Genomic DNA, 69748 nt, shown 5'->3' on the forward strand with positions numbered 1-69748 from the left:
CTCGGCATATGGAATAACTGCTGCAAGGACATATTCTGCGTTTGTAATCGGTTATCTGAAATATACCCATATAAAGAAAACATTTACAAAACCACATGAATCCTATTCTTGCCTTCCATCTTACCTATTACCATGGTGGTTCTTGTATCTCTCTGTTCCCCAGTACATTAGTGGGTTATTTTACTTAAATTCCCAGATATATGTGGCCATGCATGGATAGCACAGTGGGACAGAGCCTCATCTCAGTCATGCCAAGGTTGCATGTTCCATCCCGGGTCAAGGCAATAACAAGATTCAACCAAAGAATGTATAAAATTAGTAGAACAGAAAATTGATCTTTCTCTCACTCTCCCCATTTTTCTCGGTCTCTAAAATTGATATGTTTGATTTATTCACCCAATCAGTCCACACAGATGTGAACACCAGCACAGCCCAGGGGCCCCGTGGTGACCAGAAGCCAGGGTTCTCATGAGGGCAGAGCACGACATGACTGAGGTGACACAGGGGAGGTGCTGCTGTCAGTGTAGCTGGTGCGGAACCGGGGTGAGCTACACAATCACCCACAAGGAATGATGACGTCAGTGTGCTACCTGAAGCTAAAACCAGGAGAAGCTCTGGGCCTGGACAAGCCCCTGTGGACTCTGCACCCTCCAGCCAGGTGTTGGGGTGGGGCTATTTTAGATTCAGGTGGTTGAGGAGCCCAGATTGCTCTCAGGTGTCAAGGCTGGGAGCCATGGTGTCAACTCTGCAGGTGGGTGTGGGCAGGCAAAAGCCCAGAGCAGTTGCCAGCGAGAGTTGGTGCTGGGTCCTCATGTGTGTCTCTGAGGCCCTTTTTAGTCCAAATCCAGGCTGGTGGCCACTCTGTCCCATGGTTAGTGCAAAATGGACTAAGCTCTGCTGCATGGGTGACTATGGGATCTGACTAGGAGACGGCATTTGCTCCAAGAAAATTTATGATCAAGGAAGGTGCACACTATTACCTGTAATAAGTGCTTCTGCCATTGAGCTGCCCGGGGGGCGAGGGGCGGGGAATGGGCTACCTCTGCACAGGCTGATTATCTGCCCAGCAGGAGGGTTGCTGGCTGCTGAGCCAAGTGAGCCTCTGGTGGGTTGGGATGTCTTCAAGTTTAGAGACTAAAGGAGGTGGTAGATATTTATAAAACTGCTAAGAGAAAATGACCCTGATCTGTCCTTAATAGGTAAACATCCACCCAGACGTGGCCAGCGTGCACAATGGTAAGAGGGTCATCCCACACACCTGAAGGGGGTGCGTTAGATTCCCAGTTGGGCATGTACCTGGGTTGCAGGTTGGATCCCTGACCCCCATTGGGGTATGTGGTGGAGGCATGCAGTTTACATGTCTCTCTCACATCAATGTTTCTCTCTCTCTCTCTTTCCCTACCCATCCCCTACCTTCTCTGTGAAGATCATAGAAAAATATCCAAATGTGAGGATCTATGTCATAAAAGGCCTGTGGTTGTGACACTGTAATGGCGTCACAACCAAATGAGCAACAGCTCTCTCCTGGCAGGTGGGGCAGGGCAGGGCGAGAGCTACTAGCTGCAGAAAGCTACAAGCGGCAATAGGCGGGGTGGCCAGCTGAGGCAAGCAGAAGCCAGCTACCTGTGCATGATTTCGTGTGCGCTGGGCCTCTAGTTAACAGTAAAAGGGAACCACCCCGCCCCCACTGCCCTAAGATTGGTCATCTGCCTGCACAGCCCACCCTTACTCACTCTTCTCTGCCTTTGCCTAGGATATTCCCACTGCCAGTGGGGCATGGTCTGTCCTTCCCAGGGGTTGGCAAAGCAGAATCCAAGAAAAGGCCCTGGTAGGAATTTGGGTTCTGTGTCTGCCTGAGAGGAGCTGGCCAGGGCTCTTCTGTCTCCACCCAGAGGTCTCTCCAGGCTGCTCTTCCCCACCCCCAAGTCACCTGACCCACTGTAGCTTCTGTATCTGGGGGCACCGCCTGATTCTTTGGTTCCCAGGATCAGTTCATCTTTGGGAAGTCCTGCCTACAGCCACACACCCCTGAGCCCCACCAGCACTGTTTGAGTCTCTTTTTTTTTTTTGCATTTTTGGGGTAATTTCCCACTTTGATTTAATTAAAAATAAAGCCCCACTCCTTAGCCTCAGTTAGAACAGTATGAAAAGGTATGAATAAGGCTGTGGCAGTTACAAGCACAGGGACACCTGGGTCTCAGTCATTGAGAAACACTGTTGAGACTGAGACCTCAGGTGAGAGGAAGAACTGAAACCTTCCACGTGGTGCACGTGCAGTTAAGTTGGCACTTCCCTACGTGGAGGTGCGCGGTCTCTGACCGAAGGTGCACTCAGGGAGAACAGGTGACTGAATTGCTTTAAAAGACCTGAGGCTGCTCCATAGGGCCTCTGTCATGTCACTTGAAAACCTCAGGCGTAGAGAAGATGGGAAAGGGGGGTGGGGTTCACCTGGCAGGACAAGAACACGGCCCCATTCTGGGGACTAGGAGCCATGGAGAGACTCCGCTAGGGCAGGCCCACCACCCAGGAGACCCTGAGTCACGTGTTGTGGGTTTGAGCCTGGCTTCTCTCGCTGAGCATGTTGTCAGGTTGGCCATGTTATAGTGTGAATGACGCGCGTGTGGACACAGCAGCTGGCTATTCGCTGCTCAGTGGGTGGGCTTCTGTGTGGTTCCACCTGCAGCTGCGTGAGCACGGGTGCATATGTGGCGTGTGGAAGGACTTTTTCTGTCTTTTGGGCGTAAGTATCTGCTGCCATGTGACTATGTCTCACTCCCTGAGGTTCTCTGGCTTTCCCACAGGGTCTTCCCATCTCATCCCCAGGGCAGAGCAGGTCCCGCTTCTCCACGTCCTGGACAACACCCAGAGGCTCTGTCTGACCGCTTGGTTCTCGCCATCCCGGTGGGTGGGCAGCACCATCTGTGCTTTCACTTGCGTTCCTGGTGCCGGTGACAGTGAGCACCTTTCAGGCCCCTGGTGGCCTTTCATGCTCCTGTGGAGAAGCCTCGGCTCAAATCCTTCTCCCTGCTGATTTGTCTGTTTGTTACTAGGTTTCTCATGTCTTCTAGAGAAGAATCCCTGATCAGATGCAGGAGGTGCAAACATTTCTCATCTGTGGGTTGTCTTTCACCTTGTTGATGGTGCCTTTGTAAGCACAGACATTAGCATTAAAGTCCACTTACATTTTTTCTTTTGTTGTTTGTGATTTTGGTGTCCAGTCTAAGAAATCACTGCCAAAGCCAATCAAGAAAATTTACCCGTGTTTTCTTCTGGAAATATTATAATTTTAGCTCTTATATTTGTCTTTGCCCTATTTTCAGTTAATTTTGCATATGGCATGAGGCACCCTTAGGTTTCTTTGTAAAGTTTATGTCATTAGGAACTACAGAACTTTTCAGGGGCAGGTTTAAACAGTGGTTCTCAACCAGGACGACTTAGTTCCAAGGGGACACTTTTGGTTGTCACCCCTGGGGTTGCTCCTCACAACCCCCACAGTGCACAGCAGGGCCCAGCAAAAATGATCTGGTCCCAGGTCCAGAAATAGTGGTGGACAGGATGGTCACAGCTCAGTGTTAGCACAGTCTGAGTGTGGGGGACTCTGGGGACACCCTCTACAAGGTGACTAAGGTGCCGAGGTGACATAGCTCCTGGCTGGCCTCTGTCTCACTGAGGAGCCCCAGAGAGCCGGGATGGGGCAGGGAGGACCTTAAATGCGGATTACCAAATGAACGGAGCCACTCGGAAAAGTTAACACTCCTCATGATTCAACCTAGACAGGCCTCTTCTGAAAACAGAAAACTATGGAGAGTGAAAAGATCAGTGCACTGAGAAAGGAGTGCGCGTGCGTGTCTCTGTGTGTGTGTGTCTCTGTGTGTGTGTGTGTGTGCGTGTGCGTGTGCGTGTGTGTGTGTGTGTAATGAATAGCCAGAGCAGAGAAGATATTTTGTGGCCGTGGAGCTAAGAATTCTGTAGGATGTTATGCTGGTGAGTGAGATATATTTGTCAAAATCTCAAAGACTGTGCAACACCGAGTGTGAACCCAGATGTAAACTCTGGACTCTCTAGGGATTGTGACATATTGATGTAGGTTCCTGAATTGTGACCAACACGTGGCTTTGGTACAAGATGTTGATAGGGTAGTGGGGCAGCGGAAGGCTCCGAGCGTGGGGGGCACTGTGCCAGGCACAGGAGCATGCCAGTGAGACCCCCTGTCTGCCCTGCTGTAGCTGGTCGTGACCATGACCCAGGAGTGGAACACCAGCAGCCGCCCCAGCGAGGACACGCAGCACCTGGCCGTGGAGCTGGAGGACACCAAGGCCACGCTGCGAGGTGTCAGGCAGGAGCTGTAAGTCCCCCAGTGACCCCGGTCTTTCTGCTCTTGTGCCGTGTGTCACCACCCATTGCTCGCACATGTGGTTCACTGCCATGCGGTGCAGCAAACGGGGCAGCTCTCACAGTGCCCTGGAGTGACAGGGCTCTGCTTTGAGCTGGGTCCCTGTTGGGCCCTGGGCTAGCCCACTCTCTCCCCTCCCCGGGCCTGCACAGCAGGGTACTGCTGGGCCTTTAGGGCTCCTGCCAGTCCAGACATGGCAGACTCAGAGCAGCAGCCTGCCGCTCAGCCTCGGGCCCAGTGTGGGTGCTCTTGGCTGGAGGGAGGATGTGTCTCTCCCGTCCCGTCCGGTGGGCCTGCTCCCCCTTTCCTGCAGCTGGTGATGGCACCATGCCCGGTATCTGGGAAGCTGCCTGCCTTCACCTCCCTGCCAGGGGGCCTCCCTGCCTGCCTGGCTGTGGAGGGAGCAGTGGCTCTGGGGGCTCCTTCCCTGTCTGCACCCTCAGAGGAAAGCTCAGGTCTGTGGTGAAGTCTGAGAGCAGCAGTGACAACTTAAAGCTCACCTTGGACTCCAGAGCGTTTTTGCAGCCCCACGTGTAGACGCCCTCCTCACGCCTAGAAGCCAGGACCCCCTCCATCCCCGCTGTGGTCTCCCAGGTGGTGGGCTTTCCGGGTGCTTCTGAGGAGCCCTCACCACATGTTCTCATCGCCCCCAGGGAGGAGAAGACGAAGCAGCTGGAGGACGCCAGGCATCAGTTGTACCAGCTGGTGCTGGAGCTGCAGGAGGCCCGGCACAATGTGAGCAGGAGGCCTATCGTGTGGGCCTGGGGTGGGGGGCTACGACGCCCCAGTCACCGGGGCCCCAGGTCCAGGAATGTGACCTGGGACACCTCTCCTTCCCGCTCAAAGCAGCGCTGCCTGAGAGCCAGCTGTCCTGGGAGCTGCTGTGGGGTGACATGCTGCATTGACAGCATGTGGGATCCCCACACAGGGGCCTGCACGTGGACCAGCTTGGCCGCCCCTGGCTTCTCCTGGGGCTGCAGGGACTTGGGCCTTCCCCAGCCCCGAGGGTGCCCTGAGCCAGGTCCCCTGCCTTTGCCCACCTGCCAGAACATGGAGCTGGCGGCCAGCGCCCAGGCTGCCCGTGCCCCCCTCCCTGAGCTGGACTCCCTGAGCGAGAAGGCAAGGCGCGTGGAGAGACTGGAGGTGGAGGCAATGGGCCTCAGGCCGAAGCAGAAAGATATAGTAGAGTTCTATGCATCCCGCATGAAGGTGAGGCTGACCAGGGTAGGTGGCCGGTGGGCACTTGGGTCCTGGAAGAGCGGAGAGGGGCTGCGATGCCTCCCCAGCTGGCCCTCTCCCTGCATCGCAGACTGACTCCACGACCCCTGGGCTCCCTCTGGCAGTGGAAGGCAGGGTTGGGAATGTGGTTGAAAGGCCCTGATTCTTCTAGGACTTTTCCTCCTCCTCCTTCATGCCACAATGATGACCTTCTATTCACTAATCTTTTTCTTTAAGACTCCTTGTAATTTCTATGGCTAAATCTTACCAGGACTGTTTCCTCATCTATAAAACAGAGATAACTGTACTAGTCCGTGAGGTTTATACAATGAAAGAGGTAAAATACCTGGTATTTGGGCAAGTCCCATATGAAGCTCTCCGTGGTGTAGCCTACTCGGATCCCGAGGTTATGGGTCTGTTCAGAGGAGGGTGTCCGGGCTGAGGGGGGATGGAGACCAAGGCCCAGGCAGGGTTACTGATGCTCTGACCATGCACCCAACTGCCTCATGTGAGCAGTGAGTTCAGGACCCTCTCTTCCAGGCTTGTTTGCTCCTCCCACCTACTCAGGGAGTGGCTGTTCCCGCAGGAATGTTGGTGGCTCACTGCTCTGTCCCCTGGGGACAAGGCACCCTGGGTGCTGTGCCCTGGCAGCCTGGCCCAGGAGGGGTGGGGGTGGAGGTCAGCTCTCGGCTTTGTCCTGGAAATGGTCCCCTGGCCCTGCTGGTGATGAAGGGCATCAATCTGTAGCACAGACAGGTGTGGGGCACAGGCACCCTCACTCACAGGTAGGAGGGTTGCAGAAGGTCATGTGCAAGCTTCCCCAGGCTGAGGCCTCCACTGCCTCCTGCACACTGGGGACCTAAGGCAGCCCCACATGTCAGCCAACACTCTGCCCCGTGGATGGGGTGGGTTTCAGGGCTCAGTCTCTGTCTCTGTCTTTTCCGGGCCTGTCCAAGCAGCCTCGTTCAGTCATGCAGACGCAGTGACTGAAGGCCTGTGTGGCACCAAGCCCTGTGCCAGGAGCAGGGGATCTAACACAAAGCAAGACTCGCTCCTGGCACTGGAGAGCTTCTGGGCTTTTGCAGGGCTTCCCATGGGAACCCCTTTTTCATGTTCTTAAGGTGTGTGCCTCTGTATAACAGCAGCAACATTTCTCATATTGATTAATAATTTTTCTCTGAAACTGGTAATGCCTTACACTTTGCATTAGTAAATGAATTACAAGAGAAACAGAGTGGTCCGTGGAGGCCAGGCCACATAGAGAATGAGTCACACTGTCTCCGAGGCCTGTGTGCCGGGGCCCAGGGATCAGCGAGGACAGTGCTCACGCCAATTCCGGCTGGGTTTTGAAGGCTGGGTAGGAGTTGGTTGTAAGGGTGAATGGGGCAGGCTGTGCTATGGAACTCAGGGCCTGGGATTATGGTGATACTGGTGAGTACTGGTGGGTAGACCGGCTGGAACACTAGATCCGAATGCTGGGGGCAGTGGCCAAAGAGGGAGAGTTGGACCTTCTTCCTGCATGAAGCCCCTCCATGTACTCTGGCTCACATCGCTGATACTAGTCCGGGCTCCTTAAGGATGAGGTGCAGGCTGCTGAAGGCAGTAAAGCGACAGGCCTGGAGCTCTCCAGCCTGAGTTCAAACCCAACTTCACCACTGGCTGGCTTTGTGACTTGGGGCTCATTCCTTAATTGACCCAAGTCAGCCTCTTCGTGTGTAGGAAGGGACTGTCCCTGCCTCCCTCTGGGGGCTGTTGTGCAGAGTGAATGTGGCAGAGACAGAGAGCACCTAGTGCAGGGCCGGGGACCGGCAGGGAGGGGGCCGCCAGGTGAAGCCAGAGTCAGTGACCAAACCCTTCCCGCTGCCAGGCTTTGACAAGAATCGTGTCCACTGGCGGTAGGTGTATGGTTTCCCCTCCACCGAGAATCTGGGGTTCTGGCCCGTGTGGGGAAATGAACAGGTGATGGATAAGCAGGAGCTACTGGCCTGCTCTCATGAGTGGGGCAAGCCTTGGAAAACTGCTCCCTGAGAGAAACAGACACATCTGCGAGTATCAGTGCTCACAAACTGTGAGGGCATTCAGGGGAGACTCAGCCCCCTAAGACATGAGTGGTGCTGGGAGGACTCTGGAGGGCAGGACCAGGGCTGAGCGGAATGAACTGAACGGTTCCCCTGTGTGCTGGGCACTGGGATAGGAGTAAGTACCGTGGACTCTTCCCATTAGGTGGCCTTCGAGGGCCCAGCCATTGCGTTCCACTCCCAGCATGTGCCTGACACACAGAGGCCCATAGTACTTGTTTGTTGTGTCTTACAGACCCCTCATTTCCAGGAAACTGCTGAGAGTAGGTGTGTGAAATGTTCAAATAGGAAGTGCATATTGACCAAAAGCTTATCTGAATTTTGTTCCAGAACCAAGATCAGTGGAGTGACTGAGAGGCCTAGCCTCAGCCCTCAAACCCAGGACTAACTCTCAGCCCCACCACTTCTTTGTGAAGGAAAGGGGCTCAGCCAAGCCCCATATCTGTCAGCAGGTGCACTCGTCCAACCACCCGAGGTTTACGTGTCAGACACTCTCACAGTGTTCCCTTTCCAAAGTTAAACAGTGCCTTGCTTCGGGGATTTTTCCATCTGGCCTGGCCTAATGGAGAAGGGCAGGGGCTCAAAAGTGAGACAGAACTTCCCGCGGCAGCAGAGTCACCCCTAGGTTGTTGGTTTGGGTCCAGGTGCCTGGAAGAGCTGTCGTCATGACCAGGGGCCTTAACCTCATTGCTCTCATGTATGTTCTTGCTAACCAGGAGCTGATTGAAGATAATTTTACCTTAATGGACACCAAGGGCCTTCTCCAGGAGCAGCTGACTGTCGCTTGGTCCCGGGTCGATAAGCTGTACGAGCTTGAGGAGGAGAACGTGCAGCTGAAATCGAAGCTGCGCCGCCTACATTTGGTAGGACAGGCTGTCATCGCCACGTGTAGCACAGATGGGGGCAGTTTTAGCTTCATGTTGTGCCCTTCTCTGATGTTCAGCTACTGGGTTGATGCTGCCGCCGGCACAATGACCCGCTGATGGCGGAGAGTCGCTTGCTAAGCTCAGTGGCTTGAGTGGGCACCACTGAAGGCTCCCAACACAGAGAGGGCCTGATGGTGTGTTGCTTTCCTGTGAGGTTGGATGGATGTGGGCCTCTTTGCAAAAAGGGTCTCCTCCGGCGTTTATGATGTGGGTTGAGCTGTGATGTGTGAGTCCCTACGGCCTTTCCAAGGCGTTAGGCCTGCTAAGGGGCCACAGAGCTGCCGTCATTATAGCATTTGCTCTAAAGCCCTGTGCTGTACGTCACTTTGTTCAGACACCACTCAGAGAACTTCATCCCCTAGGACCTAGGGCAGGGGTGGGCAACCCGTCATGCGTGTGAAACATGGCACGCCAGTAACTTTTGCTGGCACGCGAAACCCTCTCTTATGATCTTCCATTTACAATTGTGAATCTTTGTTCTCAGTGATGAATTTTGTTAAGTCTCATAATAGGAGTAGCCTGACAGATGAAAGTAGTAGCTCGTGCATATCTCTGAAGGTCACGAAATATAAACCTGATGTAAAATCTCTGTCATCAGTGATGCAGCAGCAAAAGTCCCACTGATAATATCAAACGGAGTCATAAAGTTTTCTGTGAGACAATCAGTGTACATGTATACATTAAAAATAAATGTATTTTTCATCATCATATACTGTGTTTTTGTTGCTCGAATGAATTTTGTTATTTCTGCAAGGTTCTTCACATATGTGCACCTTAAGAGATATCAAGTAGGCATAACATGTTCTCAAAAAATTAGGGCTGGCACGCAGAAGAATTTTGAGTCAGAGATTTTGCTGATTTTGGCACGCACTCACAAAAAGGTTGCCCACCCCTGACTTAGGGCCTCGGTCACTCGGTCAGCATACCTTTCAGTGGTTGTAACTCTCACAGCTGGGCCATGTGTTGGAGTCATTTCTGTGCAGCTGTGTTTTTGGAAGTGAGCAGGGGCATGGAGGCCCTTCATCCTGGGGGAATGAGGGCAGATGCACAGGGGCCAGGACCTGTCCAGAGCGTGCTCCAGTCCGCATCCTCACCCCACCCCCTTTTCTGCACATTCAGGCCCGGGACACAGACCAGAAACACCTTGAGGAGCTGCAGGAAGAGAACTTGGCCCTCAAGGCTGCACAGGGGCAGAGTGTGGAGGAGTCCACCAACCTGCGCTGGGATCTGGACCAGCTGTCAGAGGGTAGGCAGCAGCCGCTGGTGCCGTGGAGCCAACCTGATTGAAGACTATTACACTTTAATAGATACCAAGGGCCTTCTCCAGGAGCAGCTGACTGTTCGGCTTCTCCCTACGCCAGGGAGCTGAGCCCTTGGCTCTGAAACTCGTGTGTCAGCCCAAATAAATAGGGTTGTATTCAAGGGCCATTTGGAACTGTTTCATGGCAATTCTCTCCAAGAACATGAAGGGCCTGGCAGCCTTGAAGCCAGGACATGAAATGCAAAGGAAATGCTGCCAGATTTCTCAGTTCCCATTCAGCTAGCCACAGAAGCTTCCAAATGACAGCACGCTGACACCCAGAGGGTGTCTTAGATCTCTCCGTGGAGCACTGGGATCTCTGGATGCAGGAGACGTCCCCAGTGGTCACTCACCTCCATTATAGTTGTACCCGGGGCATGGTTTCCTCCGTTGATTTCATAATCTGGCAGATGGGTGTAGTCTGCTCTCCATCTTCCTGGGCAGGGGCTGCTCAGTGGCTGCTGTTCAGGCGACCCAGGCCTCTTCCTCTCCCTCTGGTGTGTGTCCCCTCCCAGCCCCCAGAGGAAGTGTGGGGTTGGCCAGGGAAGGTGGGTGGGGCGGTTGTGCAGCAGAAGCTTCAGCACCCAGCAAACAACAAGCCAGTTCCTGTGTCCAACAATAGCACGCGTGCACCTGTGAGTGTAGGTCAGGCTTTGCTTAGAGCTCTGCAGAGCCAAGAAGGTCTTTGGCTGGTTTTTCAATTCTGAGCAACATTCCTAAGCATCATGGAAAGGCTGTTGAAAACAGCTGGGTATTCCTTCTCTTCAAGGCGTCCCGTGTACTGCAAACCTAAAATCAGTTCATTGAATTATGAGTCTGTGTGAGAAGATAGTTTTTTCTGTGGTTTGGTGTCTCCTCACTCCTGGGAACCCAGGCTCTGGGAGTTCAGGTTCCTGGAGAGCACACTGCCCCCGTGCTGGGACACAGAATGGTGCCACTGGCAGGGACTGACTCAGACCAAATGTGCTTCTGTTAGCATCCAGGGTGGCTGATGGGGCTGGAAAGCCTCCCTGATTCAGATGCTCAGTGTAGCTTGTGAGCCCTTCCAGGTCGGTGACTGACTTCTTCTTGATGTTCCCAACTCCTACTGCTTAGCTGGCGGCTCACGAACAAAGTGTGAACGTAGTTTTTGTGGTTGGGGTGGTGGCTTCTTGAGTCAGAAAGGTCTGGTTTAAAGTCCTGGCTCCTCTACTTGTTAGCCAAGTGACCTCTTCTGCACCCCAGTTTACTTACCTGAAAAATGGGGGTGATGAAGCTGCCTCACAGGATTGCTATGGGTATCGTGTGAGAGGAGACAGTGAAGCGTTAGGGGCGCCAACAAAGGATGGCTGTTCTTCTCGCCCTTGTCTTATCCAAAGATACCCATTGCTCTGCTTCTTGGGGTGCTCGTGAGCAGCACTACTAGCAGTGCGATAAGGCTCCCAGGGTTGAGTGTGTGGCCCTGGAGGGGCAGGTGAGGGAACAACCCTGACCCCTTATACATTCATGGTTTCCTCCTGAACAAGCCCTGGGACTTAGCCAAAGTCACGTACCTCCTGGTGGCAGGGAGGGGCCGCGAACTCCCATACTTCTCAGGTCTGTGCTCCCTTTTCTGTTCTGCATTCAAGCTGTTTAAAAGCAACGGAGGAAATCTGCCTTTTTCTGGCTTTACCTTATGTTTTCATCTCGCCTAGAATTTTAAAAGCAATTTGGCTATACTGTCTCATTCTTTTTCTTTTTCTTTCTTAATTTTTGCTTATGAGAATGAACGGGAGAACTCGTCAAGGGAGGACTGGATCTCGCTTGACTGAGAGGGTGGTGCGAGCTGACCCGTGGAGGGCTCTGGAGCAGATGCAATCGGCTGTGGATCTAAGCAGGGTGTTAAGTCAACGTGGCCTTGTGGTGCACATGTGGAGACGTACGATGACAGGCTGAGTCGACTTATGTGCCTCTCAATGTCAGCTATTTCTTCCCAAATGTCCTTTAGGTCTCTCAAAACATGGTCTATCATTTCTATAATGACCTGAAGTTGGGGAGCAGATGTTTCAGGAGGTTTCTTTAACACGTCGATCAGCTGGAGAAGCGCGGTTCTAATGCTGCAGCCTGATTCTGCAGATTGAGTCTGGGCAACTGACAGCATGCCCTGTTCTTGGCTAACTGTCTGCTCCATTATCTCAGGATTGAGTGGCACAGATTCTTGAGTAGTTGCTATCTCCATTATTTCTATTGTTTCAGATTCTGATATAATCTCTTTGTGTGGCTGGATCGCTTGAGAACCTTTCCTTGTCTCCACTACCGCAGCATGTGCTATTTCTTGGGATAATTTGGTCTTCTTCTGTCTCCTGGCAGCTCTTGCTCTCGTCACTGGATTGGACATCGTAGTGGCTGGTCTCTAGTAGCCTATCGGCAATTATCTCAAGGGCCCTAATGAGAACTCTTAATGACATTGTGCCCCTGTCTCATTATTTTTCAATGCAATTGTGAAAGTACAAAATGAACTCTCTGACTGAAGGAATTTACCCAGAGGTGGCAAGTACTGGGCATATGTGCCCCATAGCCTCTTCCACCCACAGACATGCGGGTCAATGATCCTGTCCCCTCTAAACCCTCGGCTGAGCCTCCCGGACTCCCACCACTCTGAGGCTGGCACAGAGAACACACTCTCTTTGCCATCTGTTAGTCTCTGCAATCCTTGACTTGATGGTCAGGTTACAACTTTGTAAAAAAGTGGTTCCAGCAGTTCCATCATCTTGAACTTTTGCATTGGCTTCTCTCTACCATCGCCTGCTTTCTTCTTAAGCTCTGCTTGCTTCCCGAACAATCCCAGCGGAGCCAGCAGAGGGGCCATAACCGCCCGAGGAACCCTCAGGTGCAGACAGCAACAGCACCCTGGGAAAGAGGGAGGGCACCCAGATGACCATCCCGGCCCCCCAAACCTAGGGCTCAGGGTGATGGCCGACTCAGGACTGGGGACTGAGAGCAGAAGCTGAGGCCCCTGGAATATGGGCTCTGACTCCACTTTACTCTTCAGCCTCCAGCTGCTTCCTGAAGCTGGACCAGGAGAAGCAGAGTCTCCAGGGCACCATCCAGGGGCTGCAGGACGCCTCCCTGGCCCTGCAGGAGAGCAGCCTCCAGCGCCGGGAGCTGGAGAAGGAGAACCAGCAGCTCAGCCTGGAGAAGGAGAACCAGCAGCTCAGCAAGCAGGTACCTGTGGGTAGTGTCTGGAACATACAGGCATGTAAGTGGCCAGGGGGAGCACCCAGGTGTCGGTGAGCATGCGCAGCTGGGGGACAGGCAGAGACCAGTGCAGCCACCGTTTTGGTAGGGGGACAGGGAGCCTCCTGGAGAGGCGCCAGGAGGCAGCAGGAGGAGTCCCTGCAGCAGTGAGACCGCACACGATGGGCCTCTGTGTGCCTCGCTGCCTTCATCTGTGAAATGGGGTTGCAATGCACCCATCTAGTAGGTGTGGTGAGGATGGTGTGAGTTAGTGCAAAGGGTCCAGCCCGTGGTAAGTGCCTCATGAAAGGAGAGCAGCGCCCTGTTAGAAAGCACCGGGCGGAACCCAAGTTCGGGCTGAGGTCACACAGTGGCAGGTCACACAAGCATTGTCCTAACCCCGAGCTCCGCAGCGTTTCCGGTTCCGCAGGGGGCGGGGCAGGTACAGGGAGAATCTCACCTGGTGGCCTTGGCACCGTCCATCTGGGTCCCTTCCCTTCACTGAGCATCATGACTACAGCTGCTGCCAGTCGCTCAAGGACTCTGGTCCAGATGCCTGGCCGTGTCCTCTGGGAAGGAGGAGGTCCCCGCTGGGTCGCCTTGGGTCTGGCACGAGGGCGCTGTCTGTAGAGACTGTCGTGGGCGCTGAGGCCAGCGGGCTGAGGCCATTGAGGGGAGCAGGAAGGGCCACCGTGTTCCTGGTCGCCAGGCACAGGGCCCCGTCGTTCAGGGCCACCTTCCAAGGCGGCCGCTGTGTCCGACCCAAGTCCCTCAGTCCAGGGAGGCCTCCGCGCTCCGCAGGCCAGTGTGATGGGCACAGGGACGCCTGCTCCACGAGCCTCCCTGGGAGCCATGGCTTTCATGGAGCGCACGCCTCCAAGCTTGCGCACTGGGTTGACGCAGGTCAGAGGAGCGTGATGATGTTTACCTCATGACACCTGGTTGCTAGGACTTGGGCTTCGGAGAGTGCGCAGTGGGAGCGTCAGGAAGATCCCTTGGCCTCACGCCTGAGGGCTGCGCCAAGTGGTGGCGGTGGTGGGAGCAGATCCCTTCCCGCCAGGCGGGGCCAGTGATAACAGTGAAAATCCCAGAAGGTAGGATGGCAAAGCAAAGCGGTTTGCATTTCTGAATCTCCAACATAGACTATCTGTTACTTATGCAACGAATCTACTTAATGCAAAAAAACTCTTTGGAAGGCCCAGCAAAACCCAGTTTCCTCAGGAAGTAGCCATGCCTCCCAGGATGTGAGTCGTCATAGTCCAGCGTCATGTGGGCATTCAAGCCCAGCCTCTACATCTCCTCACAGACACGGAAGGGCCTGGATAACATGGCCCCATCACCACAGGCAATTGGGAGATCTCTCTCTCCTCCAGAAAACGTTCAGAAACTAGCAGTGATGAGACAGATGCCATAGGGCAGGGAATGTGATTCTCCACGGCTGGATCAGTCAGGATTTCCCCGTCAGTTCAGTCACATAACCATCGTTATCAAGAGTCTCCAAGCTCCCAATGGCGCCAAGACACACCGTCATCACTGCGTCAACCAGGCAGAGCTCTCCTCCCTGCCCAGGAGCAGACACGATAGCCGTGAACAGCACCCAGAGGACACGGAGATGGTCACTTCTGTGAGGACAGGAACCACCCGGCTGGAGCCACGACCAGGACAACAGAAGAGGCAGCAGGAGAGCTGGGAAGGGGCTTCATCTCCAAACGAGCAAGTGTCCAAAGGACAGTGTTTTTATAGGGTCATCCTAGGCTGAATTGGTCTGGGAACATTTCGTTAAAACTGTACAGAGCAGTTTTATAAGTTGCCACATTTCTTTATAAAATTTTTTAAACATATAGCTATCGTCTAATACAGAACTGAGACTTGTGATGACAGCTTTTACATGGATAGCCTTTCACCTCAGGGCTTCATGCAGAGGAAAGGGTTTTATGCAAAAGGAAGTTCCACAATTCCTAATCGTTTTAGAAATTGAGGAAGGCACGTGTTCTATGTATTGGTTGTATCATAAAGAAAATATTTTAATGCTCTATTATCTATTATATTGCAAGAACCTGCTTATTAGTGAATCACATTTTGTGTATATAATAGAAAACATTCAAGTTGGTAGTCTAAAATACAGTAGTACTTTGTTAACAAATGAGAAAATGTCACATCAATGATTCATTTTACTAACATTTGAGAAAGATTATTGGTGAAGTTTGGGATAAATCATATTGTTTAACTTCATAAAGAATGTAAGTGTAAGTTCTGTGACATGCTCTTTGAGTTTTGCCCTAAGCGGTTATCAAGTGTGAATGTTCACTTCCTATTTCATTCTAAAATATTAGAATTTTCTCATTAAATCATGTTTGAATAACTGAAGTCACTCAGGAAGTTAAATATCTCTAAATGCATTTTTTAAAATTAAAAATTCAGTGCTAGTGTAAATTCTCCTTTTCAGGAAGAACAAAAATGCAAATGCGGAGTCAGATAAAATGATTTTCTGAAAGTATGCTTGTTTGGGAAAAGGTTCACAAAGCCTTCAAGTGCTGCCTCTATTACTCAAACTTCAAAAGTTTACAATTTTTAAAGTCCCCAGGGTATGTGAGCAAGGACACATTTTATTATAGGGATTATGCATGTTGTCTTTTTGTTTGAACATTTGAAAGAGTTAAGTCTTATACACTTTCTAGTTTTAAAAATTTTAAATCCTGTTAAAGCTTTTATGTATCAAGATGTTTCCCTTTAATTTTAGAACTAGTTTATAAAGGATATATTTGGATCCTGTTTAATAACTACAGCATTTTGTACTGTTACTTTTTAATATATTGAAAACATAAAACAAACAAACAAAGAATAAAACAGAAAACACTGGTGGGTCCTGAAGAGAGGCAGCGATGGAAGACACGATCCCGTGTGGAGACCGTGGATGGGCCATTTCAGGGCATGGCTGCTGGTGACAGGAGCGCAGTGCTCACTCTCTCCTTTCGGTCGAGGGCATGAGGAGGAAGAGATGGGTGGACGGCATTGCCTTTCTGGACAAACCAGGTCTTCCCAGTAGCGCAGTAGAAGAGACTTCCAGGAGGACAGACAGGCTCACCAGCCTGGTTCATCCTACAGTTACCAGGACCCCATTCACATGGCAAGAAGGGCCCTGAGAGGCTAGCGACGGCCGCCCTGAGCAGGTCATTCTGGGTCAGAGGGCCTCAGTCCATGTAGCCACCACGGGTGACACAGCTGCGTCGTGGGCTCTGAGCACACCGTGACGGGTGCCCGGATTCCGGATGAGGGAGGCGCAAGGGCACTCCTGCTTGCTGACCCCCTGGCAGGACTGGTGCTTTCAGGTGTCTGGGTGTCTGTCCCGACCGGCCCAGGGGTCCTGCCAGCGTCATTTGCTGAGGCTGCCCTGGCAATGGCAGGGACGTGGGCTGCAGACCAGAGACCTGGGTCCCGCTGGTCATGGCTCTGCTGGAACTTCATCTCTGGGTGAGGCTTGGGACCGCCCCCCCTCCTGTGAAGTGGTTTCTCCAGGCCTCTCATGGGACATCCAAGGTTCAGTGACTCACGCTTCTCGTCCTTTGAGGCTCCGTGCGCCTCGCAGCAGAGCAGCTGCCAAGCAGTGTGTCCTCTCCCTGGGGGCCGGGAGGAAGGCCCTCCTCATGCCGCGTCTCTCTGTGCAGAGCAGCTCAGGGAAAGCCATCAGACAGTCTGGGTTTTAGATTCACGTGGGCCGGGCACAGGGTATGTCTCTGTAAATGGCAGCCCGACCTCGGCTGAGATAGAAAGGCTTGACCTTTAGAAAGATGAGCACCTCCAACGGGGCGGGTCCCCAGGGGTGAGCTGCAGAGGCCTGTGCTGTAGCCTCTGGCCCAGCTCCCGGCAGGGATGAGAGATGACCCCTGACACTTCTCCTGCTCTCGGAGTCCACTCTGGTCCCTCCTCCACACACACAGGACAGGTGGTGGCTGCCGCCTCCCCACATGACTCCTTAGCCCTGTCTCTCCGGTCCCATCCCCCGCTTTCTCTCCATCAGTTCCTTGTAGGACTCCGGGCAGTCCTGCCACAGCCCTTGGGAGGCCTGTCTTGGCTCCGAGCCCCTGGTGGGAGGGAGGGGCTCCCTGTCCTGCTCAGCCCGCTCGGGGCCTGGCTGCATCACGGTCCTCCCTAATGTTGGATCGATGGTGCATCTGGGCCATCAGCTAAAAACCACAGGGGACATGGCCTGACATTGACCTCCCTGGAGCCAGGGCAGGCCCAGCCTTGGACACGTCCAGACAACATGGCCCTCTGGGAGGTGTCAGAGAAGGAGGGACAAGGGTCAGCCAGGACAGGTGGCCCAGAGTCCCAGGCCCCCCGGTGCCAGCTCGTCTCTCCCTCCACCCAGTGTCGCCCAGGCTGTAGGCTCCCTTCGGTCTGTGTAAACCTTAGTTCCCGAAGTTCACCTCCTTCCCTGTAACTCACGTGGACCTTAGAGAGGGTGTGTTCCCCACCCTCACTTTGCACTGACATCTAAGAGTTCATTCCTTCAGGCAGGAGTCCTGGTTTTGAGAGGAAGAGGGGCAGCCCTTTGAGGCCTATCGTGGGAACACAAGCGCAGTACAGGGACTGATGAGCAGACCCCTGGCATCCGCGTGCTCTGGGGAATTGGAGCCTCCCTACAGGATCCCTCGGCCCAATCCTGGTGCTTTGAGGAGGATGGAAACCCATCTCAGCCTAGTGAGCTCTCCCTAGGGGAAGGGAGGGCCTTCATGGAAGGACAGGAGTGAGGGCTCCAGTTCCACGGCAAAAAGAAGCAGAGAAGATGGGGGTGTCCAGCGGGGGTGTCCAGCCAGGGGGGCGGGTGCGTGTGGACAGGGGGCAGTCACATCTTCAGACCAGAAGCAGCCACACCAGATATGCAAAGGTTGGACATAACATTCCTTTCACTGGGACAGACGGGGCGGCAGGGGAGAAGGATTAACAGTAAGATGGGGAGGGGGGAACAAGGCGGGAGACATGGGCCACAAACCCCAGGCTCCATCTGAGAGAGCAGGCCTGGGATCAGCCCACTGCCCTGCGTTCGCTTTGTCGCATCCTCACTGTGGGCCTCTGGGCAGATCACTGGACTCCCTGGGCCGGTGCCCTTCTCTGAATGAGGGTGAGTGACAGCTGTGCAGGGCCTTCCTCCTCAGGGCCAGCTCCAGAGCAGGCACGGCCATCGGGGCAGATGCCTGCTTCCTGCTGAGCCCAGACCTGGTGCTAGGAAGTGGGGCAGCGATAAGGAAGGAGAAGAAAGATATTCTCACTTGTGAGAGACTCAGACACGTGTCACGTTGATGCGCCTTTTGCTGTTGGCCCTGGCTGGTGGGGCTGCCCAGTCCTCGGGTCCCAATGTTGGGGCAGGGGGCTGGTTGTACCCACAGGGTGCTATGAGGACATGGATATGAGCTCCACTGTGCCTGACCCTCCCCCTCATGGGGAAGAAGCTGCCTGTCTGCTGCTTCTGAGGAGTCTGGAGACTGTGCCCAGAACCGTGAGATAAAGGCAGGGCGGCCTCAGCCCAGGAGAAGTAGGCAGAGCTGGCATTAGAGCAGCGACCTTTCTGGGAGTTTGTAAACCTGCCTGTGCCAGGCCTCTCCCAGCCAGGTGAATGGAGCCGGCTCTTGGTCCGGCTGCTCACTGGGTCGCTGGTGTCTGAAGGTCCTGCCCTCAGAGTTTCTAGTCTGTGTCCTGTGGTCTGGGGTGTTTAAAAGCTCTGAGAGCCTCCTGATCTGGATTGTGGGACTCCTCTGTTTTAGCTTTAGAGCCATCAACCCAAACCAGCATCAGGGTCACAAGTCCAAATGCAGGCTCTTGGGCCCCAGCCCAGACTGACCATGTCAGAAGCTGTGAGAGTGAGAGGGGCCTGGTGCTCTCAGGAGGGGTCAGCTCTTGTTGCACCTGCCACCTGCCAGGTGTGAGCTGAGCACATCACCCTGACAGAAGCTGGCGCCCATGCCTGCTGCTTGCTGGCCCTCTCAGTTACGGAAACCCACTCGTGGTCACATTGTTAGCAGGGAGCCACCCTCTCCCCCTCCCAGGTGGTCATGAGTTTGGTGTCAGTGGGAAGGGACAGCAGCATGGGCCTCGCCTGGGAGTCGCGCCTCAGGGCCCACCCTGAGCCTGAATCTACGTCCATCACGGTGTTCAGGTGTCAGGCACAGAGTGTGAGACGTGCGGGTCCAGGCAGTTCATGTTCAGGGAGCGTTCACCGGTGGGTCCCGCAGAAGAGCTCCGTGACGGGCCGCTGATTGGGCATCGTCCAGGCAGGATGGAGGGGGTCTGGCCTGGGCAGCAGTGGGGTGTGAAGGGGGAGCCACATGGGGAACGAGCACAGGCCTTGGTGGTCCATTTACTTCGAGGGGAGAGGAGGGAGAGAGATGGCAGAGGACCCCTCAGAGCAGCTGGGTGAATAGGAATGTCACCAACTGGGTGAAGTCCTGGTAGGACATCCAGTGGTGGCTGCTGGCCCTAGGAATGTGTCCTGACCCTCAGGACAGTAGTGGACACGGCCTAAGACGGAAGCATTGAGAGTGAGCAGTGGAAAGCTGGGAGGGAAACTGACCGATTGGTGTCCATGGCCTTTTTCTCTACCATGAGCTGGAAGTACACACCATGGGCTGAGAGGTGATGGTCAGGGTGTGGGGAGCTCACTGTGCAACTAGGCCTGACCTGGGCAGCGACTCAGGGACGCCACCCAGGAGCCTGGCTTCTCCCTTCCTGCTCTGCAGTCTTGGCAGTGGCTGATGCACTTCCCCAAGAAGTGGGACGGAAGGTTTTCCCTTGAGAAAAGGCCTGATAAAGTGTTCCGTGGGGCTGACAAGTTTTGGGTTTGCTTTAAAACACAGTTCACTCCCTGAAACGGACTTTTGCATGGGCTCGGTCTTTGGCTCCACAGATTGAAGACTTGCGAGTCCAGATGGAAAGAGAAAAGCAGACCAGCCAGGATCTGGAGATCCTCAATGAGGAGCTGATGGAGGAGAGAGAACAGCTGCTCTGTGACATAGAGACCCTGAAGGCTAAGAGAGCCCAGGAGGTAGGCCCTCCCGTGCCCATGCCTCCTCTGGTGCCCCTGCCTGCAAGACGGAGAGTCCAGGATCATAGGATGTCCTGGGAATCCAGTAGTGATTCCCGGGTTACCAGTTTCCTCATCAGCTGCAGTCAGACCAGCAATTACAGCCACCAAAAGGGGGAGGGGCCAGGGACAGTTATTGCCCCCAGGGACACTGGCAATCTTGTTTTTGATTGTCATGACTTGGGGGAGGAGAGGGGAGGTGCTCCTGGCTGTGCTGGGGAAAGGCCAGGATGCTGAAAATGTCCTGCTGCACACGGGACAGCCTGCAGGACAAAGAAACATCCCACTTGAAATGTCCAGCGTCACTGAGAACCCTGGCAAACCTCCAGGGTTGATCCACCTCACAGTAAAACAAGTCCCAGGGTAGGCCTCCCAGTGCTGGGTCAGGGGCTCAGGGACGCCACCGAGGTCCCAGGCTTCTCCCTTCCTGTTCTGCAGTAAATCAGAAGAAGCCTTAATCAATAAGCCAAATTTGTTTGGAGTCCTATTCATTTTTGCTAGTGCTAGCAGGCACAGAGGAATTCTTGCTTCTCAAATTCTGGAGCCCAATATGGTGGAAGTCTTTTCAATTTATATGTTTTTCAGCTCTTTGATTTCCAAATTTGGAATGAGACTTCAGGACCTTCTGAGAAAAAGTCCTGTTTGCTGGGACAGGGCCGTGAGACCATATCTCAAGGCCTGGCCAGGTGCCAGCGCTGACAACTCTGTCTGGGGCAGAGTTTATGTCCTCTCTGGAGTGGGGAGTAGTCTTATTTCCCTATTATTTAAGCAAGCAAACGTTTACAGAGTAGCAGGGTTAAAGTTTTAAACAGCAGTTTTTACCCAAGATGGAGGTTACTATACTTCATAAAGTGTTCCCTGGGGCTGACAGGTTTCGGGTTTGCTTTAAAACACAGTTCACTCCCTGAAACGGACTTTTGCATGGGCTGGGTCTTTGGCTCTGCAGATTGAAGACTTGCGAGTCCAGATGGAAAGAGAAAAGCAGACCAACCAGGATCTGGAGACTCTCTGTGAGGAGCTGATGGAGGAGAGAGAACAGCTGCTCTGTGACATAGAGACCCTGAAGGCTGAGAGAGCCCAGGAGGTAGGCCCTCCAGCGCCATGCCTCCCCTGGCACCCCTGCCTGCAAGAGGGAGAGTCCAGGATCATAGGATGTCCTGGGAATCCAGCAGTGATTCCCGGGTTACCAGTTTCCTTGTCAGCTGCAGTCAGACCAACAATTCCAGCCACAGCAGGGCGGGGGGGGGGGGGGGGGGGAGGGGGCAGATATTGCCCCTAGGGACACTGGCAATCTTGTTTTTGATTGTCATGACTTGGGGGAGGAGAGGGGAGGTGCTCCTGGCTGTGGTGGGAGAGGCCAGGATGCTGCTAAATGTCCTGCAGCACATGGGATAGCCTGCAGGACAAAGATCCCCCTTCAGATGTCCAGCTTCACACTCAGAGCCCTGGAGAACCTCCAGGGTTAATCCACCCCCACATTACAGGAAGTCCTAGGGTAGGCAGCCCAGTGCTGGGGCAGCGGCTCAGGGACACCACCCAGAAACCAGGCTTCTCCCTTCCTGCTCTGCCAGTCTTGGCCGTGGCTGTTGTACCTCACCAAGAAGTGGGCAGGAAGAATGTGGAGGGTGAAGAGACAGAGGGAAGGCCTCCTGGGATCCTCTGTGGACATCTCATTGGCCACACCTGACACATGACTAACCCTAGCTGCAAGGGAGGCTGGGTATCAGGTACTTGAGTTCTTCAGCCTCTCTAGTATTGCAGAAAAGGGGCTTGCGGTGGTGCTGTGTATACATAAGAGGCATGCATCCACCCTCCCCAAATATGGCTTCCAGTCTAGGAGGTGGAACGACAGGTGACAAGCCAGGTGACTTGAGACGTGTGCTATTGAGGGAATATACGTGGGTCCAGGGAGAGTCTTATTAGGTGCAGGACATTTAGAATCGTGGTGCAGGGCTTCCCTGCGGTGCAGTCAATTACACTGAGCCCCGGAGGATGAGAAGGAGCCAGAGAACCTGGAGGCTGGGGGTGGAGGCAGGTGAGCATGCACAGCAGAGGGAAGATCATGTGCAATGCCTGCAGGGGAGAGTGGTGTGAGGAGCGGCCACAGGGGTGGGCAGTCAGCTCTCGCACCACTGTGGACCAGGTTAAAAAGCACCAAGGAAATCACTTTCATTGTTTTAAGAGAAGATGTGGTTTCTGTTTCTAAGTCATCTGGCTTCTGTGAAAGTGTTTAGACTTGAACTGTCTGGGTGGGGATCTCCATGCCCTTCACCTTGTGTCCATATCAGGCCTTTGGGAAACGTTAGGACATCCTTTGGGTCCACGATGAGATGGACATTCCAGGCCTACACTTTGGGCCTCCATTTGGACCGAAATCATGCCTGTGTCCTTTCCATTGTGTTTTCCTGCAGATCAAGGATCTTGAACAAGTGGTGCTTTCGCTACGGGAGAGTTCACAGGCCAGCAGTGAGGCCTGCTTGCAGGACATCGAGAATGAGAACAAAATCCTCCACCAGACAGTGATGGAGACCAGCAGCAGAGTCAGCAAGCTGGAGTGGGAGCGGCAGCAGCTGCACCAGGATCTGGAGCAGGTGAAGGAGCAGGCGGCGAGGGCGCAGGAGCTGGAGCAGGAGCTGCATCGGCTGCAGGAGGAGAATGAGAAGCTGGCCATGGAGGTCAGCGCCCTGACGACGGCCCCCGAAAGGGTCCACGCCCTGGAGCGGGAAAGCCAGGACCTGTTGCTGGAGAACCAGAGGCTGCAGACGTCTCTGGACACCCTGCAGCCTGAGGGTCTGGAGCGGGACAAGCAGCTGGACCCCAGGGTAATTCTGGCCTCAGAATGAGTCAGGACGGATTCCTGTCCGGTCAACTCTCTGGTGGTTTGAATGCGGTTGGATGGGTGTTGTGAAAATATCGGTGAAATGGGTTGGTATTGCTGTTCAGGTTCTCTACGTCCTTACTGATTTTCCATGTACTTTTCAAAGTGGTCAGAGAGGGTACCCAAGGAGGTTATCCAGAGAAAGGGCAAAAATTGCTCAAGAAAAGTCACATGTGTAGACAGGGGCCCAGGACTAAGCTTAGGCCCATGTGACAGTCTGTTTCTGCTGTGGGCCTTCCCAGAGCAGTTCCTTGAGTGCAGGTAGAACTGTCCTCAGCACGGCTGGGTTTTGCCAGTCCTGAGGGTCCTGCTATTTTTGTGTCAAAACTTGACCTTCTCTTGGCCCTTCCCTGTGTGGGAGGATGTGGGGATCCAGGGATCCGGAGTTTGTGGTCCCCCTGGGCCTGAACCTGGTGAGGCATCATCCCCTTCTCCCTCCTGGAAGTTAGAAAATTCCACTCGGAGCCCCCAGAGCGCCTCGCTCACTGCGCTCATAGAGAACATGCAGCTCCAGCACCAGCAGCTGGCGGCAGCCCACCAGGCCCTGCAGCGGGAACACGCGTGCCTGGGTGCACTCCATGAGCACCTGTCTGGGGAACACGAGGCCCTCATGGATGAATATAGCCGCCAGAAGACACTGCTGCGACGGACCCTGGAGCTGGAGAGCAAGGTGCTCAGTGACAGGTGCGTGCCTGCGGCTGGGCGTGACTGACTGGCTCCCCGGGCTCCTGTCCCCCCTTCACTCTGGCCCCTCATGTTTCCTCTGGTCCCGCTGCTTCACAGTGAAGAGAAGTAAATCCACCATCACCCTCAGCGATGTGGAGTTGGTGCGGCTGGAGACTGAGCGGCAGGAGGGTCCCCCAGGGGAGAAGGGTGTGCCCACTAATCCCGGCTCAGGGAAACCAGGTGTCAGCATTGGCGTCCCAGCTCCCCTGGGCATTCCTACCCCCTCTTCCTTTTCTCTCCAAACCAAGGACCAGGAGGGGAAGTCACCACAGCTGCCGATGGTCAGGGACGTGCCTCACCGAGCTCCCCAGGCCTTTTCCCTGTCCAAGTCTCCAAGTATGGGCTTCTGAATTTCTTTTTTTACTTTTAATTTTGGAAACTTTTGAATATATGGACGTGTGCAGAATAGTATAGTGAAAACCCCGTGTTCCCCTCACCTGCAGCAGCATTACCAATCCTTTGCCATTCTCATGTCACCTTTACCTCTGACTCTTCATACACCTTTTTTTAAAAAAAAGTAAAATTGATGTTTCTTAAATGCATAAATCTTAACTTTGGGCTTTTGCCAAATCAGGGCTTTGTGTGCATGTAGTCAGCCAACTTCGGCTGAGCTCCTGCCCGGCAGATCCCTGATTTCAGTGGCCCCGGGAGTTGCAGCGGGACCCAGAGCCTGGGGGAAGTGAGATGTACAGAGGACTCCAAGGTGGGGGGGGGGGGGGGGAGGGAGGGAGAGATGCGCTAAAGAGAGGCTCTCCCACACTTGGAGCAGCGCAGGAGGGAGCTGTCCACTTTCTGTGCTTGTGAGTTGTCCCTGCTGAGGTCTTCCCTTGCCTCTGTCTCAGCAGATGCCAGGCAAAGGCTGGGGCTTCCCTGGGAACAGCTGAGGTGCAGGGATTTGGCATCACAGGGACCAGGGAGGGTGCTGAGCTTGCAGAGCCTGTGGAGGGCGCCTGCTGCTGCATGAACTTGGGGGCGATGATGTTCATTTACTCACTCACCCAGTGCTTCCTGTGGACTCTCTCCAGAGCCTTCCACCCCTTTCTCCACCCAGATTCCCACCCTTTGGGGGTGCTGAGACGTCTGCTCCTATCAGACTCTCATTCCTTCCCGCCAGAATGAGCATCTTCTGCCTCTTGGCATCTCTATCTCTGCCTCCCCTGCACCATTTTGTGTTCAGCAGATGCTTACTGAGCACCCACTGGGCGCGTGGTGTTGTCTAACGTGGTGGGAATGCACCCAGCTGACTACTGATGGGAGCCTCCTGTGGTGCCCACCCCACACCAGGCGCTGCGGGCCTTACCCTCAATGCCCTATGATAACCGTGTGGATATATTCTTATGTCTGTTCACATGGGAAGGTTTGTGCAGGTGGCATTTGACTGCTCTGAGGGAAGAGTTCATTGTTCTGCCTATGACTCCTTGCTTGGTGGACCGACTGTGTGATTCAGTGGTTTTTGCTGGTTGGACAGATAGCTGGAGGCCCTTGGTGTGTCTGCAGCATGGCTGCAAGTTGGAGGTGGAGGTGCCTGGAACACAGGCCGGGGGCTCTGTATTCATTTCACCTGACACTTGACTGGGACACTCGCTCCTTCGTTCTCCTGGTGCACATGTACTGGGTGTCCAGCCTTTTACCCAGGATTCAGTGGGGAGTAAGACTCTCAGTTTCTGCCCTGCCGGAGGGTCCTTACTAATGGTTGCGATATGCTTGATCCTGTGCTTTTCCAAGACACAACAGGGAAGCAGGAGGTGGGAACCCTAATGGTCCATGGCCCTGTTTCTCAAACCTGGATGAGAAAGATAGCCGCCCTGAAAGCCCAGCAGAGCCCCCACCCCCACCTTCCACATCCCACGTCCCGTCCTGGCAGTCTCCACCCATGGCTAAAGGCCACAGGAAGGAATGTTTGTCTTCTAACAGCCAACCGAGCAGGTGTCTGAGTTTGAGTACCCACAAGTCTTGGCTCCAGGCAGATGGTACAAGTACAGCTGACATGGGGTTAGGGGGTGGGACTGGGCGGCCAGGTATGCAGGGCTGAGGGCAGGGACTGAAACCATGGAACCTGGGGAGGTCTTTGTCAGCCTGTCTCTGGGTGTGGACACCTCAGGAAGGGGGTCTGGAAAGGCATTTGCCTGCCTGGGGAAGATTGAAAGGTGATGACTCAGTCTCCACCTTGGACCTGGGGGAACCCCCGGAGTTACCCTGAACAGGGAAGGTTCCTGCAGGAGGAGGAACAGCCTGGGGCTGGTCAGGGGCTCCCTCTTGTGCTCTGCTGCCCTCCAGAGAGGCTGTGCGGGACCCTCTGCAGACTGAGACAGGAAGGAAATAAAAGCCTGAGCTGTGGTGGAGGCTGTGGGAGAGCGAGGGCAAGGGCTGGACTGGGGGTGCCTTGAGGAGCAGGGTGTGCAGCTCCCCCTGGTGGCTGCTTGGGCCCCACCAGGCAAGCCTCTGGCCCCAGGCTGCCTGGCTCAGAGCAGGAAGAGTTGTGTTCCTGAGCTGGGGCCGAGGGGGGATCAACTGTTATGGGCGGTGGAATTCCGCTGTATATGCAGTGGTTTCTTTGACAAAGTCGTGGAGTTCAGAAAACAGTGGTTTTGTTCCCAGTGGGATGAAGGAGGGAGGCTGCTTTGAAAGGGTCTGAAGGGACCATGGAGACACATCAGGTGGGAGGAGGGGTACTTGGCTCCTGGGCTGAAGGAGACCCCCAGAGCTGGCCCAGTGTCTGTTCCTTCTCTCCGTCCAGCCCCGTCCCCTGCCCATCCCCCTCTCCCTCAGCTCTGCAGAGAGAAGCCGGTCACCCAGGCTTTAAGGTCTTCCTGGGTGTCCATTCCTAGTGGGTGTGTTTCCCATCAACAGATACAAGGACCAGCTCCAACATAAGGCGGCGCTGGAGCAGCTGGGGATGCTCTTGACCACCGAGCTGGAGGCTCTGCAGCGGGAGCAGAGGACGAGCGCCATGGCCGCCGAGGAGAACCAGAGGCTGCAGCGAGAGCTGGACAGGTAACCGCCAGGCCCCCTGCAGCGCCTCTGCCCGGGTGTCAGTCAGACCCACTCACTCAGCACCCGCTGAGCTGAGCTCAAGTGAGACCCCTGGTGATGGTGCATTTTTACCAACCCTGCCCTGGATGCAGCTGGTGGTAACAAGGTAAAGGGGACTCCAGCTGGTGGCTGGAACGAATAACTCGGCAGCTGGGATGGGGCATTGTCTAGGTTTGGACAACGTTCCCTCCCACAGTTATGATGCTGATGACTGTCGGGCAAGGGCACCTGCATCCTCTAACACCAGTGATCCCGTGAGGGAGGGAGGCTCGGTCCTCAGCATCCACGCATTCCCATTTGTGAATTCACCTCCTGGCTGAAATGTACTGGTGAGCCCCAAATCAGTGCCCGTGGCCTGTCATGGACGTGCCCAGAGTGGGAGATACTGGAGTCGCCGGATGTGCACATTTGCAGCTGAGGTTGAACAAGGCCTTTGCCCCTGGCCTTTTTTAAGCTCTCACCTACCAGCGTCCTCTTCATGGGCCATTGAGTGCCATGGTGTTCTATTTTGTGGGCTTTGAGGGTGATTTCGCTGTTTGAAATGGAACCCAAATGGAGTGCTGAAGTGCTGTCTAGTGTTCCCAAGTGCAAGGCTGCTCTGGGCCTCACGGGGAATATACGAGTGGCACACAGGGGTCATTCGGGCCCAGGTATGGTGCTGTTGGCTCTGAGTGTATCACATGAGGCGTCTTTATGTCTTGATCAGATGACACATTGTGACCAGAGACTCCCAGGAACAGCTGGGAACAGTTTCATTATCCACTAATTCAGGGATTGCGTTGTTGGGTAGAACATTATAAGGCAAATCATGAGAATTGACTGAGCTATTGTTATCCTTTAAAAAAACCCACAGCAACAGAGGAGGAAACAGGCTCAGGGAGATTAAACAACTTGTTCCAGGTCAATGCTCCTAGTTAGTGACACAGGCAGGATTCGAATCCAAGTCTTGCCTCAACCCAGAGGCGTGACCACATGAAGCCTTCCTTCCCACAGCCCTGTTTTAACATGTGCTGTGGGGCTGTAAACTCAGCTGCCTGCAGTGGCCGGGCAGGTCCAGCAGGTGGGGAAGGAGAGTCAGCGATAGACCAGGCCCTGGTGGAGAATACACCCCAGCTAGAGGCTGTCAGGTCATCCTTCTTTATGATTTTTTTTTCTGAGAAGAAGATATCTCAATGTTGATGGGAACCTTAAAATTTTGGAATGCTGATACAATAAATTTTTTTTGTTTTGTTTGTTTTTCAAAAAAATCTGCTTTATTTGGGCTGGACAGAGGACCAGGAGCAGTGGTTCTCAACCTTCCTAATGCTGCGATCCTTTAATACAGTTCCTCATGTTGTGGTGACCCCAATTTCATTGTTACAAATTGAACATAATTAAAGCATAGTGATTAATCACAAAAACAGTATGTAATTATATAGGGTGTCCCAAAATTCACGCAAGATTTGCAACTCAATTCAATTGCAAATCTTCTGTGAATTTTGGGACACGCTATATGTGTGTTTCCAATGATCTTAGGCGACCCCTGTGAAAGGGTCGGGACCCACAGGTTGAGAACCGCTGAGTGGGAGGACCTGGAAACATGTCTGAAGCCAGGGACCCTTAAACCTAAACCGGCCAGTACTTACAGCACCACAACAGAGGGTCTTTTCATCTTGTTCTGTTTCCTTTCTTTATGTTATTTTATTTTTTTTAGTTGACTTTATTGGAGAGACTTCAATTAATAAAACCACACACAGTTTAAAATGAAATAAAATAGAATAAAATAAGTAAATGTTAAAATTTTTTAAAAAGTGTGTGGGCCAAACTTCACACACCTGTGTTCACATTGAGTCCATGAGCCTCTGGTCATATGAGCTTTTTGGTATAAATCTTCCCCAGGAATCCCAGTCGGGTAATGATGATGATGATGATAATTTCAGTGGATTTAGCTAACACTCCAGGATCTCCTATTTTATTTATCTCAGTAGTTGAAATTAGAACGGGGCTTGGAATTGGGGAGAAGAGGTGGGTATAGACATAGAGTCTTAGAGCAGAAATGTTCTGATTCTGTGTTTAAGTGTCTCAATCAAAGAACCCTTTTTCCAAGTAGGCAGATGTGCCAACGCCTCACATAGAAAGAACTTTTACAGGGATGCTCTGTTGTAGGGGTGTCCGAGCCTGCCTGTCCTTCTCCCCCAACACCCAGTGGGGCAGCTGGGGTAGCCTCCTAGAACCCCAATGAACACAGTTTGAAAACCGCTGATTTTGTTCAACCCTTCATTAACACCTGAAAAAAACTGAGGGCCAGAGAGGTTGCTGTTTTGATTAAGGTTGCACAACTGGGACAGAGCCTGGGAGTGCGCCTCAGCCCTTGGCCCTGTGTCTCTCCACCCCCAGGGCCAATTCCCTGCACCAGCAGCTGAAGAGGGAGCAGGAGGAGCTGCAGACCCACACCAAGAAGCTGCAGACCTCCCTGAGTGACACCCAGCTGCAGGTGAACTGCTGGCAGGCCCAGTGCGACTGGCTGAGGAAGGAGCAGGAAGAGCTGCAGATCTACAACAAGGAGCTGCAAACCTCCCTTAACGAAATGCAGCTGGAGAAGAACCGCTGGCAGGCCTGGTATAAGGGGCTGAAGGGGCAGCAGGAGGAGCTGCAGATGCACAGCAAGAAGCTGCAGACCTCCCTGAAGGACACCCAGCTGGAGGTGAACTGCTGGCAGGACCAGTGCAACTGGCTGAGGGAGGAGCTCCAGAGCAGGGACATCTCGCTGACCGAGCTGGGCAACCACTGCCAGGTGAGGCCAGAGCTGGAGGCCCCAGGACCCTGGGTGGGCCTGTTCCCTGGGCTGATGCCTTGGGCTCCACCAGGTGGGAATGGGTCCTCATTGGCATCTCTGCTCAAAGGGTGTGTGTGAATGTCACACAGAGGCAGAGAGGAAGCCAGAGGCAGTTGACTGGGATGAACACGAGGACGGGCAGGGGTGTGCTACAGAACACCTTCCACCTCATCTTTGCTTTTTGCAGGGTTGGGGCGGTGCATGGAAGCATCCAAATACTGTTTTATCTCAGTCCTCTCAGCTGAGCACTCTGCTCTCTGTGTCATCTCATTTAATTCTCGCAATGATCTTGTGAGCTGGGGTTCCCATCCTTGTCCCTCTGAAGTAGCGGGTTGGAACCCCGTTTGTCTGAAGCCAAAGCTTGGGACTTCCTGCTACACCAACCGCGATGATATTCTAGAGCAGGAGCTGGCCAGCCTCAGCCCCAAATTCAGGTCCAGCTTCACTCCTGTTTGTGTACGGCTGTGAACCAAGAATAGCTTTCACAGTTTTTAATGGCTGGGGAAAATCAAAAGTAGGATAATATTTGGGGGCAAGTGAAAGTGACATGAAATGTAAATGTTGGTGTCCATGAGTTAAGATTTTTGGTTTTTTTTTTTTTAAACACAGCCACACCCATGCATGTGCATTGTTTCTCTGGCTCCTTTCCTGCTGTAATAACAGAGTTGAACAGTTGCAACAGAGACCCCTTTCGGCCTGGAAAGCCTAACATATTTAGCACCTCTCTCTTTACCGGAAAAGCGTGTCAACCCTGCCTAGAGCAGAGATGTGCAATAGGAATATAATGCAGGCCACCACACGTAATACTCATCTTTCTAGTAGCCATATTCAAAAAGTAAAAGGAATCAGGTGGGATTATTTTAAGAGTCTATATTATTTAACCCTTATATCTAAAGCATCACATGTAACCCCAAAAGTTTATTAATGAGATTTTTTTATAATATGTTTTTACTGACTTTTTGAGAGAAACATCCATCAGTTGCCTCCTGCATGCCCTCTACTTGGGAATGGAGCCAGCAACCCAGGAACGTGCCTTCATCAGGAACTACACTGGTGATTTCTTGGTGCATGGGATGATACTCAACCAAGCCACATGCACCAGGCAGCTTATTAATGAGATATTTTACATTATTTTTGAATCATTAAGTCCTTAGAACCTATTAAATATTTTGCACTTATGGCTCAGCTCAGACTGGCTGCGTTTTCAGTGCTTAGCGGCCACACATGGCCTGTGGCTGCCTGATTAGATGGTGCAGTGACAGAAGGCTTGGCCATCCCCATGGCATTGGCCATATTGATCATGCCAGCTGAGGTAGTTAATACCAAAATGGCCATCTTTGTGCACGTGGCCTTTTTCTCCTTTTGGAAGTAGATTCCCAGCAGTGGAATCATGGGAGCGTGTGGTGTTTGAGACATTGTCCATCTGTGTTTTAGCTGCTCTCCCGCCTCAAGGGCAACTTGGAAGGAGAAAACCGTCACCTGCAGAGCCAAAACCAAAAATTGAAAGGGCAGAACCAGAGGCTTCTCCAGGAGGACGTGGAGAACAACTACCAGCACCAGGAGGAGCAGCGGCAGTACGTGTGAGGGGTGTGGGCTGACGGATGCCCATCAACAGAGGGATCGTGGCTTCCAGCTCCACGACTAGACCACGCCATTCTGGGCAGCAGAGAACCCCCTGGTTGCATTGGTGTCCCAGGCAAGGGGACAGACCATCTTACCAGCACATCCTTCTCATTATCCCGGGAAGGGAATGGTTCTAGATTTCTGCAAATAAGGGTGGTTGGCTTTGTTGGCTTTACAGAGACACTTCCCTCTGCCAGGCACTTCTTAATCTGCTTTTGGGATCAAGTTCACTTTGAAAAATACAACAGTGATAAAGAGAGGTTCCTAGGGAAGGACTTCAGATCACAGGCTGTGCCCTTTCTGTGTCGGTTTTTCCCTTAATGGGTTGCAGAGTGGGTTGTTGGTGCACAGTGGCTGTCCTCCCTCTGCCCACATTGCCTTTGCCGACAGGCCTGGCCCTGCGAGATACACAGAACCAGTTACCTGGTCTCCAGGAACCAGTAGGAGTGATGGGATGTGAGCAGAGCTGTGTGCACACAGACAGATGTTGAGGAGCTTCCTGAAAATGGAAGGAAGCGTGGTGGTGGGAGTTGGAGTTCTGCTGCTGACATGGATGGGGAGAAGGCTAGCCAGTGTGTGTGGGGAACTGTCCTGGGGGTGGGGCGGGGGGAACGTGAAGGTGGAGCTTCCAGTTTTCTGGGTGCAGGGAAGGTGCAGGGAGTGGCAGGAGGGGAGCTGGAGGAGGCAGCGCTCAGCCGGTGAAGACTGCCATACCTGGCTAATGAGTGGGATTCACTGGGAAGTGGGTGATTAAGGATGCTGGTGTACAGGGCCTAGGAAGCTGCCAGAAATGAGGGCAGGAGGAAGAGCCTTGGTGCTAGAATCCTTGTGGTTTGGAAGTCAAGTCATCTGAGACGCATGTTGTGGGTCCACGGTGGTCTTCACCCCTCGGTGCTTTGCTGCTAGGACTGTCCTTCCTTGTGATTGGGAATGGTTGGCCAGTGTGGGACAGAGGGACATGGCCACAGTGACCACTGGGTACTGTCCCAGCTCCCTGGGGTGATGCTGCTGTTCACTGTTCTCCCGGATTCGTCCGCTCATCTACAGGGGGCTCAACATCTACCATTGATGGTTGACATGGGAAACCAAGGATGGTTGACATGGGAAACCACACTGTACTTTTTGGGTAGAAGTGAGAGTTTGTAGCCTGAAGTGGGCTCTCTATAACGCAGCTGCTAAAAATTACCAGCAGAGGTTGGGCAGTTGCAAACTACAAGAGTGGGGACCTGGTACCCTGGGGATGATCTGATGACCGTTTTGCATTAGAAAGTGTCTGCAGGAGGCCAGGGAGTGGGCAGGCTTCCTGAGCCTGCTCCAAGCAGAGTCTTCCCCAGCCCTGGGATAGCTGGGCCATGAGTTTGGGGGGCTGGGGGACGGCTGTGGGAACAGAATAACACAGTCTAGAAGAACAGAGGCCGATCCGAGGGTGCTGGGAGCAGAGCAGGTCTGTAGCCAGGGACCCAGTAGTTTGCAAGCGATCACTTCTCACGGGCGCTCACTATGCAGTGAACTCACGGAAAAGCCCTCATATTAGGAGGGGCCTGGGCACCTTCTTGACTGAAGGAGCCTGAGCAGCTGTCTGGATGCCGAGGACTCATTTTCAAGCAGGGAAAGCGGGGGTCTGAGCTGTCAAGGCCACATGGGTGAGGAGAGGCAGGAACAGGACAGGAGCCAGCGGCCCTGTGGGGGGCGCTGTATAGCGAGCACTGCGTGCATGGCTCCTAGACAGACAACAGGAAAGCATGCCATGTCTTCTGCTTCAGGAAAGCCAGGCTCCCTCTCCCAGGAGCGGGGGTGCCCTCTGGCAGTTCAAGGTTTAAGAGGCTCCTTTCTGTGTTTTTAAAAATGTGAACTGACTTCCCACATTTAGAAATTAAAAGATTTTGCTTCAGAGCCGAGGCTTCTGGATCCTTTGGGAAAAGCAGTCAGAAGCTCTGCCACATGGAGAGCGGCGCTCCGTTTGCAGGCCCCGCGTTAGGTCCCAGGTGGCACCGAGCGCTCAGCCTCGCCGCAGCCCCCACTCCTCCCTCAGGTCCTCCCAGGCCGCTTTGCTTCTTATCTTCTCTGTCTGGCTCCCAAAAGGCTTTGAGTTTGCTTCACTAGAAGTGTTAGCAGAAGCCCAACATTGGAGTGGGTCCAGGTTGGAGGTCTGACTTTGCTAAACTGACCTTTTTAACCTGATGCCTGTCTAACTCAGCGAGGGCAGACTAAAGCCCTCCCACCACTAAAGCTATCGTTGGTCTGCACCTGCAGGAGCTAGCCAAGCCCTGGGTCTGACCCGAGGGCCCAGCGTCCTGAGCTGACCTGGCCAGAACCCTCGGGGTTTCCCAGCTTGAGTTTCAGATGGTTCGGGGTCTCTCTCCTGAGGTGACGCACAGCCTGACCCTAGGTATTCAGCCGTCTCCTCAATGTGTTAGGCTCCTGGACCCAGGTCACATGCTTCCATCCCCATATTCCCAACTCCGGGGTCATGGTGGACATGAGCACCGTGATGTCTGAGTCCCAGAAACACACAGGCTCCTTCTGGGCCAGGTCCCAGGTGGGGTGTTGAGTCAATTTATGTCTTTTATTTTAAAAACCAGATTGTTTTTCTCTCTCCTCTGTTAGAGACAAATTAAATGCCTTACAGAGACAAAATGAAAAACTGGAAGAAAAAAGCATGGCTCAGCACAAGTTCCATGATCCAGCGCCAAAGAAGTGAGTTGATTTAAGCGTCAGTAGCTTACACACAGGACAGAAAGCTTGCTTTTTCACGAGTAGGGGAAGCTGTAGCATCTAGAGCAGTGGCCAGTTTGTTGGGCCCGTACCTTCTGCTGTATGGCAGGTCCCTGTGTGCAGGTCACTCCCAGCAGGGAACGAATTTAGAGTTTCTTTCAGTCCTGCCCTCTGTACTCAGGGTTATCCTATGAGGGATGGTGAATGCTAGCTGGCCAGGAGCCTGTTTAAGGGCAGAGAGTCTGTGCTTTTAGAGCCACTAAAGCAGGTGTATCAGCCTTTGTCTTAAGTTTGCAGGACTTAGAAAGCCAGGTTTCTGTTTTGGGAAGGAAACTTGGGGCAGACGCTTGGACAAGCACCCCTGTCTTCAAACACAGGAAACTTTTGTTCTGACCACCATTCCTCTGGGTTCACTGGACCTGACCCAAGTCCAGGGCAAGTTCACAAACACATTCCTTTCCCCAGAGAGCAGCAGCCCGGGTGGTGGGCCGATTTGGCCCCTAAGACTGCAGGCCTCAGTCCAGCAGGGCTACCCCTGGGCCCAGGCCTGAGCCCAGGAGCTGGGCCTTCCCATTGTCCTGACCCAGCCCAGCCTTGAGGTTAAAACACCATGAATCCGGCAGGGCCTCTCTGTAGAAATCACAGAACCACATAATATCAGAACCTCTGCCTGACCCTCCTGTTGACATGGAAATTGAGGCACCGATGAGGAAATTGAGTGACTTGTGTAAGCACAGTGCTGTTTCGTGGCAGAGCCAGGACCAGAACCCAGCTGTGGTCCTTGTTACATTAGAATGCTTCATTTCCTGTTAGCTGGAATGAATTACCTTTTACATTCACAGTTTTCATTTATTTACTTACTTTTCTAATCCTCACCTGAGGATATTTTTCCCATTGATTTTTAGAGAGAGTAGAAGGGAGGGAGGGAGGTGACAGCGGTGGGAGAGAGAGAGAGAGAGAGAGAGAGAGAGAGATATGAGAGAGACCCATCAATTGGTTTCCATCTGCACATACCTCGACCGGGGCCAGGGATCGAACCTGCAAACCAGGTATGTGCCCTTGACGGGGGATGGAACCCACCACCCTTCAGTGCTCAGGCTGATGCTCCAACCACCAGGTACCTCATCCAGGGCTCACTGTTTTTAATTCAAACGGCCCACTCTCCTGCCCTCTTCCCCTCACCCAGATTCCTCAGTGCCGGGAGTGGGCAGAATATGCCAGCCTATTTCACGTATTATTAACTCTAGCAGAAAGTGAGGAGGTCCCTGACTCTTTCTAAAAATGGCATTTTGGTGGAATTTTGCCAACCAGCATGATTAGGTTAGTATAGCACCACTTCCTGCACTTGGCACAGTAATTAAGAGCTGAGAGCTGGGTTTGAAGTTCTGTTTTCCCCAGGGGCCAGTGTGGGTTCCTGCATGATGAAGGCTCCTACCACCCCTGGGTCTGTGTGAATTAACTGCACATTGTGTGCCACCTCCTGAGCCCCAGGTGGGATGATCATGGTGATGGCAAAGAGCACCCTTATTCTGAACCAGATTAAGTGCCACCTTCTCAGGCTGGTGATTGAAATCTCAGCTTTCGTAGGGCACCCAGACACCTGCTGGAGGGGCAGTGAGGGTTAGCTGTGTCCTAAAAACCTACTTCTTACAGGAAAAAGCACTGGATTGGAGCCAAAGACTTAGTCAAACTCATCAAACTAAAGAAAGGGGGTTCCAGAGAACGACGAAAGTCAACCCCAGAGAGGCCTTCCTGGCCGCTGGGGTCCTCAGACCAGGCCTTGCCCAGTACTTCTCAGCCTCTTCAATCGCAGCTGGAGCCCCTCCAGGCCACCCCATGCTGCTCAAAGTGAACAGAAGAGCAAGAGACCTGCAGGGGGCTCTGGGGAAACGGTAGGAGGGGCTGACCTGTCTGTAGGCAGGAAGTGAAGGGGAGGATCTCAGGTCTCCCTCAGGGACAGGGGAGAACCAAGGAGACTGCCTCTGTGTGCACATGTGTGTGTGTGTGTGTGTGTGTGTGTAGGATGCTGAAGGGAGTGTGCTCCACACATGCACATCTGTCTCCTTAGGAATGTGAACACCCAAGTAGGAAATATAAACCCCCGTCAGTGTGGCTGCACTTTCTCCCAGAACAATTCAGGTCCTTTAGCAGGAGGAGCCTCACAAATCATGGACACTGTGGTAGGGACTCGAATATCCAGAGCTGGTGTCCACACAGTTACTGCAGATACAAGCTCCACAGCGGATGTTCCCTCCAGGCCTACAATAGGCCACTTCTGTAGGGAGATCCGCGGTGCATTTAACACGTGAGGACAGCTGCAAGGTCTTCAGCAAGGCCTCCTGAGGCTCTGATCTTCCTGTCACTTTGACAAGCGACCTGATCTGGCCTTGAGTCCTGCCACCACGGGGTGCACTGCACCTCATCATTCAGGGTTGTCACGTGGAATTGCCAGAGGTTCTGAAGTGGATTCCTAGTTGCATGTGCTGTATGTATTTCATGGAATCTCAGAGGCTGTCAGGACAAGGGTGCTCACATAAGAAGAAGATAAATGTGTTGTGGCAGTGACAATTTTGTCACAGTTGCCACCTGGCCAACAGTGACTGTGAGGCAGGCTCGAAGCTGCATCCTGATTTCAGAGATGTTAAGGTTTGGAAGAGGGGGTGTTGGGGTCCAGCCCCAGCAGGTCTAGGGGTTCCCAAAGGTGTGGACGGAGTCGGCGAAGAAGGAATGACACGGAGACAGTGTTCAGTTGATCAGCAGCCTAGCCAGGTTCTCTAGTCACGTTTTCCAGCCAGGTTCTGTCCAGGTTTTCTAGTCAGGTTCTCCAGCCAGGTTCTGTCTTTATTCTCCTGTTACATCTGTATTTATACCAATTGATTTTAATCCTATCCATTCTATACCAAAGGTTATGATGTTTGTTATCTCCATTCCAAGGTCACTACTCTATTGTTCTGTTAAGCTACAAGGAAGTAACTGAAGGAGATTATCCTAAGTAAAGATTATGTAGTTTAAGCGTGATTGTTCATAGTTAAAGTGGTTAACTACCGGCCAGGCACTTAGTTAAGGGTTTTTACTGATTTATTCCCTTCCTTAGTCCTGTTAATCCCTAACTCCAGGGAAAAATCCCCACCTGGAGAAACAACCTTTCTCGGAGAGGTGACCTTGGTTAAAACACATAGCGTTAAGTAGGGGAGCAAACATATTAAGAACAGTGTGCCATATAAACCAGGACCCTTGAAACATATGCTGTGCAGATGGTTCTTCCCTGCAGCGGCTATGTCAAGCGGCAATGATGGACCGGCTTCCGGCAAGGGAGAAAGTGCATCCTACTTGCCTTAAACATGGCTGAGTTTTCAATTTACTTTTAAATATCATTTCATACATGACTTACCTATAAACCTGCCAAACATGCACCCTGAGAATTTAAATTTTATGAAGAAAACCAGGACTTCCTGAAGACCAGCCCAGGCCTGAGACTCATGCCCTCTCAGGGCCGGCTGTTACAGCACCAGAGCCTGTGACAAGCTGCCTCCTGAGTGTGACCTGTGCACATGCCTTTCTGGGTGACATTCACCACTTCAGGACCTCGAAATGCAAAAAACGAAGTGTGCACACACATCCATACCAGTGTTTAGGGACTTATGCTCGCATTTCCAGTCTTTACAGGAGGTGAAATAGGTCAAATGCTCACATGCAGGGAAATGATTATGAACCTTATTAACATTTATCTTGAGGTGTCTGTTGTCAAGGGTTCTCATGGGGGCTACATAGATTTTTTTACATTCACCACCTTCCTTTGTGTTATTGTCTAATTTGACTTAAATAACGATAATCAGCCTAATAGAGCTAGAAAAACTTTCAGAGAAAAGATGCTTGACTGCCCTGGCCAGTTTGTCTTAGTGGTTAGAGTGTCAGCCCTCAGGCTAGAGAGTCCAGGGTTCGATTCTGGTCAAGGACACATGCCTGGGTTGCAGGCTCAATGCCCGGCCCAGTTGAGGTGTGTGGGTGGCACCCAATCGATGTGTCTCTCTCACAAAAATGTTTCTCTCTCTGATTCTGCTCCTCCCTCCCACTCTCCCTGAAAAAAATATCCTCAGGTGAGGATTAATAAAACAAACGAACAACTGTTTGGATTCCTGAGAGAGGAGGTCAGTGGTAGATATTAGTAAGGGCAGCCATGTAATGGGGGCTCTTTCTGGGCTCAGCAATCTTTAGCTAGTTTCATACTTTATGTCTCTCCTTTAGTTCCAACTGCCATGTGGAGCAGGCACGATTCCTATCCCCTTTTCAGGGCTGGGAGAGTGAGGCTTGACAAGGATAAGCACTTTCCCAGAGAATAAGGGGTGGTGCTGGGAACTGAACCCGGGTGTGACAGATTACGGAGTCTGAACTCTTAACCACTGTGAGCACTGCCTGCAGTTAAAGCTGCTTTGGTCCCTGAAGGTGTTGACCAAGCCTGGGGCACCAGCATTGCATAGTGGGTCCCCTCTCCTGTGGTGTGAGCTGTGGCCACCAGGTGGTGGTGTGGAGAGAGAAATAACTGGTGCTTCGATGAACTTGAATCCTAAGTCAGAAATCAGATAAGTCAGTTATGCTCATGTACATGACATGTTCAGGAAGTTAGGCCAATTGTCTGCTCTGATAAGACTCCATAATTTAAAGGTCATGAAGTGTAGGCTTGCAGTAGAGGATGTGTAGGGATCTAAATGGGAATAATTCTTGATGTTGACAGTGTTTTGGTCTGAAAAAGAGGAATTTCAAACTCATCCTTCCATAAGAGGCTGTTTGAGATGCACAAGGACTATTAGTGAGCAGTTCAGGTGGACTGTCCTGTTGCAGCAGCCAGAAGCACACCAGGAAGTGTCCCAAGGTCTTTGAACAGGAGCAGGAGTTAGTTCTGTGTGAGCCAAGTTGTCAGGGAGCTTGTCATTAGGGCGGAGGAGTAAGAAAAACCGGGTCCTAAACTAGTAAACATTCTTATTTAATAGTTAAACACATTGACATTGAAAAATAGTCTAAGGCAGCGGCTCCTAGAGCAATGTAGAATCCTCCTCACGTGCTAAGTAAAGCCTGGGCACAGGACGCAACTAAATTAATTAAGTGGGGTCAGAGCATAATGGCTCACCGAGTCCTGATTCTGGTTGTGCTGTGGGTATTGTTTCCAACTCTCCTGGGCAGGACAGGACTCTGATTTCCCAAGACCATTTAGCTAACACAGTCATTTGTTATTCATTTCATTTATTTGCTGTTTTGTTTTGTTTTTCCTTCCTCTCTTGGGTTATCCAGGGGATCACAACTTAGCAGCTTGGCGCAAAAAGAGTCGCTTCTGCAGAAGCGGGAGCGAGGACAAGGCCAAGTCTCCATCATCCCGCCTGGCTTTCTGTAAACGCCTGAAGTTCTCCTCTTCCTCTGACATCACACCTGCTTCTAACTAGCCCCTCCCTTTCTCAGACGCTGGGGATTTCTAATCCATCAGTGTCTTCACAATGTACCTGCCTTCATGTCTGAAATTCAAAAAACAAACAGAAAAACAGTAGCTAAAGGCCAGATGACCCATAGTGGACCCCTCCTCCTGACCCACATTCCAAGCCAAGCTTAAAGTAGCCAACCTGGATTCTGACTTCAAAGGAGACCAGTTGTCCCAGCCTCTGGACTGACTCCAGCGCAGCCCAGTGTTAGGGGAGCCTCGGGGCATCCACACCAGGTCCCTGGGCCAGGGTGTCTGTGCTAAGTGAGACCCCGGGCCCAGTGCCGCCCCCTCTCTCGCACATGCAGGCTTGTAGACCTTGCCCCTGTGCAGCGCAGAACTCATCAGTGGTCGCTATGCTTCTGAAACTGTGCGGCCCCTGTCAAGTGAGATTTTTTTAAGACTCGTTTTTGGGCAACTAACTTTAAATCTGCTGCCCTTGTCTCCACTTTCTGAGTCAGAGAACAGAATCTTGGCTTTTGCAGAGCAGTCCCTTTTTAGATGTGTTCTGTGTTTTGAAGAATTGACTGCTCCACTCAGCATCTCAAATAATCGGATCGATGTTGCCCAGCCAGGGTTCAGCCCAAAGTGACGTTTTCGGACCGTGCTGAGGTCCTCTGACGTCTTGGATGCTTCTGTGAGGGCAGCAGTGGACAGACAGGTCATCAGCTCACTGTCACCGTTAGCCGGGAGCGCTGGTCCACAGAGGCCTTTACTACTGCATTGTTTTCTGTCTTCAGCCATCCTCGTACCATCTCCATGATTTTGCAAAGTCTATTTCACCTGAGTGATACATACTTTCCCTTGAATCGACTTGCCGTTTCCAATTTATTTTAAAAGATTGTTATCAGTACTGTGAGTGGAAAACCACTATCATATAAACACAAGGTCACCGTGAAAGTAAACGGTGACTCTCTCACTGCTCCTGTCAGTTGATGTAGCACTGACTTCGTCGCATGCATCTTCTGATTCCTGGGCTGCCGTGTGCTGGTCCTCCGCCTGCCTGCCCCGCATGCTGTTCGAAACGCCATCTCTCTGCCCTGGCTGCTGCTCACACTGACCTCATGTAGTGGACGTCTGTCAGATTCATCCCACCAGATGTGAATCTTGCTGCTCATCAAGGTTATCTTTCAGAATCCAAATCTCCCCTTGATTTCACATTGCAAGGCTTGAGTGCTCAAAACTTCCCTGTGAGTCCAGACACTGGGTGGCTGAGGGCCAGGGGCAGCAGGTCCTGGGAGAGAGTGGAGGGGCCAGAATCCCCACAGTGGGCGTGGCTCTGGGTCCATAGCCCTCCGGCTGCCTGGAGCAGGACACTGTGCAAAACAGCCTTGTCCTGATGCTCTGAGGAACTCCAACCACATTCGTTTTTCACCTGTATTTGGAGAGCCCACCCCTTTCCTACTACGAGGTAGTCAAAGGTCTTTCAGGTGTGTTTTTCCTCCAATGTTGTTGTTGTTTTTATTAGGATTTTATTTAACTTTGACAAGAGTTTGTGTTCACAGTAGAAAATTCAGAGATTGCAAAACATACAAGGTAAAAATCATTCTTGCAATCAAAGTCACCATGAGAGATGAAGACTTCTTAAACAGATGACTGTTAGGGTGGCAATGAACTTCTTTCTCAAATCATAAGGGAAGCCCGTTGGCAGGGTGCACATGCTGGACCTTGAGGGCCTGGCCCACAGGTCGGGAGTGGGCCTAAGCAGCCACAGGCCAAGTCTTCTAACTAGTGATCAGGGACTGAGGGACACAGCAGGGGGGGCCAGTAGTTAACGTGTTGGATTTTTACCAACATTTTGTTGAGCTTCCTGAGCTCACCCTTTATTTTCTCCCGGCTGCTGGGGGCTCGAACTGTGAGCCATGGTTAGAGCCAGGGCCGGCGTCCTGGGGCCTCCAACTCAGGCTGCCGCCGGGGCCCCACCTTAGACCACAGCCCATGAGGCACACAGCCCCGCTTTTGTCCCTGGGCTCCCTGGCCCTGCTTCTAGGCCTCAATGTGATCGTCCCACCTTGGCATGGGATTTTGCAGCCCCATTTCTCACTGTCCTTCTCTGCCCCAGACCCTGGGGACCCAATACCAAAGGGAGTGGCCCACCCAGAGGCAGCCTTGACTGCACTGATGCCTCCGCTGACCCAGCCACCAAGCCCCGGCCATCAGAGCTGGGCTCCAGGGCCTGTTCATCCTCAGCCATCACTACAGCTCCTCCCAGCTCCACCTCCACCTCCCAGCACCCAGGCCGCACCCACGGTGAGTCACGGGACCCTCCAGAACCAAGAGGGATGAGCATCTCGGCCCGAGGTCCTTCCCAAAGACCCAGCTCGCAGGGGCAGGAGGCACCTCTCAGACCGAGAGGTGGTCAGTAGGTGGGTGACGCTGGGGACAGGATGGCGTCCCACACACTCAGGTTCAGAGCTCACCTCCGCCTACAGCTGTGCAACTTTGGGAGGGTAACTCCGCCATCTGGACGGCTGGGCCTGAGCCCTGGGACCCACACCACTGCTCAGGAATTGGTAGCACCAAGCGGCTCTCTAACTCTGGAGGTGAACTAGAGTTTGGGCTAAGATCAGGCAACATTGGAGGTTTATTCTCCAGGGAGGAGACTTGACAGAGTCCCTGCACTGGAGGCCGGTCCATGGCAAGGAGGGCAGGTGTCCTAGACTGAAAAACAAGGGGATTCGGGGAGGATTGACAGATTGGTTGTCTCCAGATGCCAGTAGCCCTGCGTGCTCGCAGCTTAGATGGGACATTACGGTCCTCTTCAAGACATCTGATTAGCGGTAGACACTCCCAGCAGGGCAGTCGGGTCACATCTTGCCAGGGGGAGCCCATGAGAGGTCAGGGTCCCCGGACACCTGAGGAGCGCCTGCAACACCAGAGATAAACCAATATGAGAGCAACAGGGTCAGGAGGCATTGGGCACAGAGACAAAAGCTTTAAAATGCTGGTCACGACAGCAGAATAAGCCACTTTGCACGGTGCAACCAGAGCAGGATGCCGTGAAAAGTAGCATCTGGGGATGAGCACTGGGAAATGTAAAATGTGCAACAGAGGGGAGAAATACAGCTTAAAACTTAAAAAGACATTCTGCTTATGACCTAGAGATGACAGCATCTGAGGACAGCAGAAGAGCTGGAAATGACTGCCCCGGAGGTGTTAGAAACTGACGAGAGAAGAAGCGGTTATGATTTTTCATCATCTTACCTCCCACTGGACCCTGGAAGCTATGACAAGCATAACCTTGGTTTGACAAGCCCAGCAAAGACAGACAGGCCCCCTGCCCTCTAGGCTGCCTGGCTCAGCTTCAGGACCTGGCCCCTGGTTTACAAATCAGAAGCACCCCTGGGAGGAGGTGAGGTGAGTGAGCACAGGGCAGGAGGCAGTCCCTCTCTGCTCCTGGCCAGACACTGAAACAGCAGCCACTGACTTTTGGGTGTCAGGGGTGCTGTGCCCTGTGCGGCTGGGGTGGGCTCGCTCTGTATCCCTTGTGGGCACTCAGCACTCGGCCTGGTCTCCCCATCTCTGCAGAGCAGAAGCCCTGCCTGGGCTCCAGCAGGAGCCGGGAGCACCACCTCCCCTGGGCCTGCCTGCGGCCTGTGTGGCTCCAGGCTTGGCCCTCCAGGCTAACCATTGGGCTGACTCAGCCTGGATCCACCCTGAGCTGGAGCCCAGGCCTGTTCAGACACCTGCGGAGCCTGCCCGAGGGCCCCTCACACTGCACACCCAGCACTGCCCACGGTGATTCCCTGGCAGCCCAGTGCTCACGCTCAGGGGGACCTAGAACTGTCTGCAAAATGGAGACCCTGGTTTCCGTTTTGGGGGGACCCAGGACTGCTGTCAGAGAGCAGCTGGCAGGCCTGAGGCACAGGGCATCTTAGTCCTTCTCAGGGAAGAGCAGTGGCTGGTGGCCCATGGATTCCCGACATTGCTGGTGAGGAGCTGCTGGTGCAGGCTCAGTCTCTGAGGAACCCGCCTCCTCCCTCAGGTGGTGGTTCTTTCCTTTTCCTTCCTCCTGCTCCCAGGAGAGCCCAGGCCTCTGGGAGGGGATTGCTCTCAGGGCCCTGCTTATGGTGCAGCTGGCCCTGGAGGTGGGAGGGGCTCCCGGGATTCTAAGTATCAGCTGCCTTTGCTGCATGGCCCTTAGGCCAGGACACTGCTGTCCTTTGGAGTCCCAGTCATTGCGCAGTCGGAAGAGTGATTGACAGTTAAGTCAGAGAGAGTCCTGAGTGTGAGTCTGTCCCAGCAGGAGAAACGCGGAGAGATAGGACATACAGGGCACATACTCCCCAAGGACATAGCCCACCCGACCCTCCCTCCTCCAGGAGCTGGACACAACCACATCTCAGGGCTGGGCCAGAGTCAGAGGTGGCCGTCTGGCAAAAGGCCCAGGTTCCCCGTGGATGTTCCAGGTCCGATGACTCACCAGCCTTATGTTCTCCACGGGCTAGAATTCAGATGACAGACCCTGTGAGCGGTCCCTGGAGCTCCAGTTCCCAACCACAGGCAGCACGGGGAGTGGGCGGTGCGTGGTGCCCTTCAGCCTGGATCTCAGACCTGTTTCCATCAACAGTGCTTTTCCTTCAAGCTCAGGCCTGTGTGCAAGTCCCACACACTAAGGCGGTGAAAGTGGAGGTGTTATGGTGAAGCGGGAATGGGGACCCGCAGTTCCTCAACACCCCTTCCCTGCCTCCCCGAGGGCCTAAGCATGCAGCTCCTGCTTGCACCCCTCCCGTGATGGGGAGTCACTGTTCTGGAGGCTCTGGCTGCCCTTGCCTGAAGGAAGGCCTAGTGGCCCAGGCAGAGAGCACTGATTGCAGGAAGGTCTCACCTTCCTCACCTGGATTGAGTTGCCCAGAGCAGCTCCCAGGGGTAAATTTCATCTTAGAAATTGGTGGAAACTCTTGCCTTCTCATGTAGGCAGAAGGGAATCAGTGAATGAGACCAGCCTTCTCAACCATTAACAGTCGCTTTGGTTTTTATAATTTCCGAAGAACAAAATCGTAGGAGGGTGGGAAGCTAACTTTTTAATTAAAACAAAAACTGAGAGCGTTTACATTGGCTTCGGTTTCTGAAGTATCAACAAAAAGTGCAGGAGGAGCACTATCTCCCACCCTCCCATTGCCTAGAAAGCTCCATTGTGCTGGCATGGGCTCCTGCAACTTATGGGCAGAGACAGGCTCTGTGGGGGGCAGTGTGACACCGCGGAGCCCTCCCCTCTTCGCACTGAGTGAAGGGTAACAGGACAGGAGGAGTCGGCCACCGCTCTTGGAAGTGTCACCGAGGGGCCAGATTTACGCCGAATCCGCTGAGGAAAGGGATTGTCTTCCTCAGTGTTCCGATTCCTTGAGCTTCTCTTATCAAGAGACAGAGGCGAAGGGGTGGGCAGAGCAGGGCTGGAATGGACGGAGGCTTTGGGAGCCGCTGAGCTGTATCACAGTTGCCTTTCAGTGACACCTCCTTTTCCAAGAGGAAGGTGGGTTTTTTTGTTCAAGTTTTTCCTTCTCAGAGAGGGGGCTCGTTCTGCTTCTGTGCTCTTCACGGAAACCAAGTACTTGTTGGCTCACCCCCAAACCCCACTGTGAACAGGCTTTATCTGATGCCTGCTATAAGGGAGCGCACCAGGGCTGGGGACCTGGGTGCCCTGTGCCCCAGTGAGTCCAGAGCAGACTGCTTGGCAGGGCAGGAAATAGAGGCGCTCCTAGTGTGTCCCCGGTTCTCAGTGCAGTTCAGCTCAACAGCAGCTGTGTGCAGGGACGCTGGGCACACAGTCCCTGTCCCCAGTGGTGACTGTGCAGCAGGACCAGCCCTGATGATCCCTGGGGTGGCGCCGTGGGACTGAGTGTGCTGGGGGCGTGGACCAGGAGGGGAGGTCTGCAGGCCTGGAAGGGACCGCCTGCCCTGGCCAGGTGGTGCTGCCCTCCCTGCAACAGGTGCTCCCCCTGTGATCCTAGGGAGGCAGGGAGGGCTGCCCTAGACACACTCAGGCGGGCACATACTGCAGCCAGGAGGGCGGCTGCCCCACACTTGTCATGGGGGAGGTCCATTTCTTTTCCCTTGGGGCAGATGTCAATTTGAGACAAAAAAGAGAAGGAGCTGAAGGACTGCAAACAGCCACGGAAACCCAGCACATTCTTTCCTCCTGAGATCCCAGCACCCGCCCCCTCGGACCACCGACGAGAAGCGGGCCCTGGAGTGGGCACAGGCTTCATTGTCCACCCGTGGGCACTCACACTCTGCCCTGTGCTGGCTCCCGCCCTCACCAGGTGCCACTGTCTGGTCTAGACAGGGTGTTTCCACATGTTCTAGAAAGCTCCATGTGTAGTAAGGGTAGGCTCCCCACCCCTACAACCCATCTCTTTCCCACAGCCTCCCTGTTCGGTCTGTACCGGAGTTCTGCGTGAAATTTTCTTTGAGCCCAGCCCCAGACCTCACAGACACAGAAGCACAGGCTGTCCTCCCGCACAGCCCATGCCCACTGTGCACGGGGCCTGGCACTCAGGGGAGGCGGGACCCCTCCTGGGGTGTCTCCAGAATTCGGGTCTGTGCTCCTGGGGGCGCTCCCCTGAGCTGTGGCAGAATCGCTCTGTTATGTCCTCATGGTCAGACTTGATGGCTTAGTCTGGGCTAGACTGGGTCATCGGCCCTTTCGGTTAAGGATTGTCCTTTCTGCGCAGGGTCCCGGCCAGGCAGCTTGGAGAGCCATAGGGATGCATCCAGTGACAGCTCACCTCGGGGCCTGAAGAGTAAGTCAGCTTTCCTTCAGGGCACTTTGCAGTGCCCTTGGATCTGGGCTTTGTGTTATTTGTGTGATTTAAAGAAGACAATTAGCAAGTTCTTCACAGCATGATGGGTTTGCCTCCATAGGGCACATCATGCACTTTCAGGCTCAGGCCTGGGAGTTTTCACAGATTTGGGTCCAGATCCCTTCTCCTCACTGACCAGCTCTGGGCACCTGGGTGAGCTACTCATCCTCCGAGTCTGAGTACCTGCAGCTTCCGGATGGGGACAGGGCTTGGAGTTCCGGGCTTTGTGGTCAGAGGACACGGGTGAGTGTGATTCCTTTACAGCATTTAAGTTTGTTAATGGTGCAGAAGATGGTCTGTCTACGCTGTCCCAAGGGCTAAGGAGGGAGTTGCCTCATAGCTGTTGCTAATTTCAGCTTTAGCAGGAGCTCTGCACTTGCCTCCCACGTTATTTTGTTTTTAAACCCAACTGTGAACTTCTAGAGAATCCCAGCATGTCCTTGACACTCCGGTGCCAGCCTGGGAGAAGTGTGCTCTGGGCTCCCCAGCAGGGCTCCCTGTGTTCCGTGAGTCGGAGGAAGCACAGAGCCCTCTGGAGGCAGGTGAGGGAGAGTGAGAGGCTGACGTGTGTCCCTCTGTGTCCCCTCACCCTGACACCAGGTTCCTCCGACCCGACCGGCTCCACCGCAAACACAAGAGCAGTGAGGACCTGATGCCCACCAGGGACACAGCACTCTGCCCCGCCTCGCGATGCCAGCACGCCAGGACGCACTACCCTCAGCCTCCAGGAGTACCTGCCACCCAGAATGGGCCTCTCCACCAGGAAGCATCTAGAAGAGGTGTGTGGCTCAGCCCCAGGCCTGGGGGCAGCCCTGGGTCCCCCAGAACAGAGGATGGTCACCCTGGAGGAGTTCCTGGAAGAGCTTGACCGGGCTCCCCCTTCACTGTGTGAGGCCTGGGAGCACTCTTTCCTCTCTCCCCTCAGATGGACCTGGACCAGAGGGGAGACCTGGACAGCAAAGTCACAGAGAGGAATAGGGTGGGGCTGGTGCCACCTGGCTGCAGAGCTGGCTTGGATGGGGGACATAACCACTAGCCAGAAAGTGACTGTGCTGGCAGCCCGCCCAGACCTGGGAGGCTGTTCTCTCCATCTGTGCAGGGAGCGGGCAGAAAGGCCAACATGGAGGGCCTGAGCCATGCAGTCTCTGTGCAGTTACTCTTCACTGCCGCTGGGCAGGAGGCGGTCCTAGGCCATCTGTCAATAAACGGGCAGGGCTGTGCTCCAATGACACTTTATTTGTGGACACTGTCCTTTGAATTCTATAGAGTTTTCACATAAGTCTGTTCTTTAAAAATATTTTGTTTTCATCATTAAAAAATGTAAAGACTGCTTAGCTCACAGGCCATACAAAAATGAGTGGCAAGTCCTAGCCGGCTTGGATCAGTGGTTAGAGCATCAGCCTATGGACTGTAGGGTCTCAAGTTCGATTCCAGTCAAGGGCATGTGCCTCAGTTGCAAGCTCGATCCACCAGTCTTGGTCAGGGCATGTGCAGGAGGCAACCAGTCATTGTGTCTCTCTCACACTGATGTTTCTCTCTCTCTGCCCCTCCCTTAACCCCTTCCACTTCCTATAAAAATCAATGAAAAAATATCCTTGGGTCAGGATTAACAAAAACAAAAGAAGGGTGGGGAGCTGGAGTCGGCCCACAGTGTGAATTTGCAGAGCGCTGCTCTGCAGCTCTGACCCCTGGATGTCAGTGGCTTTATGAAACCCTCGTGTCTCCGTGTAGCTTTCCTGAAGCTGCACGTGCACCTGTTCCTGAGCTGTTGCCTCCGTTCACCGGCTGAAGTCATCACCTGACAGTTGAGACCCTTGGAGGATTTTAGTAATTGTCTCCTTCCCCTTAAGCATACACAGTGGAACTTTCTCTGGCCACATAGCGAATTCTCTGGCCTGCATTAGTAGAGCCTGGTGACACGGAATACAGACTATTTGTTCAGTAGATATGTATTGAGTGTGTCCTCTGTGTTAGGCAGCATGCATTATGCCTGCTTTCCCCCCCCAAAAAAACCAAAGTAATCCAGTTCATCAGCAAGTTTTGCCACATACTCGCTAGGTGCCTAGTCAGGTGGGCAGTCCTGAAGGCAGTATGTACATGCTCTCTGCCTCCCATCATTTCTGTTTCCGACTACAGAGCACTGTGCGCCGGGGGCTGGAGAATAACCAAAGCCCTGCCCTCAAGTTCATGGTCTGATGCGTGCTGCTCAGATTGCGGCCTGCCTCACGCTCACCTGGGCTGCCTGGACACAGGATGGACCTGGGTTTCTGGCTCAGGGGCTCTGGGGTGGGGCTCCCTGAGAATCTGCATCACCACCAAGTGCCCAGAGGTCACTGGTCCTTTTCAGCCTCAGCGAGACCTAAGCAGCCTCGCTGTAGGAGCTGGTTGTGGATGCTGAGGCTCCCTCCTGAGAGCCACCTCCCTCCCTCTTCCCAGTGTGCTCACCCCACTAACCTGACACCCCTGAGCAGGCCTGAAGAAGTGGGGTTCACAACCGTGCCCCTGCCTCCACTCCCTGAGTGTTGATGCTGGGAGAGGGTGTCACAGATGGGCCCTCTGGGTGGCCAGGGAGGGTGCACTCACGAAGATGGTGCCAAAGATGTAGAACTGTGCAGAGAGGGGCCGGGTGGTGTGAAAGACGGCTGCAGAGCTGGGCAGCTGTGGGTTCAACCCCCACCTGCCACTCTCTAGATGTGGGACCTGCTGGACTGTGACCTCACTTGCCTTACCTGTAGAAGGTTGTTTAAATACAACCTTGCAAGATTGCTTTGAGAATTGAATGAGTTGGGGGGTTGTTTTTGTTTTGTTCTTTTGCAATTGCACCTGCAGTTTTTAGCATGGTGCCTGGCACATGGGAAGCAGGTGATACATGGTACCTGTTGTATTAGTGACCGCAGGTCTTCCTGGACAAAATCCCAGGGTATATGACTCCTAACTGGCATGTGAAACAGCGGGCTGTGTCTCTGGCAAGTTGAGCATCCAGATGTCTTCATAGGCCAGGGAGCTGGCAGGTGGAGGCATCTCCTGGGCTGCTGAACCATCCTGCAGACTGACGCTTCCTGACACAGTCTGGTGGCCTGAGTCTGAACCCTGACTCACCTTCCACATGCCCTCCTTCCCTCTCCTCTCCTCCTGGTGGCCTCTACCTAGGAGATGCCTGTGTTACAGAAGACCAGAGAAGAACCAAGCAATGCTTATAGAGATGGAGTTACATTGATTATTATGCGCAGGCCCAGAGAAAAATGTCTCTAGAATTCTGGGCCCGCACGTAATAATAAATGTAACTCCATCTCTCTAAGCATTGCTTGGTTCTTCTATGGTCTTTTGTAACATTATTGGATCCCTGACCGAGAAAACCAACCCATGCTTGGCCTTTTGGCCTCCACTGATTGGACCAGATTTGGGGCCCAGGGGCATTGGACAGGCCTCCGGGAGGAGCACGCACTGCTGATTTAGCAGAATTAAACCGGGGTACTCTAGGCATTCCCAGACCTCAGCCCAGGACCTGGACAGCATCTGGAGAGAGTGGACAGACACCTCTGGACCTGTCGACAGAATCGGTAAGGTAGGGGTCCCTATCAGTCAGGCCCACTCCAAGTGAGTGGAAGGGGGAGCTTGATCACCTCCTCAGAAGCCATACAGCTTCCTTAGGCAATTAATGAGGGATCAGGTGGACTGTTTAAACTCTGAGTAAATATCTGGTAGAAGTAAAAAACTCGGATTGTCTGGTGTATAAATATAAGTGCGAGAGCCTGTGTAAAAGCAAAAGCTACTTTGATTTATTCTACATTTCTGTTGATTCGTCTGGCTAAACGTTTGATTTATTAAAGGCTGAACCTGTGATAATCTGCAAAAGTCTTAAGCAGCACTGCTGAGTTATTTTTCTCAGAGACGTTTGCTCTCTATCACAGAGGGAATCAGCCCATTTAGCTAATAAAAATTTCTGTCTATCAGTTGTTCTTCCCTGAGTTGTGAATTTGCTGTATTAAATTGAAATTTTGAAGTTCTGGGGTACATTTAAAGGCTAAAACACAGGCCAGCTAGGTTCCAATATCACTTGGTTCTGAGATTGCTTCTAAGAAAAGCAAGAGAGAAGTGTTTTCAAGTTAACTATTTGCAACAAAGTAGTAAACTTCAAAAAGACAAAGAACTTGTTATTTATGGCTTTCCTTATTGCTTTTGGTGGACAGAGACTTCCAGGGGCAGGCTTATAGCTCCGCAGGGCAGAGAGATTTAAGGGCCTTGTCCCTGCCTGTGACATCATAGTCCAACATGAGCCACCTGAGGCAGAACTAAGGCTGAAGTTATTATTAACTTTCTATAGACCCCATTAACCCTGGTTGTGTCTTGTGCAATCTGTTGTCTTCATGGTTGTATATTTTGTTTGACTTGTCATTTTCAGTTATTTATTGGGATCCTCATAGAGGACATAACCTGGTCTTTCCCTTCCTCCCTCATCCTGATTCTGAAAGCATCTATAACTGGATTAAAGATGTTTTCATTCAGGAGGCCCTCCAGGCTTTCAGTTGCAAGAAATCTCCCTACACACCCTTATCCTCATGCGCTATCTTTCCAGGCTAAGAGTCATTTTTCTCCACAGGTTGGACCCCAGCCTCCAGGAGGGAGGACTACTACACTAGTAGTCTGTGGTTTGCTCCAAAACTCCCACTGTTTCTATTTCTCCCCTCTGTAGGAATTGTCTTCCTCTGACTCACAATAGGAAAGGGAGACAAGCAACGGGCCCTGGGCTTGGGGGACAGGGTGGGAGGAGGTGTCAGCAGTTAATTATGAAGCAGGGAGAGATAGGTTTTTGTTGACTTTTACTGGCTGAAGACCACTCTGCTGGCGTAGGGGTCTGGTCTGTAGTCTACTAGGTGTCTTATCAGAACTTCACTAGATTCAAGGTCGCAAGTTTTCTGCAAGCACAATTCATCTTTCTCTGCCCTGGTTTATTCTCTTTAACCCTTCCAATACTAAATTAGACCAATACAATATACTTGAAAGTCACAAATATTAATCTAAAAATGCTGACTCTTCACTTTTGGAAATCATTAAAAGATTCAGTTTCTAAGAATAAAGAATTCTAATACATTTTAAAATATTTAAAAAAAAAACAACCCTAAACTCCCAGGAGCCAAGCGGAGGAGAAACGAAGCTAAAGTGCGCAGCTGTCCTGGTGATTTAGAACTGGTTGCTAGGCAGACTCAGCCCCGGAGAGTCAGGTGAAAGGTGGGGAGGAGGGGAGGGCTGGATGCCCGAGATGCCTGCAGTGGCCCTGCAAGAAGCAGCAGCAGCGAGAAAAGCGGGGGACAGCAGACATTTACCTGACACTATAGCTACCCCGCTGCCACCCAGTGAGTAACGAGTGTTTTACAACAAGCAATACAAGACTTAGGCCTTTGGCTTGCTGGCTACAGCAGTTAAACCAGAAGCCAGTGACTGCTACTATCTTTCCTGCAGCCTCAGGTATAGAGCAGCAAGCCCAGAGTCTGTGAAAGCAGCAGATAAAGCTAGTGAAAGCTCCCTGTTTGCAAACGCACTGAAAGGGTTCAGTACCTGTTGCTGCTGAAAGAGGTGGGGCTGATATCCCCTTCCAGTGCACTCCCTTGGGAGAGGCCTGGTTGCTGATCTGCCACAAAGGGGACTGGTGGGAAGAAAAGGGGCCTAATACCCAAGCCACTGCCACAGGAGCGCTTGCAATATGCAAAGCTGTTTCTAACTGCAACTCTGGCTGTTTTGGACTGGCAGCTTAAAGTCAAAAGGCAAAGGAAAGACACTTTCCCTCAAGTGGGGAGCCTTCAGGACTTTGAGATTCTCCAAGACAGGAGTAATCTGACTTAGGGACTGGCCGAGATCCCTTTGGTTAGGAGAACCAGAGGCTGCGCATTGAACTTATAAACTGCAGTTTGCTAGACAGAGGTCCAAGCCCAGTTGTATAGGGGTTAAGCTGCCTGTGTATAGCAAAACAACTTTCTCCTGTGCCATAATACATTTTAGGGAAATTGTACAGACTGTGTTGGTGGCTAGAAAAAAAAAGGAACTGGCCACCATACACAGCCCTGACAGTAGCCTGCAGAAAACTGTATACTAGACTTAGATAATGCCTGTGTCTTCATGGAGATGACTCCAATGAGTCAAGGACAGTTTTGCTTTGTGTGAGAAGGTCAAAAATAGAAGGTCACCTCCCTAAGATGTTTGTATAGCCCTACCATGTGTCATGTTTAGTAGCAAAAGATTTAGCTGTCAGAAGTGGCCTCAGTGCCAAAGTTATACTTCATCATGGACAAAGAAGAACAACCACCAGGTTTTGGTCTCTATTGAGAGACAGTTGTGAGCCTGTATACTGTCTTGCAGGCCTGTGTGACCATGCCCATGTCAGGGGTGGCACAAACCTCAACTTTAGGAAAGTGGGGGAGGCCTGTTTGGAACAGGGGGAAGTAGTGAAGTGGTGAATACTAGACCTCTGTTACAGGAATTACAGACCCTGTGAGGTCCTGTTACATGTGAGACCCTGTAAAGGATTAAAGCTCCCTTAGTCCGTTTTGAGAGGGTGAGTCACCCCTTCCAGAAACCATAGGTAGTTTAAGGACAAGTCAAGTAGAGGGAGCCCTACTAAAGGGACAGCTCTTACTATCTATTTAAATATAGACACATTGTAAATTTCTTCTTGCCATTTGAAGACAATTATATTACTCTGAAGAGTCCATGAAAAGGGCTGACAGGACAATCAGAAGATCTTAAAGCAGGTCAGTATATTTTTCTCCTTACATACTTCCTCCGAAATTTAGCAATGCTTAATAAATCATGGCAATACATTTCTTTGCATACATTCAATAAGAGTGGTTTCCAATAGTGGTTTTATTGACCGGAAATTTTGACTGGAGTATCATGTTTTAAAGAGCCCCGTCTGAACTCTAAAGACTTAAAGCTAATAAGAGTGCCACAGGAAAAGCCTGGTATCCTGCTTGGGAGCCCTGAAAATGGCTGGCGCTGGAGCATCAGGCCCATACCCTACCATCACTGGTGGTTGGTCACAGTAGAATGGGAGCAATAAGGATGCCTCTGCATCCCTGCGGAACCCCCACACACTCTGGGCCTCGATGAGTAGGAGGGCTACTGAGATGGGCCTTAAAGCCTAGGGTGTGGGCCCAGGTAGAGTTGCTGCAGGTGAGGGATTCACCTAACTCAGCAGATACTGCAGGCAGACCTGATGGCAGCTGGATGGCTTGGCTTCCTGGCCCTATGGGGCACACCAAGATTCAATCATGAAATTCTGGCAAAGGTAGTCAGTTACCCTTCTTGTTGTGTTTATATAAACAATCAGGCCAAATTAAATATAATAGAAAATTTGGTCTTGATTTGGCTCTTTTGATAAACATAGAGGTAATTTTAAGGAGAAAAATTAAATTTCTATAGAGGTTATTCAAACTAAAATGGTTTCTTTCCCTTCCACCGGACCATTTGTTACAGTTTGTCTCTGCCAGGTCACAAGCCCACCTCCTTCTGTGCCCAGGCCTCATCATCCCTGTGACAGACAGAAAGGATCTCTTGACTCTGAGAGATCCTCTGACCCGCCTCAGCAGGAAGTAATTACAGAAAAATTTCAATGTCCTTTTTCCCTAAAATAATTCAGAGCCAGGATACTTGAGGTCATATACTGGACAGTTAGACAGACATGAGCAGAGCAAGGATGATAGACCAACTAGCACTACCAGATGTAACTAAGTATTTCCACCTCTAGGTATGTAAGACAAGGGGCATAGCCAAAGAGGTACTCACCCAAAGTCTCAGCTCCTAGAAAAGACCAATAGCCTATTTGTCCAAAAGACTTGACCCCTTTACATTTGGATGACCTACTTACCTCCGGGCAGTAGCAGCCACAGCTATGCTTATCAAAAAAGCAAATAAGTTAACCATAGGGCAGGAACTAATGCCCCACATGCAGTCAAGGCTTTACTCCAGAACACACTGGAGCGCTGGGTGTCAAACGCTCGTCACCCAGTTTCAGGCTCTCCGGTGGGCAAAAGAAAACTCAGTAACAATTTATACTGATAGCTGGTACACATTTGCAATGGCTCACGTACAGAGTGCTATTTACAAGGTAAGGAGACTCCACAGAAGCAAGAGGCAACTGGGCCACAGACAAAGTGGCCTGGGAGGGTGCCCTAAAACCATTGGGGCCTCTAGAGATTCTAGTGACTCTTTCAGACACTGACTTGCTCAATCTAGAAAAGCTGAAATCCATAACCAATCTGTACTCGACTTCTTACAGGCTTTACAGTCTCCCCAGAAAGCAGTCCAGAAGCATGTTCAAGACGCTCTGCCTGTACCAAATTCTGATCTGGTCCATCCCTTCCAACTTGGTGATTCTGTTTAGATAACGAAATTTGCCACCCAAGGACTGACTCCTACATGAAAAGGACCACCCCCACGGTAATCAAGGTCGACAGGATCCTGAAGTGTCTTCATCACACCCGGCTTAAGACAGCCATGGAAATAGAGAGTCCAGGACTCTTCAGACCCTCTAGAGATTATTCCTGGCCCTCATTCCAAGCCCTTATCTTAGAAGCAAGCCCACTGACTTTATTTGGCAGAGAATTAATTCTATGAAGCTTATAGTCCTCAGGTGTCAATATAACTCCCTCCCCAACAATAACCCAAAAGAGCCAATGATTTGACTCATGTACATAAAACCAATGGGGAATGAAGTATCCATCTTCCCCAGACAAAGTTATCAGTGCTGGCACCAGGCCAAGCCTTTGGTTGAGGTCTCAAAGACCCAGCACATAGGGGCTCTTTAAGAACTCGCAAAGGGGACCAGAAAACCCCATATTTGGGAGACAAAGAGGGTAAAAAGGTACAAATACAGGAATCTTCCTGTGTGAGTTCGCCCAGAATTCTAGAGACATTTTTCTCTGGGCCCGCGCGTAATAATAAATGTAACTCCGTCTCTCTAAGCGTTGCTTGGTTCTTCTCCGGTCTTCTGTAACACCTGCACTCCGCTGCTCCAGGCTGGGAGGTGCTGGCAGAAGGTGGCAGTCACCAGAGCAGGATCAGAACTGGGCCTCCAAGGGCTCTGCCCACCCCCCTTGTTGTGGGAAAGGACTGGTTGCATCGCCAAAGGGAAGCCCAGCTGGCACGCTGCTTAGCGGGGGACAGCCTGAAGGGAAATGTGGTGGGTGGCCATCCCCTCCATAGCCTCAGCCTTGGGTTCCCCTGGCCTGCCTCACTCGTTCCCTCCCACCACCCCCTTTCCCAGATCAAGAGATGGGTCTAGGTGGCTGCGAGGGCTTTGAGTGGGGCTGGTCTGCACTCATTTCTCTCCCTTGTGGCCAAAGACAAAGCCCTCGCCAGGCGCCTGAGCTGGTGGACTGAGGACAGAGTACAGTCCGCCCAGTCAGCTCTGCCTCCCCCTCGACTGGGCGGGAAATGAGGGACAGAAGGAAACAGTGGGCTGTGCTCAGGCTTCCAGGTGTGACCTGCCCTGAGTGGATGAGTTTGTGGAAAGCCATTTCCCTCTCTGGGTCTGTTTTCTTGCTGGTGAAGTTAGGGGCTGCCTTGTTCCATCTGGCTTTTCTCCCTGACCCCGTGTTGCACCAGCCCCTGCCATCCTCACCAAGGGCAGTGTGTGTGCTCTTGCCTCTCCCTTGCACAGCCCTGTACACTGGTCCCCAGGCCCCTGGGCAGAAGTCAGCCATGGCCCACCAGTTGGCATGGGTGGGAGGTACCCAGGGATGCAGGGGCAGGCCAGTGCAACAAGTACCCCCTCCTCCTGCTCAAAACCTCTAGGCGGGGGGCATTGGCTGGGAGTCCCTTCCCCTCTGGCGCTTGTCTCCAGGAGCTTAGGAGACTGTGGTCCAGGCAGGTGGGCAGTGACCAGAGCTCTCCACACTGAACCTCGTCCAGCCTCCAGGGCTCCCACCTCAGCCTGTAAAATACTCATCCCCAGAAATCAAGGTGCGGGCAGGGTGGGCTCCTTCTGGGGCTGCAAGAGAAAATCGGTCCAGGTTCACCCCAGTGGCAGCCAGCTATCCTTGGTCCATGGCTTGGAGACCCATCCCCCTACCCACCCCTGAGTCCCAGTCTCATGGCCTGTGAGTGAGTCCAAATTCCCTCTTAGAAGAACACCTGTCACTGCAGGTAAGGCCCACCCAATCCAAGCCCTCCTCTGAACTTGATTACATCTGCCAAGGCCCTATTCTCAAATAAGGTCGCGGTCACTATTCCCCTAGGCATGGGTTGGGGGACACTGTAGAACACACCCCAGGAGAGGTATCACAGGCCACACGCAGGAGACAGAGGCCCAGGGTTGAGGGGAAACACAAGTCTCAGAGCAGCAAGCTGAGTATGAAATGCCCCATAACTACTGGTGAACACACAGAGGAATAACTCGACATATTTTCCTATGGGTAGATGGGCAACCAGGTAAACGATCCCAAGTGTGAAAAGGTTCACGCCCTGCTGACGAGCAGGGTTCCTTCGGTGGCAGGTCCTGAAGAGGCCTCTTGGCCATAACCAGTAGGGATTCCTGTAGGAAGTGAGACATATCCCTGCACTCACCACCAAGTCAGGGGTCCAGTGTTCTGAGAGGAGACACACTGAGGCTGCTGAGCCTTTTCTGGCACTGCTGCCCTCCCGCCAGCAGAGGGCGCAACCCCACCCCTCTCAGAGCGCTGCTCTTTGCCAGGAAGTCCTGCCCAGACCAAAGTCAGCATTGGTGCCTGTGGGGGATGCTGTGTCCACAGGGGAGGGAGCTTCTGCTGGTGTTTACCTGCACCATGTGGCTGCTGGAAGCCCGGAGGCAGCGTGGGCTCTGGGGCGGCTAAGGCCACGGTGAGGAGGAGTCCGTGCTGGGACCTCGGAGGGCGAGCCCCCACAGCGCTCATTGTGGGTCGTCTATTCCCTTCCCCCAGAAGGTGGCCAGGACAGAGCAGGGCAGGGGCAGGCCGGGCTATGGGTCCTCCTGGCGCAGAGGATCCCACTCTGCAGGCACCAGCTGCTTAGGGAGCCTTCTGAAGTGAGGGTTTTCTTTCATCTTCACCACAGCCAGGCCTGCTCCTCCCTGCAGAGTGTGATGGAGCCCTGCGCCTTCCTCGTGCCTTGTGCTGCCAGGACTCGGGGCTATGCCAGGGCTTCCTAGTGCCCCCACCCCCACCTCCCGCTCCTGTGTCATACTGGGATGCTCCACAACCAAATGGTTCTGGCTGGGACAGAGTTTCAGGGACTTGTAGTTAAAGCCACAGATCCAATGTAGTGACTTTACTTACACTTTGTGCTTGCAAAATCTTTTACAGTTTATAGAGCTTTCCCATCTGCCCTCTTCCCCAGCCTTCACAACAGCCTTGTGATTTCCCCCATTTTGGGAAAAGGAAACAGAAGCCTAAAAAGATGGAGTGGCTTACACAATAGCCCAGCACCTCTGGGTTCCATTCAACAAGTATTTTTGAGCAGCTATCATGTCCACAGTACCAGCCTAGACACAGGAGATCGAGAGATAAGAAATGGCTCCCACCCTCAGGGAGCCTTCAGTCCTGTAAGACAGGAAGGCCACATGCACAAAGGATTGCCACTGGGCAGTAGATGGTGGGTGCTTACTGCACGTCCCACTTCCCTCCCACTCACATTTACTGCTGGCTTGTTCTTGTCACTTTATACTCTCTGTGGGACAGCAGCTCTTCTGTAGTTCCAGCCCCTCTACCCTCTCAGGACGCCCAGATCGCACCACCCTCCCCGGGGGAAGGTTGACATAACCAGCTTCCTGCTACCACATAGGACATGTTCAGTGAGGCCAGCCCCGCTTCCATCTCCACTAGTCTATTGCCTGCCCAGTCACTCACGTCAGATGCCTGACCTTCAACTTCTTTTCTCATCTTCAAGACACCTCACCAGAGGTGATGGCAGAGGAATGGCAGCGTGAGAGTGCACATTTTCCTATCAGGAACTTCAACAAGTTAATCAGCTATAATTCAACAAAGAAATCCCTGCTCATCACAGATGCACGCCTGAGAGATCCACACACTAAAACATATAAAGGTGGGCAACGGGAATAAATGGGGAGATGGCTCCTAGATGCATCCCTGCAGCCAGGAACTTGTGGCTTAGCCCTTTGGCTGGGAAGAACAGAGAGCTGTGGGAGGGCAGGGGTGAGTGGGGGTAGCCCAAAGAGAGAGTGGCGAGAAAGCAAACTGATTGTGCCAGCAGACGCCTGACAGAGCACTTTCATGGGGTTCTGCTGTGCAGCTCTCCACTGTTGGGCCGAGGGTGGTGTGTCAGACAAAGAAACAGAACCACAGAGCCCTGCACCACCTTGGACTCCTGAAACTTGCCTCTTGCCCTTGGAGTCGGATCCAGAAGCATATTATCTGTAAACCTAGAGCTGTTGCAGTAGAATCGCTGTTTCCCTCTGTGACTGATCTCCAGGAGGGGTGGGGGCGGAACCCCACGGAAGTCAGAGGCCACTATTATGGTAAGAGCAAAACAAACTGCACCCACAAGCAGCCCAGCTGAATTACAGAAGCGATGGAAGTTCAAGACTGGGAGACCAAAGAGGTAAAAAGTCTTACGATTCAGGGCTTTCTACTGGAAAATAATAGGAAGACCTCTTCAGAGATAAATGAGTTAGCAAAGAAGGACAGCAATACCATGGAGAGCCACAGAAATGAGGATGATAAGAAAGAAAATGAAAAATCCCCAGAAAGCAAGCTGGAATACATGGAAATATGTGATATAAATGGCAGAGATTTCACGTTTGCAATTCTGAAAATACTCAACAAGATGTGAGGAAATACTGACAGGAAATGCAGAGCACTCAGAAAACAAATCACTGAACAAAACAAGAACTTTACTAAATAGATTGAAACTTTAAAAAAGAACTGATCAGCAATTTTGGAAATGAAGCATGCACTTAAAGACATTAAACATGAACTACTGAGCGTAGAGTACAGAACCAACCAGGAGGAGGAAAGAATTAGTGATATCCAAGATAGGAATCAAGAAATGATGCAGAAGGAAGAAGAGAGAGACCTGAGCAAAAGAAAAATGAAAGCTCTAGAAGACCTATCTTACTCCATCAGAAAAAGCAATATTTGAATTTTAGGCATTCTAGAGGAGGATGAGAGGAAGCAGGTTACAGAGAGTCTATTCAAACAAATAGTTTATGAGAACTTCCCAAATCTAGAAAAGAACTAGATGCTCCCATCCAAGAAGCAAACAGAACACCTAGTCACCTCAATCCAAAGAGGCTTTCTCCAAGGCACTTGGTATTGAAGCTGTCAAGAATTAACGAAAGCCAATACCGGTTTGGCTCAGTGGATATAGCGTCAGCCTGTGGGCTGAAAGGTCCCAGGTTCAATTCCGGACAAGGGCATGTACCTGGGTTGCGGGCACATCCCCAGTGGGGGATGTGCAGGAGGTGGCTGATCGATGTTTCTCTCTCATAGATATTTCTAACTCTCTATCTCTCTCCCTTCCTCTCTGTAAAAAATCAATAAAATATATATTTTTTTAAAAAAAGAATTAACGAAAAAGGAAAAATTCTCAAAGCAGCCAGGGGGAAGAAGGACATGACCTACAAAGGCAAACCCATCAGAATTTCATCAGACTTTTCAGCAGAAACTCTACAGGCTGGAAGAGAGTGGAATTAAATATTCAAATGTCTGAAAGAGAGAAATTACCACACACAAGTAATATATTCAGCAAAATTATCCTTTAAATATGAAGAAGAAATAAAGATGTCAGGGTGCCTAGCCAGCCTGGGTGAGTGGCTGATGGCTGTTTGCAGGCTGGCCATAGCCCCTTCAGGGTGGGGGTCCCTGCTGGGGTGTCTAGGCAGCTTGGGTGAGGGGCTGAGGGCTGTTTGCAAGCTGGTCAAGCCCCCCCAGCAGGGACCCTCACCCCTTGAGGGTGTGACCAGCCTGAGTGAGGGGCTGATGGCTATTTGCAGGCTGGCCACACCCCCTTCAGGGTCGGGGGTCATGCTGGGGTGCCTGGCCAGTCTGGGTGAGGGTCTGATGGCTGTTTTCAGGCTGGCCAAGCCCCCCAGTGGGGATCCTCACCCCATGAGGGTATGCCAGCCTGGGTGAGGGGCTGATGGCTGTTTGTAGGCTGGCCACAGTCCCTTCAGGGTGGGGGTCCCCACTGGGGTGCCTGCTAGCTTGGGTAAGGGGCTAATGACTGTTTTCAGGCTGGCCACAACCCCAGCCACACAAGCTCCAGTGGAGGGTGGCTGGAAGCAGGTATCTGGGATTTATTTACCTTCTATAATTAAGACTTTGTTGCCTTTTGCGGAGGCCACAGCCAGCCAGGGCAGGCGGGAAGCTTAGCTTCCTCCATCACCAGTGCAACCAAGCCTCCTACTTGCTCCAACTCCATGGCTGCTGGCCGCCATCTTCGTTGGGTTAATTTGCATATAGTTGCTCTGTTTGACTGGTGGATGTGGCTTGGGGCATAGTGAAGGTATGGTCAATTTGCATGTTTCCCTTTTATTAGATTAGATACCTGTAGTGCTGGAAGGTCTCGCCAGAGCAATAAGGCAAGAGAAAGAAATAAAAGGCATCCAAATAGGGAAGAAAGAAGTCAACTGTGACTTGTTGTGGATGCCATGATTCCATATATAGAAAACTCTAAAGATTCCACCAAAAACCTGTGAAAAACAATAATATAGTCAAGTTACAGGATCCAAAATCTATGTGCAAAAATCCATTGCCTTCTTATATACTAACAACAAAACTTTAGAAAAAGAAATGAAAAAAGAAGGTTGACACTGAGGCTTAAAGAGGGTAGATGATTATCTCAATTTAATAGCTCTAATCAGAAGAGCCAAGATTTGGACCCAAGCCCTCCGGTTCTGGATTCGAGCTCTCAACGGCAGATGCTCTGGTCCATGTTGTCCAGTGCGCCCACCTCGCTCCAGCCTGCTTCCTCGGGAAACTACCTTCTTCTCCCTCCTGTCTTCTGGAAGCCGCAGGGGTGAGGGGAGAAAGGGACCTGTTAAGCAAAGCATCTTGGGTTTGTATCCTTAAAACATCTCACTTCTCTTTTGTCCTCACAAGCCTGCTGGGAGGTGGCCATAGCTAGTATTTATCTCCATTCTGCAGAGTCCCAGCTACAGCGAGTGACCTGCCCAAAGCCACTGACTCCATATCAGTGGTCTCTCTTCTGCCCACTGCTAAATCCCCAAGAGCCTTCCCATGCCCTCTCCGCCCACATCACTGTTTTCCAGCTGGAAGATTACCTGCATCCACAGGATTACCTGTGTCTACACCATTGCCAGCCAGGAGGCCCTTCCAACCAGCGACCCCAGCCTGCGCTCTGCGGCCACTCACAGGCCAGCTGTGTCCTCCTCTGAGGCCAGGCCCTTGTTCAGACTGTAATCCCCCACCCCCCTCGCACCTGACAGCTGCCCTTGGCAGATGGAAACCAACTGATGTGTCTCTCTCACATCGATGTCTCTCTCTCTCCCTTTCTCTCTCCTTCTTCCTCTCTCTCTCTCTCTCTCTCTCTCTCTCTCTCTCCCACCACTGTAACCTCCTTCTCTCCCTTCTACTCTCTCTAAAAATCAATGGAAAAATATCCTCAGGTGAGGATTAGAAAAATAAGTAAATAAATGAAAACAGTGAATGTAAAGGGTAATACATTGCAGCTAACAGAAAATGAAGCATTCTAATACAACAAGGACCACAGCTGGGTTCTGGCCCTGGCTCTGCCACGAAACAGCACTGTGCTTACACAAGCCACTCAATTTCCTCATCGGTGCCTCAATTTCCCTGTCAACAGAAGGGTCAGGTGGAGGTTCTGAAATTCTGTGGTCCTGTGATTTCTACACAGAGGCCCTGCCGGATTCATGGTGATTTGACCTCAAGGCTGGGCTGGGACAGGACAATGGGAAGGCCCAGCTCCTGGGCTCAGGCCCGGGCCCAGGGGGAAGCCCTGCTGGATGGAGGCCGACAGTCTCAAGGACCGAGCCGACCCACTACCGGGGCTGCTGCTCTCTGGGGTAGGGAACGTGTTTGTGAACCTGCCCTGGGGGGTCCAGTGAACCCAGAGGAATAGAGGTCAGAACAAAAGGTTCCTGTGCTTGAAGACAATGGTGCTGGTCCAGGCGTCTGCCCCAAGCTTCCTTCCCAAAACAGAAACCTGGTTTTCTAGATCCCGCAAACTTGAGACAAAACCTGATACGCCTGCTTTAGTGGCTCTAAAAGCACAGACTCTCTGCCCCTTAAACAGGCTCCTGGCCAGCTGGCATTCATCATCCCTCATAGGATAACCCTGAGTACCGAGGGCGGGACCGAAAGAAACTCTAAATTCTTTCCATGCTGGGAGGGACCTGCATACAGGGACCTGCCATACACCAGAAGGTACAGGCCCAACAAACTGGCCACTGCTCTAGATGCTACAGCTTCCCCTGCTCGTGAAAAAGCAAGCTTTCTGTCCTGTGTGTAAGCTACTGACGCTTAAATCAACTCACTTCTTTGGCGCTGGATCATGGAACTTGTGCTGATCTATGATTTTCTATTCCAATTTTTCATTTTGTCTCTGTAAGGCGTTTAATTTGTCTCTAACAGAGGAGAGAGAAAAACAGTCTGTTTTTTAAAATAAAACACATAAATTGACTCATCAACCCCACCTGGGACCTGGCCCAGAAGGAGCCTGTGTGTTCCTGGGACTCAGACATCACAGTGCTCATGACCACCATGACCCCGGAGTTGGGAATATGGGGATGGAAGCATGTGACATGGGTCCAGGAGCCTAACACGTCGAGGAGGAGAAGGCTGAACACCTAGAGTCAGGCTGTACGTCACCTCAGGAGAGAGACCCTGAACCATCTGACACTCAAGCTGGGAAACCCTGAGGGTTCTGGCCAGGTCACCTTAGGAGGTTGGGCACTCAGGTCAGACCCAGGGCAGGGCTAGCTCCTGTGGGTGCAGACTAACCTTTAGTGGTGGGGAGGGGTCTGCCCTCACTGAGTTAGATGGGCATCAGGTTAAAAAGGTCAGTATAGCAAAGTCAGACCTCCTACCTGGACCCACTCCAATGTTGGGCTCCTGCTAACACTTCTAGTGAAGCAAACTCAAAGCCTTTTGGGGGCCAGACAGAGAAGATAAGGAGCAAAGCGGCCTGGGAGGACCTGAGGGAGGAGTGGGGGCTGCGGCGAGGCTGAGCGCTTGGTACCATGTGGGAACTAACGCGGGGCATGCAAATGGAGGGCCGCTCTCCATGAGGCGGAGCTTCTGAGTGCTTTTCCCAAAGGATTCAGAAGCCCCGGCTCCGAAGCAAATTCTCTTAATTCCTAAATGTGGGAAGTCAGTTCACATTTTTAAAAACACAGAAAGGACCAGAGAGACACCTCTTAAACCTTGGGCTGCCAGAGGACACCCCTGCTCCTAGGAGAGGGAGCCTGTCCTTCCTGAAGCAGAGGGCATAGCATGCTTTCCTGTTGTCTGTCTAGGAGTCATGCACGCAGTGCTCTCTATACAGCGCCTCCCACTGGGCCGCTGGCTCCTGTCCTGTTCCTGTGTCTCCTCACCCATGTGGCCTTGACAGCTCAGACCCCTGCTTTCCCTGCTTGAAAACGAGTCCTCAGCATCTAGACAGGTGCTCAGGCTCCTTCATTCAAGAAGGTGCCCAGCTCCCCACCCCCAATCCAAGGGCTTTTCCGCGAGTTCATGGCAAAGTGAGCACCCATGAAAACGATCGCTTGCAAACCACTGAGTTCCTGGCCACTGACCTGCTCTGCTCTCAGTACCCTCGGCTCGGCCTCTATTCTTCTATTCTATGTTATTCTGTTCCCACAACCATCCAACAGCCCCACAAACTCATGGCCCAGCTATCCCAGGGCTGGGGAAGACTCCACTTGGAGCAGGCTCAGGAAGCCTGCCCATTCCCTCGCCTCCTACAGAAACTTTCTAATGCAAAACCATCATCAGATCATCCCCTGGGTACCAGGTCTCCACTAATCTAGTTTGCAGCAAGCTCTGCTGATAATTTTTAGCAGCTGCGTCATAGAGAGCCCACTTCAGGCTACAATCTCTAACTCCTACCCCAAAACTATAGTGTGGTTTCCCATGTCAACCATTGTTGGTAGGTGTCAAGCCCCCTGTAGATGAGCAGACGAATCTGGGAGAACAGTGAGCAGCACTGTCACCTCGGGGATCTGGGACAGCGCCCCTTGGTCACTGTGGCCATGTCCCTCTGTCCCACACTGGCCAGCCATTCCCAATCACAAGGAAGGACAGTCCCAGCAGCACAGCACCGAGGGGTGAAGACCACCCTGGACCCACAAGATGCATCTCAGATGACTTGACTTCCAAACCACAAGGTTTCCAGCACCAAGGCTCTTCCTCCTGCCCTCATTTCTGACACCTTCCTAGGCCCTGTACACCAGCATCCCTTAATCACCCACTTCCCAGTGAATCCCACTCATTAGCCGGGCATGGCAGCCTTCCACGGCTGAGCGCTGCCTCCTCCAGCTCCCCTCCTGCCACTCCCTGCACCTTCCCTGCACCCACACCACGCCAAGCTCCACCTTCACATCCCCCCCCCCCCCCGCCCCAACACACCCACTGGCTAGCCTTCTCCTCATCCATGTCAGCAGCAGAACTCCAACTCTCACTATCATGCTTTCTTCTACCTCCATGGAGCTCCTCAACATCTGTCTAAGTGCATCTGCTCACATCCCATCACCTCTACTGGCTATTGGAGAGCAGGTAACTGGTTCTGTGCACTTTGCAGGGCCAGGCCTGTCGGCAAAGGCAATGTGGGCAGGGGGAGGATAGCCACTGTGCACCAACAACCCACTCTGCAACCCATTAAGGGAAAAACCGACACAGAAAGGGCTCAGCCTGTGATCTGAAGTCCTTCCCTAGGAACCTCTCTTTATCACTGTTGTATTTTTCAAAGTGAAATTGATCCCAAACGCAGATTAAGAAGCATCTGGCAGGGGAAAGTATCTCTTGAAAAGCCAACAAAGCCAACCATTCCTATTTGCAGAAATCTAGAACCATTCCCGGGAAAATGAGAGAAGTATGTGCTGGTAAGATGGTCTGTCCCCTTGCCTGGAACACCAATGCGCCCAGGGGGTTTTCTGCTGCCCAGAATGGCGCGGTCTAGTCGTGGAGCTAGAAGCCACGACCCCTCTGTTGACGGGCGTCCGTCAGCCCACACCCCTCACACGTACTGCCGCTGCTCCTCCTGGTGCTGGTCCTTGTTCTCCACGTCCTCCTGGAGAAGCCTCTGGTTCTGCTCTTCCAAACTTTGGATTTGGCTCTGCAGGTGACGGTTTTCTCCCTCCAAGTTGCCCTTGAGGCGGAAGAGCAGCTAAAACACAGATGGACAATGTCTCAAACACCACACGCTCCCGTGATTCCACTGCTGGGAATCTACTTCCAAAAGGAGAAAAAGGTCACATGCAAAAGGATGGTCATTTTGGTATTATCTACGTCAGCTGGCATGACCAATACGGCCAGTGCTATGGGGATGGCCAAGCCTTCTGCCACTGCAACATTCAATCAGGCAGCCACTGGCCACGTGTGGCTGCTGAGCACTGAAAATACAGCCAGTCTGAGCTGAGGTATAAGTGCAAAATATATAATAGGTTCTGAGGACTTAATAACAATTAAAAATAATGTAAAGTATCTCATTAATAAGCTGCCCGGTGTGTGTGGCTCAGTAGGTTGAGTGTCCCATTCACCAAGAAATCACCAGTGTAATTCCTGATCTGTGGCGAGCCGGCATGGCCATGGCATACTCAGCCCCAGGGTGCCTTATGTGCCATGCCAGCTCAGCCTGGTTCAGTGACCCTGAGAGGGGGGGGGTGAAAGATTAAGAAAAGACAGCAAGAGAATGAAAGCTGGGTCTCAGTGGGATGCTGCTTCTCTGACAAAGAGACAGCGCCAGTGCCCACAAGCCGTGTCTTTATTTTATAGCAGATGCCACGAGGCAAAGTAAGGGCGTGATCACGATGTTTACAACATTCTTGTGGGTTTCAGTCCTACTCAACTACATGCACCTGAACTCTATCACTCAGGCATGTGTGGCCACGTGTTTGGACCATAGGTTCAAGCTTCCCGCTATAGCTGTTGGCTATAATTGTGCTGGGAAGGCTCTGCCCTCCAAGCTGGGCCTTGCATGTGGCAATGAGAGGACTGTGCCCTTTTATCAGTCCAAGGCTTGAACATGTCCAAACACTGTAGCCGCACCCCACACCGATCAAGGCACATGCCTGGGTTGCTGGCTCCATTCCCCAGTACAGGGCATGCAGGAGGCAGCTGATGGATGTTTCTCTCAAAAAACCAATAAAAAATCATATTATTTTTAAAAATCTTATTAATAAGCTTTTGGGGTTACATGTGATATTTTAGATATAAGGGTTAAATAAAACAGACCCCTACATTAATCCCACCTGATTCCTTTTACTTTTTGAATATGGCTACTAGAAAGTTGAGTGATACATGTGGTGGCCTGCATTATATTCCTATTGCACATCTCTGCTGTAGGCAGGGTTGGCGTGCTCTTCCTGTAAAGAGCGAGGTACTAAATATGTTAGGCTTTCCAGGCCGACAGTGGTTTCTGTTGCAATTGTTCAACACTTATTACAGCAGGAAAGGAGCCAGAGAAACAATGCACATGCATGGGTGTGGCTGTTTACAAAAAACAAACCAAAAATCTTTACTCGTGACACCAACATTTATATTTCATGTCACTTTCACTTGCCCCCAAATATTATCCTACTTTTGATTTTCCCCAGCCATTAAAAACTGTGAAAGCTATTCTTGGTTCACAGCCGTACACAAACAGGCATGAAGCTGGACCTGAATTTGGGGCTGAGGCTGGCCAGCTCCTGCTCTAGAATATCATCGCGGTTGGTGTAGCAGGAAGTCCCAAGCTTTGGCTTCAGACAAACAGGGTTCTAACCTGCTACTTCAGAGGGACAAGGATGGGAACCCCAGCTCACAAGATCATTGCGAGAATTAAATGAGATGACACAGAGAGCAGAGTGCTCAGCCAAGAGGATGGAGATAAAACGGTATCTGGATGCTTCCCTGCACCGCCCCGACCCTGCAAAAAGCAAAGATCAGGTGAAAGGTGTTCTGTAGCACACCCCTGCAAGTCCTGGTGTTCGTCCCAGTCAACTGCCTCTAGCTTCCTCTCTGCCTCTGTGTGACATTCACACACACCCTTTGAGCAGAGATGCCAATGAGGACCCATTCCCACCTGGTTAAGCTCAAGGCGTCAGCCCAGAGAGCAGGCCCACCCAGGATCCTGGAGCCCTGCAGCCCAGGCCTCACCTGGCAGTGGTTGTCCAGCTCGGTCAGCGAGATGTCCCTGCTCTGGAGCTCCTCCCTCAGCCAGTTGCACTGGTTCCGCCAGCAGTTCACCTCCAGCTGCATGTCGTTGAGGGAGGTTTGCAGCTTCTTGTTGTGCGTCTGCAGCTCCTCCTGCTCCCCCTTCAGCTCCTCGTACCGGCCCTGCCAGCGGTTCACCTCCTGTTGCATCTCCTTCAGGGTGGTTTGCAGCTCCTGGTTTTCTGTGAGCAGCTCCTTGGTGTGGGTCTGCAGCTCTTTGGTGTGGGCGTACAGCGCCTCTTGCTCAGCCTTCAGCCCCTCGTACTGGCCCTGCCAGTGGTTCACTTCACGCTGCGTGTCCTTCAGGGACATTTTTAGCTCCTTGTTGTCTGTGAGCAGCTCCTTGTAGTCTGTGAGCAGCTCCTTGTTGTCTGTGCGCAGCTCCTTGTTGTCTGTGAGCAGCTCCTTTTTGTCTGTGAGCAGCTCCTTGACAAGGGTCTGCAGTTCCTTGGTGACTGTGTAGATCTCCTCTTGCTCCCCTTTCAGCTCCTCGTACCGGGCCTGCCAGTGGTTCACTTCCCGCTGCGTGTCCTTCAGGGACATTTGTAGCTCCTTGTAGTCTGTGAGCAGCTCCTTGTCTGTGAGCAGCTCCTTTTTGTCTGTGAGCAGCTCATTGACCTGGGTCTGCAGTTTCTTGGTGACTGTGTACATCTCCTTTTGCTCCCCTTTCAGCTCCTCGTACCGGGCCTTCCAGTGGTTCACCTCCAGCTGCATATCATTCAGGGAGCTCTGAAGCTTCTTACTGTGGGTCTGCAGCTCCTCCTGCTGCCCCTTCAGCCACTCATACTGGGCCTGCCAGGGATACACCTCCAGCTGGGTGTCCTTCAGGGAGTTTTGAAGCTTTTTAGTGTGGGACTGCAGCTCCTCCTGGTCCCCCTTCAGTTGCTGGTGCAGGAAATTGGCCCTGGGGTTCGAGAAACAGAAGGCCAAGGGCTGAGGCGCACTCACAGGCTCTGTCCAACTTGTGCAACCTTAATCAAAATTGCAACCTCTCTGGGCCTCAATTTTTTTAATGTGTTAATGAATGGTTGAACAAAATCAGCGGTTTTCAAACTGTGTTCATTGGGGTACTAGGAGGCTACCCCAGGTGCCCCACTGCGTACTGGGGGAGAAGGACAGGCAGGCTCCGACACCACTACAACAGAGCATCCCTATAAAAGTCCTTTCTACGTGAGGCTTTGGCACATCTGCCTACTTGGAAAAAAGGTTCTTTGATTCAAACATTTAAACACTGAATCAGAACATTTCTGCTCTAAGACTCTATGTCTATATCCAGCTCTTCTCCCCAATTCCAAGCCCCTTTCTAATTGCAACTACTGAGATACACAAAATAGAAGATTCTGGAGTGTTACCTAAATCCACTTAAATTATTGTCATCATCATCATCATCATCACCCAACTGGGATTCCTTGGGGAAGATTCATACCGACAAAGCTCATATGACCAGAGGCTCATGGACTCAATGTGAACACAGGTGTGTGAAGTTTGGCCCACACAGCTTTTTAAAAATTTTTTGACATTTACTTATTTTGTTCTGCTCTTTTTCATTTTAAAGTGTGTATGGTTTTATTAATTAACGTCTCTCCAATAAAGTCAACTAAAAAAATAAAATAACATCAAGAAGAAACAGAACAAGATAAAAAGATTCTCCATTGTAGTCCTATGAATACTCGCAGGTTAGATTAAGGGTCCCCGCCCTCAAATATGTTTCCAGGTCCTCCCAGTCCTCTGTCCCGCCCAAAAAAGCAGATTAATAAAAAACACAAACAAAACAAAAAAATAATTAGTGTATCAGCATTCCAAAATTTTAAGGTACCCATCAACATTCAGATATCTTCTTCTCAGGAAAGAAAAAAAAAAAAAAAAAAAGAAAGCATAAAGAAGGAAGACCTGGCAGTCCATCCTGCCTCCCAGCTGACAGCCTCTAGCTGGGTGTATTCTCCACCAGGGCCTGGTCTATCTCTGACTCTCCTTCCCCACCTGCTGGACTTGCCCGGCCACTGCAGGCAGCTGAGTTTACAGCCCCACAGCACATGTTAAATCAGGGCTGTGGGGAGGAAGGCTTCATGTGGTCACGCCTCTGGGTTGAGGCAAGACTTGGATTCGAATCCTGCCTGTGTCACTAACTAGGAGCATTGACCTTGAACAAGTTGTTTAAT

The 69748-nt window shown here is 52.2% G+C and overlaps 2 protein-coding genes, 1 long non-coding RNA gene and 1 pseudogene across 3 annotated transcripts in view; 2 read left to right on the forward strand and 2 right to left on the reverse strand.

The window, feature by feature from the left end:
* Window positions 1-4238: 4238 nt before the first annotated feature.
* Window positions 4239-35830, forward strand: LOC139019316 (protein Daple-like). Its single transcript, XM_070428354.1, has 15 exons — window positions 4239-4345; window positions 5047-5128; window positions 5441-5602; window positions 8406-8552; window positions 9735-9861; window positions 12926-13098; window positions 21135-21272; window positions 22600-23010; window positions 23512-23750; window positions 26643-26786; window positions 29202-29351; window positions 29562-29598; window positions 31075-31220; window positions 33871-33960; window positions 35632-35830. The coding sequence occupies exons 1-15, from the start codon at window positions 4239-4241 to the stop codon at window positions 35828-35830; spliced, it is 2352 nt and encodes a 783-aa protein (XP_070284455.1).
* On the forward strand, window positions 13963-14864 carry LOC139019586 (RNA-binding protein 7 pseudogene; annotated as a pseudogene).
* A 25250-nt stretch (window positions 35831-61080) lies between the features above and the next one.
* Window positions 61081-67553, reverse strand: LOC139019524 (uncharacterized). The gene is made up of 3 exons (XR_011473121.1): window positions 67533-67553; window positions 65423-65562; window positions 61081-61233 (listed from the first exon to the last, which is right to left on the reverse strand). It is a non-coding gene; the product is annotated as an uncharacterized lncRNA (long non-coding RNA).
* A 2-nt stretch (window positions 67554-67555) lies between these two features.
* The window catches only part of LOC139019317 (protein Daple-like), a 6897-nt gene continuing 4704 nt past the window's right edge, over window positions 67556-69748 (reverse strand). The window contains exons 5-6 of the mRNA XM_070428355.1: window positions 67630-68493; window positions 67556-67580 (exon numbers count right to left, since the gene is read on the reverse strand). Of these exons, the coding sequence (XP_070284456.1) occupies window positions 67556-67580; window positions 67630-68493 (889 nt within the window). The remainder of the gene's footprint in view (window positions 67581-67629; window positions 68494-69748) is intronic.

Source organism: Myotis yumanensis, unplaced genomic scaffold (assembly GCF_028538775.1).
Source record: "Myotis yumanensis isolate MYYU_CA2020_CCGP unplaced genomic scaffold, mMyoYum1.0.hap1 SCAF_11, whole genome shotgun sequence".
Taxonomy (NCBI): Eukaryota; Metazoa; Chordata; class Mammalia; order Chiroptera; family Vespertilionidae; genus Myotis; species Myotis yumanensis.

Bases quoted from the DNA above. Each gene is read 5' to 3' on its own strand.
- LOC139019316 (XM_070428354.1), top strand. From the start codon at position 4,239: ATGACCCAGGAGTGGAACACCAGCAGCCGCCCCAGCGAGGACACGCAG. The intron at 13,099-21,134 runs GTACCTGTGGGT...TTGGCTCTGCAG, and splicing joins ACCAGCAGCTCAGCAAGCAG to ATTGAAGACTTGCGAGTCCA. The intron at 26,787-29,201 runs GTAACCGCCAGG...CTCCACCCCCAG, and splicing joins CTGCAGCGAGAGCTGGACAG to GGCCAATTCCCTGCACCAGC.